Source organism: Eleutherodactylus coqui, unplaced genomic scaffold (assembly GCF_035609145.1).
Source record: "Eleutherodactylus coqui strain aEleCoq1 unplaced genomic scaffold, aEleCoq1.hap1 HAP1_SCAFFOLD_120, whole genome shotgun sequence".
In the NCBI taxonomy this organism is placed as follows: domain Eukaryota; kingdom Metazoa; phylum Chordata; class Amphibia; order Anura; family Eleutherodactylidae; genus Eleutherodactylus; species Eleutherodactylus coqui.
The window spans coordinates 975-73,063 of NW_027102320.1; the positions used below are offsets into that span (position 1 = coordinate 975).

General features: G+C 44.6%; 1 protein-coding gene across 1 annotated transcript; it reads right to left on the bottom strand.

Moving 5' to 3' along the window:
- Positions 1-4,993: 4,993 nt before the first annotated feature.
- LOC136601744 (alcohol dehydrogenase 1-like) lies at positions 4,994-35,596 on the bottom strand. The gene is made up of 8 exons (XM_066588846.1): positions 35,544-35,596; positions 28,288-28,389; positions 22,436-22,577; positions 13,006-13,093; positions 11,709-11,928; positions 7,558-7,818; positions 7,253-7,388; positions 4,994-5,163 (listed from the first exon to the last, which is right to left on the bottom strand). The coding sequence occupies exons 1-8, from the start codon at positions 35,559-35,561 to the stop codon at positions 4,994-4,996; spliced, it is 1,137 nt and encodes a 378-aa protein (XP_066444943.1). The 5' UTR covers positions 35,562-35,596.
- Between the last annotated feature and the right edge of the window lie 36,493 nt (positions 35,597-72,089).

A 72,089-nucleotide genomic window follows, 5' to 3' on the forward strand; every position in this document is an offset into this window, starting at 1 on the left:
TGCCTGCGCATGCTGGTGGTGGTGAGGCTGGTGGTGGTGGCTCCCTGGCTGATCTTGGCGCGACAAACCTTGCACACCACAGTTTGTCGGTCGTCTGCACTCTCAGTGAAAAACTCCCACACCTTTGAGCACCTCGGCCTCTGCAGGGTGGCATGGCGCGAGGGGGCGCTTTGGGAAACAGTTGGTGGATTATTTGGTCTGGCCCTGCCTCTACCCCTGGCCACCGCACTGCCTCTTCCAACCTGCCCTGCTGCTGCCCTTGCCTCCCCCTCTGAAGACCTGTCCTCAGTAGGCTTAGCAAACCAGGTGGGGTCAGTCACCTCATCATCCAGCTGCTCTTCCTCCGAATCCTCTGTGCGCTCCTCCCTCGGACTTACTGCCCTTACTACTACCTCACTGATAGACAACTGTGTCTCATCGTCATCGTCCTCCTCACCCACTGAAAGCTCTTGAGACAGTTGCCGGAAGTCCCTAGCCTCATCCCCCGGACCACGGAAATTTTCCAAAGGTTGGGCATCGGTCACGATAAACTCCTCTGGTGGGAGAGGAACCGTTGCTGCCCAATCTGGGCAGGGGCCCAAGAACAGTTCCTGGGGGTCTGTCTGCTCCTCAGAATGTGTCATTGTAATGGAGTGAGGAGGCTGGGAGGAAGGAGGAGCAGCAGCCAGAGGATTCAGAGTTGCAGCTGTGGACGGCGTAGAAGACTGGGTGGTCGATAGATTGCTGGATGCACTTTCTGCCATCCACGACAGGACCTGCTCACACTGCTCATTTTCTAATAAAGGTCTACCGCGTGGACCCATTAATTGTGAGATGAATCTGGGGACCCCTGAAACTTGCCTCTCTCCTATCCCGCAGCAGTCGGCTGCGATACACCTGGATCAGGAGCTCGGCCTGTGCCCACACCCTGACTTGGGCCTCCGCGTCCTCGCCCGCATCCACGTCCTCTAGGCCTACCGCTACCCCTCAGCATGGTGTATAACGAGTAGAGCAGAAACAGAACGCTGTAATTAAATGTGCCGCTTATTGGCCTGTGGTTGGAGGCTGACTTCGCTTACGGAACGCACAGCAGAGCCAGGAAACAATTTTGCGCACGCCTGTAGTGAGACGTAGGTGCGTATGACTGAGCTAGTGGAATTCACAGCGCAGAAGCAATCAAGTGGCCAAAGGGCAGTGGTAGGCCTTAAGTATTTTGCTTCAATTTGTTTAAATGGTGAGCTGAAACACCAGACAGATACTGTATGCAGCGTATATTATGTATACTGTTTCCCTCTGGCGCTATGACGGCGGTGATGTAACGGGTACAGCAGAGCCAGGAAACAATGTTGCGCACGCTTGTAGTGAGACGTAGGTGCGTAGGACTCAGCTAGTGGAATTCATAGCGCAGAAGCAGTCAAGTGGCCAAAGGGCAGTGGTAGGCCTTAAGTATTTTGCTTCAATGTTTTTTAATGGTGAGCTGAAACACCAGACAGATACTGTATGCAGCGTATATATGTATACTGTTTCCCTCTGGCGCTATGACGGCGGTAATGTAACGGGCACAGCAGAGCCAGGAAACAATTTTGCACATGCCTGTAGTGAGACGTAGGTGCGTAGGACTGAGCTAGTGGAATTCACAGCAAGAGAACCAAGGCACAACACATGCAAACGACACTGGCATCCAGTCTGCCATGCATTGCTCCTACCTGAGATGTATGCATTCTGTTACGTTCGTTATTTCTAGTTTCTCCATGAACTAGAGAATAGCACACACGGAACACCAAAAGCTAGTGAACTGCGTAATGGACTCACAGGCAGACATAACATATAGACAGAACTAACAGACTGCCGACCAAAACATGCACTATACATACCTGCACACATAACAGCTGGAATTGCTAAAGAATGTGGGAGGTATTAGTTAGTGGATTGGTCAAGTAACTTAAGCCCATAAACCCACTTCAAGGGCATTCGTCTTGTGGGTCCCTACTTTAACGAGACAACTAACCGCAGGAAAGTTGCTTGCAAGCAGGACGATCATCCCAGTAGGGATGGCCACATGCTGTAAGCTAAGGACCTAACTTGACCAGAGATTGTAAAAAATACAAACAGCAAAGGACACAGTTCACACTAACACATCATTGAATACATACTCAACAGAACAGGACTGTTCACATCATATGTCTGTCTACCAGCTCAGACACATACAACACATTGCAGCTAGCCACAGAGCAACAAGCATGAATACAAACACAAGAGGGAACAAGGAACAGCAGCTCTCTCAAGCCAGAAGGCTGATATTTATATGCAACAGGCTGGCTGGAGAACACCATACGCCAGCTCAATCATGCCACACCTGTGGAAATGTGCTCCTGGAAACCCATAGTACTACAGGTCCCAGAAGCAGAACCTAACACACACAGTATATACACATAGAGGTACATATAGGTGAGGTAGATTCTCCTCAGTACACAAATAATTTCCTAAGCTTTATGGTTTCTGAAAAAAGAACTCTCTCATGTTCGCGCGGATTATCACTGTTTTTCATGCTTAGAATTAAATACTGATCCATTTGCTTTTCTTATTTACGACCGAAAGAATGGTCAAGACAAATATCATGTTTGTACGACATCAGGAAGTTAGAGAATTAAATTAGGTACATTTCACAGGGGTGCCAATACTTTTGCACTTGGCATTAAATAATCAAGTTGTGACCCCCTCACTTTTCATAGTTAGGAACTAAAGAATGGTCATGCCAAATTTCATGTTTGTATGGCATCAGAAGTTACATTACATGGGAATACCAATACTTTTGCAATTAGTATTGAATAATCGTGTTGTGACCCCTTTACTTTTCCTATTTAGGACCTAAAGAATGCTCCTGCCAAATTTCATATTTGTACGACACCAGGAAGTAAGAGAATTAGATTAGGTACCTTTTCACAGGGGTGCTAATACTTTTGCACTCAGCATTGAATAACCGAGTTGCGACCCCTTTGCTTTTTCTATTTAGGACTTAAAGAAGGATTCTACCAATTTCATGTTTGTACAATAGCGGGAAGTTAGAGAATTAATGGTGAGTCAGTCAGTCAGTGAGTGAGTCATTCAGTGAGGGCTTTCACCTAGATAGATAGATACAGGGTTTTTTTTTTGCACTATAGCAACATTATATACTACACAATGTGCAAACATTTGATGCTGTTATGCATGCAAGAATTAGAGGATTCATTTTGGGGTGAACATTATTCATTGAACTACATTAAAAAAAATAGCATGGAAAAAAAGAGGAAAAAACATCTTTCTTCCTATTTTTATTTTCCCAACAAAAAGATCTACAAAATTAATATCCATTCCAATTTTAAATAATATGAAAGCCCTATGTATGTCCAAAATACAAAACAAAAAAACGAGCATTTTTGGGTAGACTATAAAAAATAATCAAAAATCACCTGTAAACTATCCAAAAGGGGAAATTTGGCTCTGAGCATGAACACCCAAAACACCTGTGGTCATGAAACTTAATATTTTAAGCCATTTATCATCTGTAGTAGGTTTGTGTAATTTCTGTAGACTAGGTATGTTGGATCTTTAGAAGGCGTTTTGTCTTTGTAAAATACTTTTTATAAACATACTTCTTGCTCCCAGTAAGGCCTCATGCACACGGCCGTGATGGGCTCCGCAAGCGGAATACCACAGCGGAGTCCGTCCCGCCGCCCCCGCAAAGACCCCGTACTGACCTCCGGATCCGCTGCAAAGCTCCCACATGACATTGCTCGCGCACATACGCAGTACAGAGCATGAAGCACTGGCAGTGTCACATGACGCGCCGGCGGTGTCACATGACGCGCTGGCAGCGTCATATGACACAGCCGGCGGTGGGCGTGGCGCTTATTCACGCTATACTTCCACTGTGCTACTGTGCTGACGGGTGGCTTCCATTGACTACAATGGAAGCTGCCCACTCGTATTCCTGCAGCAAATAAGATATGCCGCAGGTAAATTCACTGTGCAGAATTCCACGGTAGAATTCCGCAGCGTGCACATTGAGCTATTAAGTTCAATAGAAACACGGCGGAAATCCGACCGTGGGCATTAGCCCTAAGATTCCGGAACTATACTCCAGATGTAAGATGTGCTCTGAGATTTCCAACAGGTCATGTGACCATGCTGAATCCTGATTCTTCCATTTCCAATGATGTAGCGTACCTCATAGGCCTTTTACTTCCAGCCAGGGGAACTGAACGTTACATCACTGGTGACACAGTGTTCATTCTCTGACTAGAACTGCTGAATCCTCAGTCAACTCGGACTTGGCTCTGCGACTAAGGTCCCTTCTGCATACCATACCACAAGGCTTTTCTGACTGTCTGACCCACTTTTGGATGTTAGCCATATCCAGGCCAAATTTTTTAAAATCAATAACCTTCAATACTTGAAGTTCCTGAATATGCTTGATAAAGGGTGTTGAGCCTGAAATGTCCAACTGTTCATTTTCTGCTACCGATAGAGTCTGGGAAAGAGGGACTCTTGGACACTGCACCACGTCAGACCTTCATGAGGAAGTGCTACCAAGCACAGCTTTAGATTCAGACTCAGTGGGCATGCGCAGAATCGTGCAGCTCGAATGCATGCGCTCCAGAAGTTGAATCTACAGTATGAATGGCTATAGGAGGCTGGAGTCTCAATAAGTATGGGCTGAAGTGAAGTAGGTGAGACTAGACTTTATATTATAGCGTGGCGAAATGGGCGGAATCAGTGCTCTGAGATGCGGTAGCAGTGCTCCAGTGCTAGAGGTACTACTCATAGGAATTGACGCCGCTGGCCAGAGGTGGAAGTGCTGCACTGCCATTATTGCACATGTAAACAAATGGACACAAGGTGAGCTCAGCAGCAAAAATAAAGTATGCAATTTGAATGCTGGATCATATCTTAGGCTGTGCTAAAAGTGGACAATTTAAAATTAAGCTTTGACAAAATCACTTTAAATATAAATATAATTTTTAGATATAGTAGTTTACAAATTTATTTTAAGACTTAAAGCATACCTCTCTCCCTTGCGCAGAAGTTCAAATCCTTCATTGATCTTCTCAAGTGGTAATTTGTGAGTTATCAGCCCATCAAGCTCAAATTTCTTATTCATATAGTCCTCCACAAGTTTTGGCACATCATCTTTACTCTTCCAACCTTTCCCAACAAACAAAATTATTATTCACAGTCCAGATGAAGCCGTTGACAAAAAGTGCATCAGGTGTGTCACCCCTTATTCCTCATAGATCCTAACCTCTTGCTGAGGAGGGCCCTCACTCCTATTCATCAGACTACTTATTAGTAACACTGTATGTAATGCCTTATTCAGTCTGTACATGTACCCGCTGGTTTGTAAAGTCCTGTGGTTAAGGTCGTTGCTATATAAAAAGATCACTATTAATTATCATTTTTACTGCATGATATTCAAAATTAAAAACGAATGCAACATATAATGGTGGAATTGCTTTTTTTTTTTAACAGTGTTTTCTTTAACCTGTGCAGACGCGCACCTTCACGACTTCCTGAGGACAGCCAACAGACATTCCTCCTCCACTTTGTGAGTGTCTGACCACTGCCACCAATTGATAGAGGGAGTGAGGAAGGAGAGAGAAAGTATGGAGGAAAATGAGGAAGAGGGTAATTGACAAGGCAGACAAGGATGACCTATCACATTCCATCTGGTACTTTCCCCATCTGGTCTGTGCTCCTATCTGTCTCTGCTGTACAGTGTACTAGCTGCAGGCATATTAAAGGATTAAGATAAAAAGCAGAGGGTCACTAATGTAAGGCGCATTGAGTTAACATCTTACCCTGTTTCTCCAAAAATAAGCTTTACCCCAAAAATAAGTCCTAGTTACTCTACATGCAAAAAAAAAAAAAAGAATGCATTATCTAGCAGGCTTTGTACAGATCTCTCCCGTTGCTCTCTAGAGGTTTGGCGAAGTTACTTTGGCAGTTTGTACAGCATCACTTCCTGGTTATGGGATTCATAAATCCCACCTCCAGGAAGCGATGGCTGTGATTGGTTCTTTGACTGCTGCTCAGTTAATCAATGCAGCACTGGATAAACCAATGCAATGGTTGTGATTGGTTGTGGCTCAGCCAATTCATAAATCCCACTTCTACAACGCGATGGCTGTTTATTGGTTCTTCCACCGCTGCTCAGCCTATCAATGCAGCATTGGATAAACCAATCACAGCCACTGTATTGGTTCATCCAGCGCTGCATTGATTGGTTCTTCAACCACTGCTCAACCAATCACAGCGATCGCTTCCTGAAGGCGAGATTTATGAATCCCGTAACCATGAAGTGATGTTGTATGAGTAGCCGAGGACTATGAGAAGTGCGTCGTGACTGTGGAGAGCAGCGGAAGGGACCTTGATCAATCCTGCTAGTTAAGTATAATAAAACATCTCCCAAAAATAAGACCTAGTGCCTCTTTTGGGACCAAAATTAATATAAGACGGTGTCTTATTTTCAGGGAAACACGGTAGTACTTACATATTTTTTACTTTAGTAACACTGATGTAAGGTAAATGGGAATACTTACTATAAGGGAATACTTTACTATAAATGTGGCCATTTAAATCTATGGGGCACATTTACCAAACTATTTTACTAGTTTTTGGCAAAAAAAGGCACAGATTTTTGTGCAAACAGGTTTTCGAGTAAAGAATTGTGACTTTTCTTGTTTCTGTGCCGCGACATTTTTAAGTGCACGGGGCTTGTCAGAAGGGGTCATGGCCACCCTGGATCGACAAATTTATGTATAATTTTAACCAAAAACTGGTGTAAATTATACCAGAAATGTAAATGTAAATGTGTGTATTCAATGCATGATACATCACGGAGAACTGTACTAAGCCCAGGGCTGGAAATGCCAGGCTTAAATTTCCCTCTGTGTCTCATATAATCTTCATGTGTGTAATATCACAAACTCCAATTTGCCTCACAGTAGCATTAGCAATGAGGCAGATGTACGTTAGTAACCCCAATGTGCCTCGTTTAAACTAATGTGAGCTACATGATGTTCTTAATTTAGTAACTTCAATGTGCTTCATTTGACTCAAATTCACCTTGATTTACTCAGAAATTCACCTGATGGCAGGCTCAAGTAAGTTGACTGTTATACAATGTAGTTAACTACCTCTGCGTTGTACAATACAAATGAGAATCACCACTAATGGCACAGCCTTTACACACGTTCTAATGCCGGAGCTCAAAAAGTTCTATATAATGTATTACCTCCAAAGACAGCTCCACACAGAATTCGCCCGGTCAGCATTAGCATTGGATCAAATGTCATGGTAGCATTCGAAGGAGCTAAACCTACAATCACAGTTTTTCCACCGCAAAAGAAACTGGATTTAAGAGCAGATGTCTAATGGAAAAACACAAAAAAGCATAATAAAATAAAGAACAACTCACTATGACTTGTATGGTTACAGTTCTGCTAAGATTGAACTGGGACCCTGATTTTCTAAGAGAGATGGCTGGCATTTATTGTTTCATAATTTACGATATTAAAAATGTTTTTGTCGTCCACGTACCATGATTCCAGTGTTTCCAATAACCTCAAAGGCATAGTCTACTCCGCCATCAGTCATCTCTGCCAACACTTCATGGATAGGTCGGTCGTAATCTTTGGGGTTGATACATTCAGTGGCTCCAAACTCTTTGGCTTTTGCAAACTTGTCAGGGTTTACATCAACTGCAATAATCTTGGCTGCACCAGCTACTTTACATCCAATAATCACAGACAAGCCAACTCCTCCCAGACCAAATACTACGCAGGAAGAGCCGGGTTTAACCTGTAATACGTGAAACAGTAGAAATGTTGCATCAACTATTGGAAATATGAAAAGCCAAAGTATTAAAGTGATTTTCCAGTCCTGTAAATATTGATGATCTATCCTCTGGATGAGTTACCTACACTACATCAGCCTGTCTCCAACATCAGGCACCTTACTGATCAGCTGATGCAAGTCTTTCGTCACGCCGCAGCTCCTTCACAACACTATTGTTTGCTCAGTGACCCACAGTGGTACTGTAACCCTCTCCCATTGGAATGTGAAAAATCACAATTGTGGGTTTTAGATTTACAGTGTTCACCATGCGGCTTAAATTACATGTTCTTTGTTCTATATACTACTATTGCGCAATGATAGAACATTTAATGATTTCATGGGGAAAAAAAATTGTTACTGCATTTCAAAAGCTATCATGTTCCATCAATGTAGCGAAAAGAGGGCTTTTTATTTTTTCTGCAGGACGAGTCCCTTTTGTAAAAAAAAACATTTAGAAGTACATATAAACTATTGATTACCGGTAACTTTTACAAGTGGGTAATGGAAAAAAAAATTAAATTCAAACAGTGTTTCGTAATGCTGTCAGGTGACAGCACAGCGAAGTTTCATCTACCATTTATAAATGCCACTGATAGGTTAAAAGAGAACTGCTCTGTCCTTTAAAGGGGTTAATAAGTTAAGTAATTAAAAAAAAAATAAATCTTCCATTAAAAAGAGAGAGAGAACACAGGGAGAGATGCTCTAGAAATGCTTTGCCAAAGCTGACAGACATGCTGAGGTCCTGGGCACCATCTCGAATAATCTGCTACCGGCAGGTTATGAATCTAGAATGTTTCCGCTACCTATTAGCAGCAGATTATTCAAGACACTGGCATGTACCAAGTGAAATGCAAAGAAACTATTTCTACTACTAAACAAGGAAAACATTAGAATTGTTAGCATGTAGGGTACAGGTGTCTTGTACATAGAGGCCCATAAACAATAAGGAAGCTTGTTCATAAACTAGTGAATATGGCCTCGTTGCAACTTGTGAATTGTCAGGATTTGACATTCGAAAGATATTCAAACCTGCTAGATTTCTTGTGAATGGCCACGTCCCATTAACGTACATGAAGCTGCGATGTACAGTAGCATCAGTATACTACAATAGGTATAATTGCAACATGTATATCTGCCAACTTTGCCATGTAGCCCAAGCCGGTATTAGTGTATCTTGACGCCACCAGGATGTCCTGGTGGAGTCAAGACTGACGGTGGGTGACGCCCCCTGAAGCTAATTGGTTCGACAGCTTGCAAGGCAGCAGGTCCTGTAAGGCTATGAAAAGTGTTTAAAAAAGCCATACAGCATCTGCAGGACAAGCTTAGTAGGCAGTGAGGCGATAGACCCGTGAAGTCGCTTGTCCTGCAGCCTACTAGTGCGGCCCCCATGTAACTTACTGATTCTGGCCACACCGCGGTGGGGGGAGGCACTGTCAGAGCAGGCCGGAGGATTGTGACCGCCAGCGCCGAAACATTCTCAGGGCCTTCTACTGCAGGACACTTGTGGACCCCAGCATGTCACTCATGGCGGCCGCAGCAGGGAAGGCCTCACAGCACCGGAAAGGCACTGTGACAACCGTCCGGACGCACACTCCTGCAGAGGCAGTAATGGGATGCCAGTGCGCAGCGGAACCGCATCAGCAACATCTGAGCAGGGCCCAACGATGGCCAATTGCTTGTGCGAGGTGGTGCAGCCTTATGAGAGCACACAGGCCCTGGAATGCTTGCAGCAGGTAGCCGCAGTGGGGGAACAGCGTCCCCTGTTCAGCCAGGAAGGAGGAAATTGTCAGCTGCTGTACGGGACGGAGGACTGAAAGGCATGCTGTGTGACAGGTGGTGGACCAGGACAGAGGGCTCATCCGTCGGGGTGTGCCAGTGAGTTATCCCTCTGAATTTCCGCGGAAGACAGCGGTGACAGTCCGTGCTTCATTGTGGGCATAGCTGTGTTGCCGCAGCTATGCACACACTGCTGCTAGGATGTTGTACGCTTTAACCAATCGGGAGCTGGGGGCGTGACAGGGGCCTTATCCCTGTCAAACCCCTAGTTCCTTGTGGCGTCAAGATACACTAATACCACCCAAGCCTTAGGCAGTTCCACTCAACTTTTCTCTAATGTTTTTGACTAGCTTTAGGATATGCCAGGGGCATCACTGGAAGAGGGGATTTTGGGCGTAAGCCCCACATCTTAGACAGTACCCAGGTAACTGCACTTTCAACTGCATCCTTTGGATGCAAATTCAATTGAACACTGTGGCAGAGAAAAGAGCTATTAGCTCCTTGCTCTGCCATCCTCTCTCATATGCCTTTTCAGGCTTGCAGCTTATGAGAACCACATGAAGGTGTGCAGCATTCTCCTAAGCTGCACGCATAAAGCGTATGAGCTCCATTTATTGTAGAAAAGGGTCTAGGTGAACAATTTTATTATTATTTTTAATGGGGGCACCATTTGTATTTTGGGGGCAGCATTAAGAGAGGGTCATACTAGGGGGAATTATTATTATTAAGTCAGAGCACTAATTCTTAATGTGGGTAAAACTGGGAGCCCTGGGTGGTATTGGGGCCCTCCAACAGCTCTGAGGAAAGGGGCTTACTTCCACCCTGGCCCATGTCTTGGTGGCAGGTATATGCCACCAACTGCAGAGGGGGGCTCCTCTCCTCCCAGAGGGATGGTTCAGCTACTGGGCTATAATTTGTTAAGTGAGCCAGATCACAGGTCTGCAGGAGAAGGGACAAAGGCTTGTGGTACATAACAGAGGCTGGGACAGACATGTTGCTTCAATGGTTTATTAATTGTTAACCGAACAGTATGAATTGTCAACCAGCTTTCAAATGATCAGAGGTATGCTATCTTCAACATTTTGTAGGAGTCAGTTCACAGTAATACTGGCAGTCTTAAAATTAACCCTTAGAGTCCAAGGACAAATCCAGACAGAGTCCACAATTGACTTGCTTGCTTTTTCAAAGGAGGGCACGTGGTGGTAGAACACATGGCTAACCACTGATGTCTGAGGGCAAGTATCCATCAGTCGTGACAGCTTGGGAGGTAACCCACAATTTGCACATCTTCCTCTGTGGGCTCTCTCTGCAGGCCAGATGCCAAAACAGAAGGCTGTGCCAGAGGGCATATTACAGCACCCAGCTGGCAGCCAAGTTCTCGCTGCGACAACTCTTGGCGTGGACTATGCCTATCTAATGTGCATCCATTTTATGGTGCTGGAGTGTCCAAGACATCCTGACACTCGTGATCCACTGCAGCCAACAAAACAGACATAAAAGGCTACAGAAATAGAAACAATAACAATACAGCACACCCAGAGATACAAACACAGCGAAAATACAAAACACAAGGCAGATCTCTACACTGAGTAGGGGAACTATTGCCCAGGAAAAGACACACTGCAAGGCACTTTTTACTGTTTGATGTACTATTCTAACCGCTGGGGCACAATATGGGGCATTGTGCTTGGCACTATTATTTTAAGGCTACTTTCTGTGTGGCATTATTTTTATGGGGATAATTGTAGTTATGACAGCATTATTTCTGAAGTACAGTATTTGGGGTCACTGCAGGTACAGTGATAGGGGCACATGTGGCAGCAACAGTCACAGAATTGGGAGTAGCAGCATAATGTGCAGTTTGTATATTATTATTATTATTAATAATAAAAGGTAGAAATTGTGCTTGAAAAATAATAAAAAAGTAATTAAACATAAAATATATTAGTATACAAATTTAAATGCAAAGTGATTGTCAGTGATACCAGTACTTATACAGTTTGTCATTAGCTGCCATAAAAATGAAGCTTCAATCAAAAAGGCACTGAAAATTGTTATATATCAGACCTAGATATTACCTTAGCAGTTTTTACAGCTGACCCATATCCAGTAGAGAATCCACAGCCAATGAGCCAGACCTTATCCAGAGGTGCATCCGGATGTATTTTAGCAACTGCAATTTCATCAACCACTGTGTACTCCGTAAAAGTGCTGGTACTGATGAAGTTATAAACAGGTTTCCCCTTGCAGGTAAATCTAGTAGTGTTATCCAATAGCAATCCACTGTATTTCCCAATGCTATTTTAAAGAAATGGAAGAAAATCATTAACTGGAAACCTTCTATATTATTAGGTTTGTCACTGTTATAGAATTATCTACTTAATTTAAACTAGATTAAAGAGGTTGTTTCATATATAGCTCTTTTGCTACAGAAAGTAGACAGTTCCATACATTGTGCAGCAGCCTACGATGGTATTGCAGGCTGAGTCCCATTCACTTTAATGGAACATAGTGTACAGTAACAACCCAGGCCTGCAGCAAAACAGTGGGAAGTGGGACAAGCCATTAAAGTGTTGCAGGATTCTCCAGAGAATTAGAAATGTTGATGATGATGATTATCCATTTAGTCGCATTGGACCTTTGGTCACTCTATGGATCAATGTTCTCCACACATTCCTATCTTTCACTGCTTCTTTCAGTACTGCAATTGACATGTTGGTGGTGGCCTTGATTGTATTTAGCCATCTTGTTCTTTGTTGTTTTGATCTTCTCTTTCCACTAACTTTCCACTGCCAAATATCAATACTGTTTCCAGTGAGTTAGCGCGCATCACGTGTCCAAAGAAAGATAGCTGCTGTTTGATTTTGATCTCTAGTGATATTTTCCGTCTATTGATCTCCGGTCCAGATTGCCTATTGCAATCAATTTTGGATCCAAGGAAGACGAAATATTGGACCGACTCAACTTCTTTGTTCTTAATTTTTATGTTCACTGTACTGTAGCCTACCGCGGTCATGACTTTAGTTTTTTTCCTGTTGAGGTACAGTCCCATGCGTTCACTTTCCTTTTGCAGTCGTTGGATAAGGTATTTCAGGACCCTTTCACTTTCTGCAAGCAGGGTGGTGTCATCTGCATATCGAAGGTTTGATATTTCTGCCACCGATTTTGACTCTAATTTCTAAATTGCATCTAGGATGAATATTGACTTGGGGTTTCAGAGCCTCACATGCCAAGTGATATTTAGAATACTGGATTCTTGTATCTGAAGGTCCTCTGAAGCACCAGATTTGGGGTACAAGTGTTGCTTTTGATTCATTATATCTGTAGCCCTGGGGTTAAGAGAACCTGAAATTATGAGATTACATAAATACTTACTCATTTTTGTAGCACAGATTACTGTCTGGATTTGTACAACATCTGCATGATCCACATTGAGGAACAAACAATGGTATGACTTTGTCTCCTGTAAGAAATACAATGTGAAAATGAATATATTGTTAGGGCTCAGTCAGACGGGCGTTTTTATGTGCACATGTTATTTGCGTTTGCGATCTGCATCTATATAGAACCGATGCTTTTCAATGGCAGCGGTCACATGTCCAATTCTTACATGCACATAAAATTCACACCTTCAAAAATAGCACATATTTGACAATGGACGTGGTCACGCAGTTTTTTTTACGCGCGCAGTGCGATCTTTTTTACGCACGAATAAACGCATGTAAGAAATGCCCATCTGACTGAGCCCTTAATGTACTGTTTAGTATACAAACACTTATACATGGACACTCAAGTCCTTGGACTATTTTGACATTTAAAGGGAAACTGCCATGTCTATCTGCAGGGGTAATATTAATGAGCAGGAGGAGCCAGCCAGACTAATGTATAGTCTTGTGGGAAAAGAATTAGTATAAAGTGGTCCTGCTCCATGATGTCAGCCAACCCTGTATGAGCATGTATGCAGAATAGCTGGCAGTCATAGAGAACGAGATCACTTAAATCAATGAATTGCTACTGAATGCATTTTAATAAAAGGTAGGGAACAGATTGAAAAGAGTATAACTGCAGGATTGGAGTATTCAGGATTTGTGTTATAGTCTAACTATGGAGATGCCCAAGTCGACATAGGAGCTCTAGACAATAAATGGTAAGGCATCTTTAATAGAGATGAGCGAACACCAAAATGTTCAGGTGTTCGTTATTCGAAACGAACTTCCCGCGATGTTCGAGGGTTCGTTTCGAACAACAAACCACATTGAAGTCAATGGGCGACCAGAGCATTTTTGTATTTCGCCGATGCTCGCTAAGGTTTTCATGTGTGAAAATCTGGGCAATTCAAGAAAGTGATGGGAATGACACAGAAACGGATAGGGCAGGCGAGGGGCTACATGTTGGGCTGCATCTCAAGCTCACAGGTCCCACTATTAAGCCACAATACCGGCAAGAGTGGGCCCCCCCCCCTCCCAACAACTTTTACTTCTGAAAAGCCCTCATTAGCATGGCATACCTTTGCTAAGCACCACACTAGCTACAACAAAGCACAATCACTGCCTGGATGACACTCCGCTGCCACTTCTCCTGGGTTACATGCTGACCAACCGCCCCCCCTCCCCCCCACAGCGCACACCAAAGTGTCCCTGCGCAGCCTTCAGCTGCCCTCATGCCACACCACCCTCATGTCTATTTAGAAGTGCGTCTGCCATGAGAAGGAACCGCAGGCACACACTGCAGAGGGTTGGCACGGCTAGGCAGCGACCCTCTTTAAAAGGGGTGGGACGATAGCCCACAATGCTGTACAGAAGCAATGAGAAATATAATCCTGTGCCACCGCCATCAGGAGCTGCACACGTGGGCATAGCAATGGGGAACCTATGTGCCACACACTATTCATTCTGTCAAGGTGTCTGCATGCCCCAGTCAGACTGGTAATATGTACCTTAACAGTAACCGCGTTGGTGGTAATGTGGTGGTGACTGCGGACCTAGTAGCACGGTTGTATTTTGTTGGTTTTCGGAATGCGGCCAGGATTAAGTGGGCCGTGGCGGGGGGATGGTGTGGGGGCTCTCTTGTTGTGTCGGTAAAGGTGAAATTCTTGGACTGCCACCAGACGAACCAATGCAAAGGCATTTGCCAAGAATGTTTTCCCTGTTGGAGGAGGAGGGGGATGTTTTTGAGGCACTACGTGTCCTCTCCACGTGTCCGTGGTTATATGCACCTTAACAGTAACCGCGTTGGTGGTAATGTGGTGGTGACTGCGGACCTAGTAGCACGGTTGTATTTTGTTGGTTTTCGGAATGCGGCCAGGATTAAGTGGGCCGTGGCGGGGGGATGGTGTGGGGGCTCTCTTGTTGTGTCGGTAAAGGTGAAATTCTTGGACTGCCACCAGACGAACCAATGCAAAGGCATTTGCCAAGAATGTTTTCCCTGTTGGAGGAGGAGGGGGATGTTTTTGAGGCACTACGTGTCCTCTCCACGTGTCCGTGGTTATATGCACCTTAACAGTAACCGCGTTGGTGGTAATGTGGTGGTGACTGCGGACCTAGTAGCACGGTTGTATTTTGTTGGTTTTCGGAATGCGGCCAGGATTAAGTGTGCCGTGGCGGGGGGATGGTGTGGGGGCTCTCTTGTTGTGTCGGTAAAGGTGAAATTCTTGGACTGCCACCAGACGAACCAATGCAAAGGCATTTGCCAAGAATGTTTTCCCTGTTGGAGGAGGAGGGGGATGTTTTTGAGGCACTACGTGTCCTCTCCACGTGTCCGTGGTTATATGCACCTTAACAGTAACCGCGTTGGTGGTAATGTGGTGGTGACTGCGGACCTAGTAGCACGGTTGTATTTTGTTGGTTTTCGGAATGCGGCCAGGATTAAGTGGGCCGTGGCGGGGGGATGGTGTGGGGGCTCTCTTGTTGTGTCGGTAAAGGTGAAATTCTTGGACTGCCACCAGACGAACCAATGCAAAGGCATTTGCCAAGAATGTTTTCCCTGTTGGAGGAGGAGGGGGATGTTTTTGAGGCACTACGTGTCCTCTCCACGTGTCCGTGGTTATATGCACCTTAACAGTAATCGCGTTGGTGGGAAATGGCCTCGCCGCCATCATGTCTTTGGGAAGCCTCTGTTTTCACACCCCAGAGACATACCATTAGCAGCGGTATAGGCAGAGCCCAGAATTCGTAACATTTCAGCCGTAGCATTAGGACAGGCCCCACTAACATATCAGTAGCAGCATTATAGGAGGAGCGCAGTCTTCGTTCCATGTCAGCAATAGTAGCACTCAAGACAGGCCCCAGTAACAATTCCGAAGCAGCAGTATAGCGGGAGCGCAGTCTTCGTTCCATGTCAGCAATAGTAGCACTCAAGACAGGCCCCAGTAACAATTCCGAAGCAGCAGTATAGCGGGAGTGCAGTCTTCGTTCCATGTCAGCAATAGTAGCACTCAAGACAGGCCCCAGTAACAATTCCGAAGCAGCAGTATAGCGGGAGCGCAGTCTTCGTTCCATGTCAGCAATAGTAGCACTCAAGACAGGCCCCAGTAACAATTCCGAAGTAGCAGTATAGCGGGAGCGCAGTCTTCGTTCCATGTCAGCAATAGTAGCACTCAAGACAGGCCCCAGTAACAATTCTGAAGCAGCAGTATAGTGGGAGCGCAGTCTTAGTTCCATTTCAGTAGCCTTAGTATAGCCAAGGCCCAAGTTACATTTATGTAGCTAAAGTGTAGGCCAACCCCACACACCTTTCTGTACCATGAGTGCAGGCGAAGAACATACAAATTGCTATGATTACACTGTAGGTGAGGGCCCCAAAAAATTGGTGTACCAACAGTACTAATGTACCTCAGTAAAAATTGGCCATGCCCAACCAAGATGGCAGGTGAATCGCTTTGGTTAATGTGGCTTAAGTGGTAACTAGGCCTGGAGGCAGCCCAGTGTAACGAAAAATTGGTTCAAGTTAAAGTTCCAACGCTTTTAAGCGCATTGAAACTTATATAAATTGTTCAGAAAAATTATTTGAGTGAGCCTTGTGGCCCTAAGAAAAATTGCCCGTTCAGCGTGATTACGTGAGGTTTCAGGAGGAGGAGCAGGAGGAGGAGGAGGAATATTAGACACAGATTGATGAAGCAGAAATGTCCCCGTTTTGGATGGTGAGAGAGAACGTAGCTTCCATCCGCGGGTGCAGCCTACGTATTGCTTACGTATCGCTGCTGTCCGCTGGTGGAGAACAGAAGTCTGGGGAAATCCAGCCTTTGTTCATCTTGATGAGTGTTAGCCTGTCGGCACTGTCGGTTGACAAGCGGCTACGCTTATCTGTGATGATTCCCCCAGCCGCACTAAACACCCTCTCCGACAAGACGCTAGCCGCAGGACAAGCAAGCACCTCCAGGGCATACAGCGCTAGTTCAGGCCACGTGTCCAGCTTCGACACCCAGTAGTTGTAGGGGGCAGAGGCGTCACCGAGGATGGTCGTGCGATCGGCTACGTACTCCCTCACCATCCTTTTACAGTGCTCCCGCCGACTCAGCCTTGACTGGGGAGCGGTGACACAGTCTTGGTGGGGAGCCATAAAGCTGGCCAGGCCCTTAAAGACTGTTGCACTGCCTGGGATGTACATGCTGCTCGATCTCCGCACCTCCCCTGCTACCTTGCCCTCGGTACTGCGCCTTCTGCCACTAGCGCTGTCGGCTGGGAATTTTACCATCAGCTTGTACGCAAGGGTCCTGTGGTATAGCAACACTCTCGAACCCCTTTCCTCTTCGGGAATGAGAGTGGGCAGGTTCTCCTTATAGCGTGGGTCGAGCAGTGTGTACACCCAGTAATCCGTCGTGGCCAGAATGCGTGCAACGTGAGGGTCACGAGAAAGGCATCCTAACATGAAGTCAGCCATGTGTGCCAGGGTACCTGTACGCAACACATGGCTGTCTTCACTACGAAGATCACTGCCAGGATCCTCCTCCTCCTCCTCCTCCTCAGGCCATACACGCTGAAAGGATGACAGGCAATCAGCCGGTGTACCGTCAGCAGCGGGCCAAGCTGTCTCTTCCCCCTCCTCCTCATCCTCCTCATGCTCCTCCTCCTCCTGTACGCGCTGAGAAATAGACAGGAGGGTGCCCTGACTATCCAGCGGCATACTGTCTTCCACCGCCCCCGTTTCCGAGCGCAAAGCAGCTGCCTTTATGGTTTGCAGGGAATTTCTCAAGATGCATAGCAGAGAAATGGTGACGCTAATGATTGTAGCATCGCCGCTCACCACCTGGGTAGACTCCTCAAAATTACCAAGGACATGGCAGATGTCTGCCAACCAGGCCCACTCTTCTGAAAGGAATTGAGGAGGCTGACTCCCACTGCGCCGCCCATGTTGGAGTTGGTATTCGACTATAGCTCTACGCTGTTCATAGAGCCTGGCCAACATGTGGAGCGTAGAGTTCCACCGTGTGGGCACGTCGCACAGCAGTCGGTGCACTGGCAGCTTAAAGTGATGTTGCAGGGTGCGCAGGGTGGCAGCGTCCGTGTGGGACTTGCGGAAATGTGCGCAGAGCCGGCGCGCCTTTACGAGCAGGTCTGACAAGCGTGGGTAGCTTTTCAGAAAGCGCTGAACCACCAAATTAAAGACGTGGGCCAGGCATGGCACGTGCGTGAGGCTGCCGAGCTGCAGAGCCGCCACCAGGTTACGGCCGTTGTCACACACGACCATGCCTGGTTGAAGGCTCAGCGGCGCAAGCCAGCGGTCGGTCTGCTGTGTCAGACCCTGCAGCAGTTCGTGGGCCGTGTGCCTCTTATCGCCTAAGCTGAGTAGTTTCAGCACGGCCTGCTGACGCTTGCCCACCGCTGTGCTGCCACACCGCGCGACACCGACTGCTGGCGACATGCTGCTGCTAACACATCTTGATTGCGAGACAGAGGAGGAGGAGGAGGAGGAGGGTGCTTTAGTGGAGGAAGCATACACCTCCGCAGATACCACCACCGAGCTGGGGCCTGCAATTCTGGGGGTGGGTAGGACGTGAGCGGTCCCAGGCTCTGACTCTGTCCCAGCCTCCACTAAATTCACCCAATGTGCCGTCAGGGAGATGTAGTAGCCCTGCCCGCCTGTGCTTGTCCACGTGTCCGTTGTTAAGTGGACCGTGGCAGTAACCGCGTTGGTGAGGGCGCGTACAATGTTGCGGGAGACGTGGTCGTGCAGGGCTGGGACGGCACATCGGGAAAAGTAGTGGCGACTGGGAACTGAGTAGCGCGGGGCCGTCGCCTCCATGATACTTTTGAAGGACTCCATTTCCACAAGCCTATACGGCAGCATCTCAAGGCTGATGAATTTTGCTATGCGGACGGTTAACGTTTGAGCGTGCGGGTGCGTGGCGGCGTACTTGCGCTCCAACAGTTGCGCAAGCGACGGCTGGACGGTGCGGTGAACTACACTGCTGGATGGGGCCGAGGACAGCGGAGATGAGGGTGTGGGTGCAGGCCATGAGGCGGTAGTGCCTGTGTCCTGAGAGGGGGGTTGCATCTCAGTGGCAGGTTGGGGCACAGGGGGAGAGGCAGGGGTGCAAACCGGAGGCGCTGAACGGCCTTCATCCCACCTTGTGGGGTGCTTGGCCATCATATGTCTGCGCATGGTGGTGGTGGTGAGGCTGTTGGTGTTGGCTCCCCGGCTGAGCTTTGCGCGACAAAGGTTGCACACCACTGTTCGTCGGTCGTCAGGCGTCTCTGTGAAAAACTGCCAGACCTTAGAGCACCTCGGCCTCTGCAGGGTGGCAAGGCGCGAGGGGGCGCTTTGGGAAACAGTTGGTGGATTATTCGGTCTGGCCCTGCCTCTACCCCTGGCCACCGCACTGCCTCTTGCAACCTGCCCTGCTGATGCCCTTGACTCCCCCTCTGAAGACCTGTCCTCCTGAGTAAGCGTTGCACACCAGGTGGGGTCAGTCACCTCATCGTCCTGCTGCTCTTCCTCCGAATCCTCTGTGCGCTGCTCCCTTGGACTTACTGCCCTTACTACTACCTCACTGCAAGACAACTGTGTCTGATCGTCATCGTCCTCCTCACCCACAGAAAGTTGTTGAGACAGTTGGCGGAAGTCCCCAGCCTCTTCCCCCGGACCCCGGGAACTTTCGAATGGTTGGGCATCAGTGACGATAAACTCCTCTGGTGGGAGAGGAACCGCTGCTGCCCAATCTAAGCAGGGGCCCGAGAACAGTTCCTGGGAGTGTTCCCGCTCCTGAGCAGGTGTCATTGTAGTGGAGTGAGGAGGCTGGGAGGAAGGAGGAGCAGCAGACAGAGGATTCGGATTTGCAGCAGTGGACGGCGCAGAACTGCGGGTTGACGATAGGTTGCTCGAAGCACTTTCTGCCATCCAGGACAGGACCTGCTCACACTGCTCATTTTCTAATAACCGTCTCCCGCGTGGACCCATTAATTGGGCGATGAATGTGGGGACGCCAGAAACGTGCCTCTCTCCTAATCGCGCAGCAGTCGGCTGCGACACACCTGGATCAGGAGCTCGGCCTGTGCCCACACCCTGACTTGGCCCTCCGCGTCCTCGGCCGCGTCCACGTCCTCTAGGCCTACCCCTACCCCTCAGCATGCTGTATTACCAGTGATTTGATTTCACAGGCAGGAAATAAATTGGCGCAAGACTGCAGGCCAAATATAATTTTTTCCCTTTTTTGAAAACGAAAGGCCCCACTGCCTCTAGTGAATGAATAATCTAAGTTTAATAACTGTGCTGTGGCCCTGCTAATGTGTCACAGAACGTGAGGGTAGCAGAGTTATTATAACTCTGGCAGAGCTGGTATTTTTTTCCCAATTAAGGAAAGCAAATGGTGAAGCCAGCAGTAAAACGTAGCTGGGTGCGTCTGATTTTTAAACGTTGCACACGCAGCCGACACGTACACACAGCCCTTAGGACGGACAGAGGCAGGACAAATAGATTTTTTTTCAGTTTTTTTCCACCAAAAGGCAGCACTGCGTATATTCAATGAACATGAGAAGTTTAATAACTGTGCTGTGGCCCTGCTAATGTGGCACAGAACGTGAGGGTAGCAGAGTTATTATAACTCTGGCAGAGCAGGTATTTTTTTCCCAATTAAGGAAAGCAAATGGCGAAGCCAGCAGTAAAACGTAGCTGGGTGCGTCTGATTTTTAAACGTTGCACACGCAGCCGACACGTGTCCACAGCCCTTAGGACGGACAGAGGCAGGTCAAATAGAATTTTTTTCACTTGTTTTACAAGCAAAAGGCCGCACTGCGTATATTCAATGAATAATAACTGTGTTGTGGCCCTGCCTACACAATTCTTTCCCTGCAGTATCAATGGAGGGTGCAATGCTCTGCAGAGGCGATTTTGAGAAGAAAAAAAATATGCAGCACAGCTAACAGCAGCCAGCACAGTACTGCACACGGTTAAATATGGCCCTAGAAAGGACCGTTGAGGTTCTTGAAGGCTACACTCACTCCTAACACTCTCCCTGCCTATGCAACACTTCTGTCCCTAATGCCAGGTGCAACGGTCTGCAGAGCCGATTTTGAGAAGAAAAAAAATTGCCACTGCTAACAGCAGCCAACACACAGCTATCAGTGGCCCTAATAAGGACCTTTGGGGGTCTTGAAGCCTACACTAACTACCAATTCTTTCCCTACAGGAGCTCCGGTACAAACAGCACTGTCCCTCATCTAACTCACAAGGCATCTGAGGCTAGCCGCGGGAGGGGCCGACTTTTATATTAGGCGGACACCTGATCTCCCCAGCCACTCACTGCAGGGGGGTGGTATAGGGCTTGAACGACGCAGGGGGAAGTTGTAATGCCTTCCCTGTCTTTCAATTGGCCAGAAAAGCGCGCTAACGTCTCAGGGAAGGAAGTGAAAGTAACCCGAACACCGCATGGTGTTCGTTACGAATAACGAACATCCCGAACACCCTAATATCCGCACGGATATCAAGTTCGGACGAACACGTTCGCTCATCTCTAATCTTTAATCAAAACTATTTGCAAAGTTGTTTCATTTTACATGACTGAGCAACAACAACAAAAAACTTGTAAAAAGTTGTACATAGCCGTTGATGTGTGTTTTATGCGGAGTTCACATCTGCACTGGAGCCTCCACTCAGGTGTTCCGTTGTAGATGCAGCACGAAGTAGCGCTGCATGCTGCACCTTTTCTTCCAGTAAAATCGCGGGCAGCTGTGCAGAAGCTGAACAAACCCCATTATAGTCAATGGGGTCCATTCAGCCCTGTTCAGTTCCGTCATAAGAGAGACCAGTTTGGCCAGGGAATTCCACTTTTTTGCTCCCCAACCAAAGCAGGAAAATGGAAATCTTGACGCAGATGTGAAAGCAGCTTTCAACCCCTCTCCTTTTTCAATGCTTAATTTAGCAATTAAATCTATGTGAGTTTATATTTTTTACCATTAGTTTAGCAATCCTTCAAATTACAAGACTTACCAGGTTGCATTTTCTTACTCCTTCGCCAACACTCTCTGCAATCCCAGCAGAATTTCCTGAACGATGATTGTTCAGTGTAAATAGCAGCCGTTCAGTACTGAACAGCCGCTATGTTAAGTGAATGGAGAGGGGTGGGAGAGAGCAAGGAGAGAAATATCCTCCAGCTGCCCTGCTGTGAAGTAACAATATTCGCTCCTGTGCAAAAGCACATGAGCTAATACATGCGGGGACGAGTGTCGGGCATTGTTTGCCCGACAGATCTTCCCGTCTAAATGGGGCTTTAGACCCCTTTCCTTTTTCAATGCTTACTTCAGCAATTAAATCTATATGAGCTAATATTTTTTGCCAATAAGTTAGCAATCTTTGAAATTACAAGTCTTACCAGGTTGCAGATTTGTTACTCCTTTGCCAACACTCTCTACAATCCCAGCAGCTTCATGGCCCAGTATGACAGGGAATTTTATGTTACTTATTTCACCACCTATGAAATGATCATCTGAACGACAAATTCCAGTTGACACAATCTGGAGGAATACATAACATTTTACTGTACATTGAACTCTTGGGAGTGAAATTGAGATACTACCAAGTCTAACTAAAATATCACAGACTGCATAATCCATGGTTACATTTACAGCAGAAAGGTCTGTTTACCTTGCCTAGAATATCTCCTAAGATCTATGTATTTACGAAGGACAATTTCTGTATGGAGTTTTTATGTTCTCCTGGTGTGTCTTCTTGTTCTTCTTTTTAGCGAAGAAAGAAGCATGGAGGCTCAGTGTTAACCAAAAACAACATTTGCTTGGAGTTTTCCAATTCCATGTAGATGTTGTCCTTGGTGAGCTTTGAACCTAGGATTTTACCACTGCAAGGCAGCAGTGCTAACCAGTGAGCTAGATACATTGAGTAGGCAGCACCATCATCACCATCACCTGTTTTTTCAAACTTCTGATTTGATTCTGAGCAAACTTTTTCACGAAATTCGGAAAACAGGCCAAACCAAACTTTTGAAAAGTTTGCTCATCTCTATTAGTAATTGTCAATGTTTCATATACATTCATGGTCTATCTACAAGGACTTGCCATGGGATTAGTTACTTGCACACAGTTTTTTTGTAATTCTCCTAAATTTTAAATTTTGGGGGGAAAAAACAACATGAAGCAAATACGGTCAACAGGTAATGTTTCTCATATAATGAACAGATTATACAGTGTCAGTTCTATCAAACAATACATATAATTTATACATTTTTAAACTAATCACTATATCTATCTTATCTATATATATAAAGCTGAAAGCCCTCACTGACTCACTGACTGACTGACTCACTGACTGACTCGCCAAAAGTTCTCCAACTTCCCGATGTCGTAGAAACATGAAATTTGGCGCAAGCATAGATTATCTCCAAAATAGGAAAAGTAATTGGGTCCCAACTCGATTATTCAATGCTAGCACAAAAGAATTGGCGTCGAAATTTAACGTACATAATCTAAATCACTCACTTCCCAATGTCATAGAAACGGGAAATTTGGCACGAGCATTAATTATGTCATAAATAGGAAAAGTTAATGGGTCCCAATTCGATTATTCAATTCTATGCGCAAAAGAATTGGCGTCGAAATGTTACGTGCGGAATGTAATTTTCTCACTTTCCGGTGTCATAGAAACGGGAAATTTGGCACGAGCATTGATTAGGTCATAAATAGGAAAAGCTAATGGGTCCCAACTCGATTATTCAATTCTATGCGCAAAAGAATAAGCGTCCAAATTTTACGTACGGAATCTAATTTTCTCACTTTCCGGTGTCATAGAAACATGTAATTTGGCACGAGCATTGATTATGTCATAAATAGGAAAAGTTAATAGGTCCCAACTTGATTATTCAATTTTAGCGCAAAAGAATTGGCGTCGAAATTTTACGTGCGGAATGTAATTTCTTCACTTTCCAGTGTCATAGAAACGGGAAATTTGGCACGAGCATTGATTATGTTATAAATAGTAAAAGCTAATGGGTCCCAACTTCACTATTCAATTCTATGCGCAAAAGAATTAGCGTCCAAATTTTACGTGCGGAATGTAATTTTCCCACTTTCCGGTGTCATAGAAACGGGAAATTTGGCACGAGCATTGATTATGTCATAAATAGGAAAAGTTAATAGGTCCCAACTCCATTATTCAATTCTAGCGCAAAAGAATTGGCATTGAAATTTTACGTGCGGAATGTAATTTTTTCACTTTCCGGTGTCATAGAAACGGGAAATTTGGCACGAGCATTGATTAGGTCATAAATAGGAAAAGCTAATGGGTCCCAACTCGATTATTCAATTCTATGCGCAAAAGAATAAGCGTCCAAATTTTACGTACGGAATCTAATTTTCTCACTTTCCGGTGTCATAGAAACATGTAATTTGGCACGAGCATTGATTATGTCATAAATAGGAAAAGTTAATAGGTCCCAACTTGATTATTCAATTTTAGCGCAAAAGAATTGGCGTCGAAATTTTACGTGCGGAATGTAATTTCTTCACTTTCCAGTGTCATAGAAACGGGAAATTTGGCACGAGCATTGATTATGTTATAAATAGTAAAAGCTAATGGGTCCCAACTTCACTATTCAATTCTATGCGCAAAAGAATTAGCGTCCAAATTTTACGTACGGAATCTAATTTTCTCACATTCCGGTCTCATAGAAACGGAAAATTTGGCACGAGCATTGATTATGTCATAAATAGGAAAAGCTAATGGGTCCCAACTCGATTATTCAATTCTATGCGCAAAAGAATTAGCGTCCAAATTTTACGTGCGGAATGTAATTTTCCCACTTTCCGGTGTCATAGAAACGGGAAATTTGGCACGAGCATTGATTATGTCATAAATAGGAAAAACGAATAGGTCCCAACTCGATTATCCAATTCTAGCGCAAAAGAATTGGCGTCGAAATTTTACGTGCGGAATGTAATTTTCTCACTTTCCGGTGTCATAGAAACGGGAAATTTGGCACGAGCATTGATTATGTCATAAGTAGGAAAAGCTAATGGGTCCCAACTCGATTATTCAATTCTATGCGCAAAAGAATTAGCGTCCAAATTTTACGTGCGGAATGTAATTTTCTCACTTTCCGGTGTCATAGAAACGGGAAATTTGGCACGAGCATTAATTATGTCATAAATAGGAAAAGTTAATAGGTCCCAACTCCATTATTCAATTCTAGCGCAAAAGAATTGGCATTGAAATTTTACGTGCGGAATGTAATTTTTTCACTTTCCGGTGTCATAGAAACAGGAAATTTGGCACTAGCATTGATTAGGTCATAAATAGGAAAAGCTAATGGGTCCCAACTCCATTATTTAATTCTATGTGCAAAAAATTAGCGTCCAAATTTATGTACGGAATCTAATTTTCTCACTTTCCGGTGTCATAGAAACGGGAAATTTGGCACGAGCATTGATTATGTCATAAATAGGAAAAGCTAATGGGTCCCAACTCGATTATTCAATTCTATGCACAAAAGAATTAGCGTCCAAATTTTACGTGCGGAATGTAATTTTTTCCCTTTCCGGTGTCATAGAAACAGGAAATTTGGCACGAGCATTGATTATGTCATAAATAGTAAAAGCTAATGGGTCCCAACTCCATTATTCAATTCTATGCGCAAAAGAATTAGCATCCAAATTTTACATACGGAATGTAATTTTCTCACTTTCCGGTGTCATAGAAACTGGAAATTTGGCACGAGCATTGATTATGTCATAAATAGGAAAAGCTAATGGGTCCCAACTCGATTATTCAATTCTATGCGCAAAAGAATTAGCGTCCAAATTTTACGTGCGGAATGTAATTTTCTCACTTTCCGGTGTCATAGAAACGGGAAATTTGGCACGAGCATTGATTATGTCATAAATAGGGAAAGCTAATGGGTCCCAACTCCATTATTCAATTCTATGCGCAAAAGAATTAGCGTCCAAATGTTACGTACATAATCTAAATCTCTAACTTCCCAATGTCATAGAAACATGAAATTTGGCACAAGCATTGATTGTGTCATAAATATGAAAAGTTAATGGTTCCCAACTCGATTATTCAATTCTAAGCGCAAAAGAATTAGTGTCCAAATTTTATGTACGTAATCTAATTCTCTCACTTCCTGATGTCATTTTATATGAAGGAAACGTCACATGGTTACCTCCACGTGGTGTTTCCTGGGTAACGCAGAGAACTATGCAAAATGGTGAACATATGTTTTTCCTCAGTATCTCTAAAGTAACTACGACTTCATAAGATTTTCCGTGTGAACACCAGATAAACACCAGTACCAAATTAACTCGGGCGAAGCCGGGTATATCAGCTAGTACTGTATAAATGGTGAAAGTTGCTGGGAGTGGGCTTAGGAGTGTGTCTGTTCCATATGCAACAGATGCTAACTATATTATATAGTTGACGCCCAATCGAAAAGGCTGGAACAGAAGATAGCTAAAAAATAAGCCTCATACAGCTAGGTTAAAGAAAAAAATAATAAGAAGGTGGGGATTGAAAAAAAAAAACAAAAGACAAACGCCACTGCTAAAACTGGCTCTGTCTTGACGGGGTTAACAGTGGGGATGAATGAGGTAGTTGTGGAAATGTCTTGCTGATCTTGAAGATTGGAATGCATAATAAGGTATATTGCCTATGATGCTTGGAATGATACCCATGCTGCAGGATTTTTTATAAAAATGTGATTGTTCTCAGTAAGAGAAATCAAGTAATCTTGTAGATATGATACCTTTTAATGTCTAACAAAAATACATGATCTTATTGCGATCTTTTGACCTCCCTCAGGCAAAATGGAACAAATCTAAAGACATCGTCACGCCCGTGTGGCACACGAGCACCATGCTCAGCACGGACGTAGGGTGACGTTCACAACTACTGCAGTCGATACTACTATGCACTGTAGAACACTGCGCACCACAATGGTGGTGCGCAGTGTTCTCATCCTGGCTCTCAGTTTTTGTCCTTTTTTCCCAATATAAAGCCCCTCAACATGTTTGAAACTGTCAAGCCAACAATTTCTTCTTGTGAAACATTTTGTCAATTTCATGAATCTTTAGGCTATTGAGGAAAGCAAGACCCTAGCACCCACTGAGGAGTGGCCCACTGCACAATGGAATGGGAAATGTGAGGCGAGGTTGTGGCAGTCAGCCACTGTTCCAATAGAAGGAGACCTTAGAGCAGCAAATGATAGTCAGAGTAATGAATGATCCAGCTGGAATGGTGGGTCTTAGGGCTGGTAACTGGTCCCATGGCAGAGAAGATCCATGGCCACAGGTGACTGAACTATCCTGTGTTTCAGCATGAAACATAGCTAAGGATTGGTGGAGGAAGAAGTTAGTGGAGAACATTTATTTGTGCACCATCAGTCAATCAAATCAGAACTTGTAGGAGGGGGCAGTGTACCAAATACGCCCAGAGTGTGGTAGACTATTGTGGAGGCCAGATCTTATCAGAGGTCTAGGATGACACTAAGAAAAATAAGGCTGTGAAAGATGCTGTAGAGCCTGTCCTTGTTGGGTGTCATAGCTAAGGAAGAGTCAACACCATCTTTAACTCTCCACTGGGGATCATCTTATGAGCTGCCTTTACCTGCTTTGCAGACTCATCATGAGTTTTCACCACTTTCATGGCCAGAACAGCATGGAGGGGGGCATGAAGACAGCTGTTTGCCAGCCATCTGTCAGCAGCCCCCTGCACAGATAACTAAGTTCAGGGTCTACATGATTGCCTGATGTGGTGCGAAACACAACAACAATTGAACCAGGGGGATGTAAAAGGTCAACAGTGTCTATGTTAAGACTGTTGCCCTCTAATTCATATAATACAAAATATATCTGCATGTAAAGGGGTTCCCTGACTTGGACTGTTGGGGTACATAACTACCTTCTTCAACAAACCATATCCTTGGACTACAACTGCCAGTGAAGTAACTGGTGACTAGTGTCACCATTATATTGTGCATACTAATTTGTGCTGTTTGACACACACTTTATTCATATGCACCGCTAATACAGCAAGTTATGAATACTGTAGCAGCAGTAGAGGTGACTGTAGTAGCGATAGAGGTCACTGTAGCAGTGGTGGAGGTCACTGTAGTAGCAATGGAGATAACTGTAGAAGCGGTAGAGATCACTGTGCATGTGTTTATCTGGTTGTAGAGGGATTTATGGTGTGAAAGGGTGAGGTTGCAGGAAATATTACCTTTATGCGGACTTCGTGAGCCTTTGGTGGTGCAACCTCAATCTCTTCTATGCTGAGTGGTTGTTTAGGTCCCCAGCAAACAGCAGCCTTACATTTGATGACCTGAATGTGAAATAACAAAACCAATGATAGTCAGCTGCATAAGTAAAAAAATAACATCCACTCCTATTCACAATTTTCAACTCATTCTCAGATCAAATTTTTAAAATTGTAATTGTACCCTGCCTTCCCCAACACCTGGTAAGGTTGGACATCGAAAACATCGAAATATCGATATATCGCTAATGCTTTGGCGATACTTTTCATCGATTATCATTATGTCTGATATATCGGTAACATTAATAGTTTAATGCAACATAATATTGATTTTTGTAAAGAAGAAACGTGTCTTTTGGTCTAGTGACCATCTTCTTTGTGTTGGTACAGGATGTAGTTTTTCTTTCGGCACTATTGAACTTATAAACAAATTCTAGAAACTTTTGGAAAGTGTCAGGTGACTCTTTGTTACCAATAAGGTTTGCTCCAGGCAAAACGACTCTCAGAAAAAGTGGGGTCTTAGGCCCCTTTTCCACATGCGTTTGTTCATCGCGTTAGATGCAGGCTCTGAGCGCTTGCATCTAATGCGATGGCTGTGGGCAATGCTTTCTAAATAAAAGGGCTGCGCTGAACGCATGAAGGTCACGTCCAGAAAAGGAGACGTGACATGTCGTGCGTTCAGTGTCTAACGTGAACGCGGTGCCCATAGAAAAGATAGGAGACCCATCTGCGTTCGGGGCACTGCATTCGCATTACCAGGCCCTGCATTGAAAATATCTTTCTGTAGTTGCTACTTCAGTTCCTGCAGAAATAATGTTTTCAAAAGCTGATGAAATTCTGTCTGCTCGAAGGAGCATTTTGAAGGGAGAGCATGTGAGCAAATTAATATTTCTTGGCTCATAAGTTAATAATTATTGGGGCCAATGATAAAAAAACTTCTTTTCATATTCCTAATTTTAATTATATGTTTCATCTGTAATTTTTTATTTTCATTTGTAACTTTAATATATTTTCATGATGTTATTAATAGTTATAAATTAATAATAAATAGAGTTTAAAGTTTTAAAATTTTTTTGCTGATTGTGTTGCTTTATTAACCCTAGACATGTTTTATTTTTATACAGCATTTTAAAAAAAGTCGATATATGGAAATATCGATAGTTATCCACCGATATTCTACAATAATCGATAGCTTGTTCAGCGATAGTCGATAGTTGATACTATCGACTATCAATATTTTTGTATCGATGTCCCAACCTTAACGCCTGGAATGTCCTTGGATAATGTCCATAATATGTCCAAAATTTGAAACAGAAATGGCTTCTATTTGAGTAGAAATACTGAAATTGTAAGATAAATAAATAAAAATAAATAAATCTTTTTATTTTTATAGCACCAACTTATTCTACAGCGCTTTCAAATAATTTATTTATTACCCCCCAGCAAGCTGGGCACTCATTTTACCGACTTCGCAAGGATGGAAGGCTGAGTCAACTTTGAGTCGGCTATCTGAACCATGCGGGGTTTGAACTTGCAACCTTCAGGTCGTGAGCTAGAGCTCATACATTTTGCTCAAGTCCAAACCAGTCAATGAATTCAAAGACATAGATTGCAATTGATAGTACCTGGCAGCCTTTATTTCTAATCTTGTAAGCATAATTAGAAGCTGTAGGCAGTTTAGATTCATGCCTAGTTCTGCCTTCAAAACATGTCATCAATTCTATTTGCTGTTTAACCCCTTCCCTCGCCATGACGTAAGGGTATGTCATGGAAGTGAGGTATTTTCCGCAAAAGGGACAAAAATGGTGTAAAAATAAGAGCAAAATAAAGTACAAAAAATAAAAATGAAAAAAAAAAATGTTAAAACACCCTTTTTTAATGCTTTTTCTCATATTAGAAAAAATTTAAAAAATGTAATATCCCACATATTTGGTATTGACGTGTCCATAATGAATTGAGCATGCTTTTTATCTTGCATGGCAAAAAGCATTTTAAAAAACGCTAAAAAACTGAATCAAATTGCTAATTTTTAGCATTTTGCCTCCCGAAAACGCAATAAAAGTGGTAAAAAAAACATGTGTACCCCAAATAAAAACCAAAACTACAGCTTGTTTTGCAAGAAAAAAGCCCTCATAGAGCTCCGTCCATGGAAAAATAAAAAAGTTATTGGACTTTGAATGCAGTGATTTTAGAAAAAAAACAATAATTTCCAAAAAAAAAAGGGTTTTTATTGTGGAAAAACCTAAAAAAAATATAAGAATTTTGGTATCGTTGTAACCGTACCGTCCCGCAGAAAAAAATGTAGTGTATAATTTATGCTGCATAATTAACGCTTAAAAAAAAAAATTTAAAATCTATGGCAGAATTGATATGTTTTCTCTCCCTTCGATCACAAAAAAAATAAAAGTTTTACCATATAGTCTATATAGCCAAAAATGGAACCAATAAAAACTACAGTTTGCCAAGCAAAAAACAAGCCCTTATACGGCCGTGTCAACGGAAAAATAAAAAAGTTATGGCTTTTGAAAAATGGAGATGAAAAAACACAAAAAATCATTTGGTCCTCAACGCCAAAATAGGCCATGTCCTTAAGGCCTTAAAGGGAACCGGTCTTTAAAGTGATGGTGCTTTTAGTTTAGGTGATGTGGAGTCCAGAGAGACTCTTTTCATACTCACTTGGTCCGCCGTTCCTGTGATTTTTCCACAGCATAAAAGCAAATCAAATGCATTTAAAGTGTCAGCGACGATCATTAAAGCTTCATCACTGTTCAGGCCAAATTAAAACCCCTTAAAAACCCTTCTGTAAAGACATGGATGATTTTCCATCCAAGTGGAGTTCTGCATCAAATCACAAGGTGGCAGAATTATGCTACTTCCAAGTCAGCAGCTTATTCTGCAAATCCAGCACCAAAACCCTCAAATCTCATTACAGATTTTGGTGCAGAATCTGTCAGTCGAATGTGGACCAATTCCGCCTATCTGAAAGCACCCACTGAAAAGAAAATATATATCTATATAAAGCAATACTAGTATAATCATTAAGTACATAAGTGTCATGAATTATAAAATGCATATAAATAACCCAAGCTGCAAGTGCATATAGTAAAGAGAGAAAAAACCCACCACACCAAACGTGCATTTTACTGAGGCTTAGCCTGTACTCCAGACTAAGGGTACGTTCACACGAGCGTGTTTTGGTGCGTACTTAGGTGCGTACATACGTCCGCACCTAGGTACGAGCAAAAACACGCGTGAACACAGCTGCGTGCTTGTTGTCAATGGAGCCACGGCTGCTGCCGGTGGCTCCATTGAAGACAATGCTCTGTTGGCCCCCTGCATTCTTTTTCAGGGAAGGGCTTTACATATAAGCTCTTCCCTGAAAAAGAAATATTTTAGTGCAAAACAAAAACATTTAAAAAAAAAAACGTACCTCTCCGCCACTGCTGTGACCCCCGCGGACTTGAAAAACACATCTGCCGCATGCGGCAGATGTTTCCTTCACCCCCGCTAGTTAAAAAAATTCCCTGCTGCTACATCTGTGGCAGATGCAGAAAAGGGAATTCTTCAATTCTCAACCGCAGCTGTCACACATGACAGCTGCGGTAGAGAATCCTGCTGTCGGCATCCCGTCAATGGCTTTTCAGGGAAGGGCTTCATAAGTCCTCCCCTGAAAAGACATTTAAAATAGTGCAAAAAATAAAAAAAAAACAATACTCACCTCCCTTCAGCCGCCGGGGCTCAGACGCGACCTCTGGCGCTGTCCCCGGCTCCGTAGTTCTGAGCTATCAGCAGCCGGGGATTTAAAATCCCGGACTGCTGGTAGCTCTGATTGTGGTTGGCTGAAGTGCTTTAGCCAATCACAATCAGAGCTACCAGCAGGCGGGATTTTTATATCCCTGGCTGCTGATAGCTCAGCAGCGCTACAGAGCCGGGGACAGCGGCAGAAGTCCCCGCTGAGCCCCAGCAGCTGTTAGTGGCTTTTCAGGGAAGGGCTTCATAAGCCTTTCCCTGAAAAGCCTTTTAAAATAGAAAAAAAAAAAAAAATACCCACCTGCCGGGGCTCAGCGTTGACTTCTGCTCCTGTCCCTGGCTCTGTAGCTCTCAGCTATCAGCAGCCGGGGATTTAAAATCCCTGCCTGCTGATAGCTCTAATTGTGATTAGCTGAGGTGCTTCAGCCAATCACAATCAGAGCTACCAGCAGGTGGGGATTTTAAATCCCCAGCTGCTGATAGCTCAGCAGCGCTACAGAGCCATTGACAGCGGCAGAAGTCAACGCTGAGCCCCAGCAGCTGTCAATGGCTTTTCAGGGAAGGGCTTCATAAGCCCTTCCCTGAAAAGCCAATTAAAAGTAATGTAAAAAAAAAAAATTACTTACCTGTCTGCGGCTGCTGTGTCCCCGCAGAGGAATTCTTTAATTCTCTACCACAGCTGTCACACATGTCAGCTGTGGTAGAGGATTCTGCTGTCGGCAATTGATTTCAGGGAAGGGCTTTGAATATAAGCCCTTCCCTGAAAATCAAGTAAAAGTGGTTTAAAAAAACAAAAAAATAGATACTCACCTCCCTTCAGCTGCTGGGGCACAGCCACGTCTTCTCCTGCTGTCCCCTGCACTGTGGTGCTGATCTATCAGCAGGCGGGGATTTTAAATCCCAGCCTGCTGAAAGAGCTGAATGTGATTGGCTGAGGTGCTCAGCCAATCACAGGCAGCTTTCACCTGTCATTCATTCAGGGAGAGCTGCCTGTGATTGGCTCAGCACCTCAGCCAATCACATTCAGCTCTTTCAGCAGGAGGGGATTTTAAATCCCCGCCTGCTGATAGATCAGCACCACAGTGCAGGGGACAGCAGGAGAAGACATGGCTGAGCCCCAGCAGCTAAAGGGAGGTGAGTATCTATTTTTTTGTTTTTTAAATCACTTTTACTTGATTTTCAGGGAAGGGCTTATATGTAAAGCTCTTCCCTGAAAAACAATTCAGTTGTGCCAGCAGACCGTTATGTTCAATGGAGCCTCCGGCAGCAGCAGCGGCTCCATCGAAGTGAATGGCTGCATTTTTTTTTTACACCAAAATTTTTCCTTTTCAGGGAAGAGCCTATATGTAAAGCTCTTCCCTGAAAAACAATTTAGTGGTGCCAGCAGACCATTGTCTTCAATGGAGCCGCCGGCAGCAGCAGCGGCTCGATTGAAGAGAATACCTGCATTTTTTCTTTTTACACTAAAATCTTTCTTTTTCAGGGAAGGGCTTACATGTAAAGCCCTTCCCTGAAAAAGAATGCAGGGAGCCGGCAGACCATTGTTTTCAATGGAGCCGCCGGCAGCAGCCGCAGCTCCATTGAAAACAATGCGTGCATTCCCTACGGTGCACGCATGTCCTATCTTTGCAGGCACGCACCTGTAAAACATGGACATGTGCACACACCACAGGGAATGCATTGTTGTAAATACAAGCGTGTTTTTGTGCGTGCGTATGCACGCACAAAAACACGCTCGTGTGCACCCACCCTAAGCCTCAGCAAAACGTGTGTCAGTGTGCTGGGTTTTCCCTCTTTTTACTATATGCACCTGCAGCTTGGATTATTTATATGCTTTTTAATAAAGCTTTTTACTTATTAATATTATTATTTATGTCTAGCATGTTGCTTCCAATGGTGTAATATTTGATATACGTATTGGATTTTTGTTAAATTTGTTTAAGCTTCTATAGGTTAATAATTTTGCAAGATGTGTTGCTGCCATCAATTTCTTAAAGAGTTAGTTTTGTTTTAATTAAATGTAAAAATGTCTCCCTTTCACTTTCTGATATGTGTTCTATGTTCTATTCTGAATACAATATGGTTATATGAGGTTTCCAAATCATTGCATTATTTTTTTCTTTACATTTTACACAGCACCCAAACTTTTTTGCAATTGGGGTTATTCTTTCCAACTTTTGGGGAGGAACATCAGGAAGAATTCAAAGAGCAATAAAAAGTGACACATGTAACATGTTACATAATGTTTGGGCTTTATTCCCCACATATTCTATTTGAATCATAAATAGCACATAAACTATGACTCCAATCAGCAACCCCCAGCTTGGAGATTGAAGAATCGCAGCATGCTCGATTTTTCTGAGTTCGCAGAAATCTTGCCCATTTTTTCCAATGGGAGAAAAGAAGAAAAATAAAAGGGATTGCATGGCACTCGCATGTACATGTTTAATTTCTCCTTGTACATGTTTAATTTCTCCTTGTACATGTTTAATTTCTCCTATTAAAAATACATGTGGTTTTCACGAGCGTGAAAATCATGTGTTCAGCGATGCGATTGTCTCACAAATCGCAACACAATTGCAGCGAACATCGTAATTTTACAAGCTCAAATATTGGTCTGCGTTATTGCCCTCGGCCATGTGAATGTACTCTAACGTTTAGGTATCAGGTGATTTGTAACTTCTGATTGAGGGAGCATTTAGACTTTTACTACAATTGTACTGAAAGCCATGATGAATTTCACAAAAACCACATACGGTTTTAAATTGCACCAACTAAATGGAGTCAGAAAGAAATCTTTGTAGAGCAGCATGACCCCTAAATTTGGGAATGCAAGGTCATGGTCCCACAAAGCGATCTACAAAACATTTCATAATACAATGCTCCATTGCCCATTTTTAAGCAGAGGACGTGGAGTGGACAAAGTCTATTTCTTCTGCAATGACTGCCAGTATCAAAGCCTTCACTCGCCTTACAAATAGATTAATGCCACACATTCAGCTGGAAGCTCAGAGATATAGTGGCATTAAACAAGGACAAACACCAAGCAATCCAACAGGAAATATTCTTACATTATCATTTGCTGAATGGAAAAAATTAAACAATTATATAAGTGGAGCAGCTAGAATATTATCATACTCCACAAGTGAGGAAGATCTGGACTAGAGATGAGCGAGCGTACTACTTGAGCGAGTAGTGCCTTATGCGAGTACCTGCCCGCTAGTCTCTAAAGATTCGGTTGCCGGCAGGGGAGAGCGGTGAGTTGCGGGAGTGAGCAGGGGGGAGTGAGAGAGAGATCTCCCCCTCCCCCCCCCCCCCGTTCCTCCCCGTTCTCCCCCGCCACTCCCCGCCGGCACCCGAATCTTTAGAGACGACCGGGCAGGTACTCGCATAAGGCACTACTCGCTCGAGTAGTTTACCTTAGCGGGTATGCTCGCTCATCTCTAATCTTGACACATTAGAGCTCTTACTTTTCCAGCAGTTGCCATGTTATACTTCCTTTCACAAAGCTGTCCGGAGATGAATGTGAACCCTACACACACTTTTCAGTTACTCTTCTAACTTACACCTCCCATTTCCTCCCCTTCTACATGGCTATGTGCCTCATACTCCTCCCTTGAAAGCAGCAATTGTGGCTCCTTCAGAAAGCCGTAATTTAAAAAAAATAAAAAAAAAATATATATATATATATATATATATATATATATAAACTCTTTATTTGTAAATTTTATGGGTTGGGTACAGAAAAGAAAATGGTGGGATGAAACAAAAGAAATACATATTTAATTAAAACTTCTAATTTGAATGATAAGGGGAGACACATGAAGGTGAAGACATTTCCTCTGCGAACATGCAGAGCACAAACAGGTTAACTAAATAACTATGGACGCGACTGTTTCCAAGATCCAGGTTTGTTTGAAAAGTAAAGTAATGTGTAAGGCCTGCACACAGCTGGGTCGCATCCTGCTGCGAGAATTCTCACAGCTGGATGCGACCCGTGCCCCGGTATTGAGCTTATACTCACCCGTCCGGCGTCTTCTCTCTCTGCACTGCAATGTGCCGGCTGGCGCAGTGCAGAGTCAGCACGTCACCAGTGACATTTCTGTGTGGGCCCCTGTGAGGCTCGCTCAGAAATAGGACATGCCGTGATTTGTTTATCGCGTGAGTTTTCACGCAGTCAAATCGTGGCTGTCGGCATAGCATTGCATTATCTAATGCAATTCTATGGCATCGTGCACGGGCGGAAATTCTGCGGGAAAGGGGGATAAGTGTCTTTCCAATGCCTCGGAATTAGTACTTTGGCTGGGTTTATGAGAAAAGAAAGCAGGGGTATTTGTGTTATTGATGGTCAGTGGTGTTAAGTTTAAAAGAAGAAGTTTTAGTTCCCAGAATTGTATTTATCATTGATTGTAAATTGTTCCAAAACGCTTGAAGTGATGGGCATGAGAACCAAAGGTGTAAATATGTGCCTTTCCCTTTAAGACACCGCCAGCAAAGTCGAGAATAGTTTGAATCGATTCTATTGAGAAGTTCTGGAGTTTTGTATCACCTTGAAATGATTTTATAGTTTATTTCCTGGAATCGTGTGGACTTTAGATTTGACTGTTAGTTATGTGAGATTTGTTTTACTTTCTCTGATGGAAGAAATACATCTGAATCTCTTTTCCAACTTGATATATGAGAAGGTGTTTATTTGCTGTATAAGAGAGCCTGATAAATTTCAGAAATTTTCCTCTTAGTCCTTCTATATTAGTCTATGAAAGCGTAAGTGATCAGAAACTATGCAAGGTCTGATTACGTTCTGGTCTACCCTTTATATCAACAATTAACCATTTCCTTCCCAGGCCTAGCTACCACATTTTCCCGTTTGATGCACTGTTAGATACAGGGTTTCCACTGGGGGCCCCGGGGCCTGGTGGGTGCAGGCTGCCCGTTCTGGTGCTGCGGGGGCCTGGGCGGGCGGCTCTGTCCGGGGTTCTCCCACTCTGGTGGTTGGTCGTGGTGGCGCTCTCCGCTGGTAGACCGCTCTGTGATCGGGCTAGTGTGTGCCGCCAGGGGAAGGCGGCTTTTTGATTCCCTCCGGCCATCATGTGACTTCTCCCCGGCCCTCTGGGTGGGGAGTCCTGCATATATAACTTGCTGGCTCAAACTCTGCTTGCCAGTGTTTGGTTTTGACTTGTTCTGTCTACACCCTCGTTTATTGACCTGACTCCTTGTGTTTTGACTTCAGCTTTTCATTTGACTCTGCCCCTGCTTTGCCTTCCTGTACTCCGCACATGTCTTTTGGTTTGACCCGGCCTGTTTCCCGACTACTCCCTGGTCTGCTCCATTGTTGCTTCCTGTTCAGCTACGTGGTACTCACCTGCGGGTTTCCCTGTCCCTCCTTCTTTGGGGTCCCTGTCACTAGTGCAGTGCAGGGACTGTCGCCCAGTTGTCGCACTGGGGCCTAGCCCAGGGGGGCAAGTAGGTAGGGACATGGGAGAGGGCTGGCGTAGGGATCCCCTGTCCATCTGTCCCTGCCAGTCCTAACATGTTCATTATTTGCTTACAGGACATCATCATTTTGTTCTGGGGATATATACGTGGAACCACCCCCCAAACAAGTCATAAGGATTCCATCCATTCCAGGTCTGGCTACCTTTTGCATCCTATCTGTGATTTCTTCAATAACTTCATTATCATTCTGGAGACAGCGATTTATAAGATTAAATTTACCACATACACTTCTTCCAGATGCTAACAGAATCTAAACCCAAACGATTCTAATACATTTCAGAGGGCATCTGATTATTCTATTTTTCAAGTATCCTTAAGGTCGCTTCCAAATGGGCAACAACAATATAGACATGAGAAAATCGCAGTGATATTGCATCTGTGTTCAGTGCGATATTGCTGCATTTTCTAACAGCAATATTGTGATTTTTTTGTCGCTACAAAGACGTGCAACTTTGTAGCGCTCTTTTGATGAAATTTCCAGGGGGGTTAAAAATTTAAGCCCTTCCTTAAAAATAAGCCTATGTGCATTCAAAAAAAAATTATACATCACACATCAGGCGCTGTCATCTCTGGCACACTTCTCTCCTTCAAGCACCTAGCCCCTGTCCCGCCCCCTCCCATTGCAGAGACTGAGTGGGGAGGAAAGGTGAGCCTGCACGGGGAAGGGGAGGAGAATAGAGGGAGGTAGTTTAGCAGCCACGCTGCTAAACTCCCTCCCACCTACGACTACTGCCATAGGCTCCCATAGTAGCCAATGCAGCAGCCCATCGTATTCCGGCCCAAACATACTTCCAGAACAATGTTTTGGGCTCGACGTAAAAACGTGCAGCGCTATATTGGCTGGCCGGGCGTTTTTACGTTTTTCCCGGCAGTGCCTTGCTAAAGTATGCGGGGCAGCATACTTAGTAAGCATGTCAGCTGACTCGGTAGGTGGGTCAGCTGACTTAGTAGGTGGATTAGCTGACTTGCTAGGCCCAGGTGTTCTCATTTAAACACGTAATATTGCAGTTTTTGTGCACTAAAATGGAACATGTTGCATATTTTTTCCACACGGACAAAAAACATGTGAAGGAACCCTTTTAATTCGCTGCACATTTGGGCTCTATTCGCTGTGCATTTGGTGCACAGATTTTGTGGTTGCAAATGTGAACGTAAATGCGCCTCTGTGATGCCGCCCTAAGATAGGATTTGTAACACCATATGCGTGTAAGCAATTTTTTCATTCTGATGCAGAAAGGGTTAAGGAGAACAGTGCTCACTGCGTTATCTTTTCTCTCTTGGCTCCAGGAAGAAGTTAATGATTGAAAAAAATCACTTAGTAAAGTACAGAATTTACTAAGATGCCTTATTTCATCTGCTTCCTGAAGCAGCAAAGTTTTCTGCGTTGAAGTTTGTTCACATTTGCTGTACTGTCGCAGCTGATAACATAGACAGCAGGTTCAGGATGCAACAAACTATTGACCAACTATTGGAGTATCCAACTCTCTATTCTACAGGCCAGATAACTGTAAGGTGGTTTTCTGATTAATGATCTAATGACAATTTCATTGAATATCCCACAGAAATCTCTGTTGGCAGGCTGACTGAACTTTACAATATTTTACTGTACTTTTTGAGCTAAACGGGACCGTTCACACTGGCGTGGGAAACAGCCGCAATCGCGGGTATGCGCCTCCCAAATGCACACTAAAATAGAGCATGCTATGGGTTTCTTTGCGCGTGCGATCTGCGTGTGCAAAAGTGAGAATTAGAGATGAGCGAACGTACTCGTCCGAGCTTGATATTCGTGCGAATATTAGGGTGTTCGGGATGCTCGTTACTCGTAACGAGTACCACGCGGTGTTCCGGTTACTTTCAGTTTCCTCTCTGAGACGTTAGCGCGCTTTTCTGGCCAATTGAAAGACAGGGAAGGCATTACAACTTCCCCCTGTGACGTTCAAGCCCTATACCACCCCCCTGCTGTGAGTGGCTGGGGCGATCAGATGTCACCTGAGTATAAAAATCAGCACCTCCCGCGGCTCGGCTCAGATGCCTTGTGAGTTAGCTGAGGGACAGTGGTATCGTGCTGGAGCTGCTGTAGGGAGAGCGTTAGGAGTTAGTGTAGGCTTCAAGAACCCCAACGGTCCTTCTCAGGGCCACATCTAATAGTGTGCAGTACTGTGTTAGCACTGTATTTTTTTTTTTCTTTTCACAATTGGATCTGCAGAGCATTGCGCCCTGCAATAGGGACAGAAGTGGTGGTTAGGCAGGGAGAGTGTTAGCAGTGAGTGTTAGGCTTCAAGAACCCCAACGGTCCTTTCTAGGGCCACATCTATCCGTGTGCAGTACTGTCCAGGCTGCTGTTAGCAGTGTTGCATTTTTTTTTCTTTTCTCAAAACCGGCTGTGCAGACCATTGCACCCGGCATTAATACTACAGGGATAGAATTGTGTAGGCAGGGCCAGAAGACGTACATTATTCATTGAATAGACGCAGTGTGGCTTTTCCTTTGAAAAACAAGGGAAAAAATTCTATTTCGCCTGCCTCTGACAGTCCTCATGGCTCTGGGTACGTGTGTGCTGCGTGCAGAACGTTAAAAATAATCAGACGCAGCCAGCTACGTTTTACTGCAGGCTTGCGCCAATTTTTTTCCTGCATGGGAAATCCCTGATCTGCTGTAGCGAATAACTTTGCATCACTGCAGTTCTCTGACACATTTGCAGGGCCACAACACAGTTATTAAACTTAGTAGTATTCATTGAATACACGCAGTGTGGCTTGTCCTTTGAAAAACAAGGGAAAAAATTCTATTTTGGCTGCAGGCTTGCGCCAATTTCTTTCCTGCATGGGAAATCCCTGATCTGCTGTAGCGAATAACTTTGCATCACTGCAGTTCTCTGACACATTTGCAGGGCCACAACACAGTTATTAAACTTAGTAGTATTCATTGAATACACGCAGTGTGGCTTGTCCTTTGAAAAACAAGGGAAAAAATTCTATTTTGGCTGCAGGCTTGCGCCACTTTCTTTCCTGCCTGGGAAATCAAATCACTGGTAATACACCATGCTGAGGGGTAGGGGTAGGCCTATAGGACGTGGATGCGGGCGAGGACGCGGAGGCCCAAGTCAGGGTGTGGGCACAGGCCGAGCCAGTGCGGTGGCCAGGGGTAGAGGCAGGGCCAGACCGAATAATCCACCAACTGTTTCCCAAAGCGCCCCCTCGCGCCATGCCACCCTGCACAGGTCAAGGTGCTCTACGGTGTGGCAGTTTTTCACAGAGACGCCTGACGACCGACGAACAGTGGTGTGCAACCTTTGTCGCGCCAAGATCAGCTGGGGAGGCACCACCAACAGCATGCGCAGGCATATGATGGCCAAGCACCCCACAAGGTGGGACGATGCCCGTTCACCGCCTCTGGTTTGCACCACTGCCTCTCCCCCTGTGCCCCAACCTGCCACTGAGATCCAACCCCCCTCTGAGGACACAGGCACTACCGTCTCCTAGCCTGCACCCACACCCTCACTTCCGCTGTCCTCGGCCCCATCCAGCAATGTCTCTCAGCGTAGCGTCCAGACGTCGCTAGCGCCACAGTTTGAACGCAAGCGCAAGTACGACGCCACGCACCCGCACGCTCAAGCGTTAAACGTGCACATTGCAAAATTGATCAGCCTAGAGATGCTGCCGTATAGGCTTGTAGAAACGGAGGCTTTCAAAAGCATGATGGCGGCGGCGGCCCCGCGCTACTCAGTTCCCAGTCGCCACTACTTTTCCCGATGTGCCGTCCCAGGCCTGCATGACCACGTCTCCCGCAACATTGTACGCGCCCTCACCAACGCGGTTACTGCCAAGGTCCACTTAACAACAGACACGTGGACAAGCACAAGCGGGCAGGGCCACTATATCTCCCTGACGGCACATTGGGTGAATTTAGTGGAGGCTGGGACAGAGTCAGAGCCTGGGACCGCTCACGTCCTACCCACCCCCAGAATTGCGGGCCCCAGCTCGGTGGTGGTATCTGCGGCGGTGTATGCTTCCTCCACTAAAGCACCCTCCTCCTCCTCCTCCTCCAACGCAACCTCTGTCTCGCAATCTAGATGTGTCAGCAGCACGTCGGTGTCACGCGGCGTGGCAGCACAGCGGTGGGCAAGCATCAGCAGGCCGTGCTGAAACTACTCAGCTTAGGAGAGAAGAGGCACACGGCCCACGAACTGCTGCAGGGTCTGACAGAGCAGACCAACCGCTGGCTTGCGCCGCTGAGCCTCCAACCGGGCATGGTCGTGTGTGACAACGGCCGTAAGCTGGTGGCGGCTCTGCAGCTCGGCAGCCTCACGCACGTGCCATGCCTGGCCCATGTCTTTAATTTGGTGGTTCAGCGCTTTCTGAAAAGCTACCCCCACTTGTCATACCTGCTCGGAAAGGTGCGCCAGCTCTGCGCACATTTCCGCAAATCCCACATGCACGCTGCCACCCTGCGGACACTGCAACATTGGTTTAATCTGCCAGTGCACCGACTGCTGTGCGACGTGCCCACACAGTGGAACTCTACGCTCCACATGTTGGCCAGACTCTATGAGCAGCGTAGAGCTATAGTGGAATACCAACTCCAACTTGCGCGGCGCAGTGTGAGTCAGCCTCCTCAATTATTTACAGAAGAGTGGCCCTGGTTGGCAGCCATCTGCCAGGTCCTTGGAAAATTTGAGGAGTCTACCCAGGTGGTGAGCGGCGATGCTGCAATCATTAGCGTCACCATTCCTCTGCTATGCATCTTGAGAAGTTCCCTGCAAAGCATAAAGGCAGACGCTTTGCGCTCGGAAACAGAGCCTGGGGAAGACAGTATGTCGCTGGATAGTCAGAGCACCCTCCTGTCTATATCTCAGCGCGTTCAGGAGGAGAAGGAGGAGCATGAGGAGGATGAGGAGGAGGGGGAAGAGACAGCTTGGCTCACTGCTGACGGTACCCATGCTGCTTGCCTGTCATCCTTTCAGCGTGTATGGCCTGAGGAGGAGGAAGAAAGTGATCTTCCTAGTGAAGACAGCCATGTGTTGCGTACAGGTACCCTGGCACACATGGCTGACTTCATGTTAGGATGCCTTTCTCGTGACCCTCGCGTTACACGCATTCTGGACACTACGGATTACTGGGTGTACACACTGCTCGACCCACGGTATAAGGAGAGCCTTTGCACTCTCATTCCCGAAGAGGAAAGGGGTTCGAGAATGATGCTATACCACAGGGCGCTGGTGGACAAACTGATGGTAAACTTCCCATCCGACAGCGCTAGTGGCAGAAGGTGCAGTTCCGAGGGCCAGGTAGCAGGGGAGGCGCAGAGATCATGCAGCATGTACAGCGCAGGCAGGGGAACATTCTCCAAGGCCTTTGCCAGCTTTATGGCTCCCCAGCAAGACTGTGTCACGGCTGAGTCGGCGGGAGCACTGTAAAAGGATGGTGAGGGAGTACGTAGCCGATCGCACGACCGTCCTCCGTGACGCCTCTGCCCCCTACAACTACTGAGTGTCGAAGCTGGACACGTGGCCTGAACTCGCGCTGTATGCCCTGGAGGTGCTTGCTTGTCCTGCGGCTAGCGTCTTGTCAGAGAGTGTGTTTAGTGTGGCTGGGGGAATCATCACGGATAAGCGTACCCACCTGTCAACCGACAGTGCCGACAGGCTTACACTCATCAAGATGAACAAAGCCTGGATTTCCCCAGACTTCTCTTCTGCACCAGCGGACAGCAGCGATACCTAAGCAATACGTATTATGCACCCGCGGATGGAAGCATCGTTCTCTCTCACCATCCAAAACGGTGACATTTCTGCTTCATCAATCTGTGTATAATATTCCTCCTCCTCCTCCTCCTGCTCCTCCTCCTGAAACCTCACGTAATCACGCCGAACGGGCAATTTTTCTTAGGGCCACAAGGCTCACTCATATAATTTTTCTAAACAATTTTTATACGTTTCAATGCTCTTAAAAGCGTTGAAACTTTAACTTGAACCAATTTTTCGTTAAACTGGGTTGCCTCCAGGCCTAGTTACCACTTAAGCCACATTAACCAAAGCGATTAATAGGTTTCACCTGCCCTCTTGGTTGGCCATGGCCAATTTTTTGGATGTACATTAGTACTGTTGATACAGCAATTTTTGTGGCCCCTCGCCTACAGTGTAATCATAGCAATTTCTATGTTCTTCGCCTGCACTCATGGTACAGAAAGGTGTGTGGGGTTGGCCTACACTTTAGCTACATAAATGTAACTTGTGCCTTGTCTATACTGCAGCTACTGAAATGGAACGAAGACTGCGCTCCCACTATACTGCTGCTTCTGAATTGTTACTGGGGCCTGTCTTGAGTGCTACTATTACTGAAATGGAACGCATACTGTGCTCCCCCTATAATGCTGCTAGTGATATGTTAGTGGGGCCTGTCCTAATGCTACAGCTGAAATGTTACTAATTATGGGCTCTGCCTATACCGCTGCTAATGGTATGTCTCTGGGGTGTGGAAACAGAGGCTTCCCAAAGACATGATGGCGGCGAGGCCATTTCCCACCAACGCTGTTACTGTTAAGGTGCATATAACCACGGACACGTGGAGAGGACACGTAGTGCCTCAAAAACATCCCCCGCCACAGCCCACTTAATCCTGGCCACATTCCGAAAACCAACAAAATAAAACCGCGCTACTAGGTCCGCAGTCACCAACACATTACCACCAACGCGGTTACTGTTAAGGTACATATTACCAGTCTGACTGGGGCATGCAGTGTGGGCCGAAGCCCACCTGCATTAAGCACGACATTACTACCTCAGCTGTGTTGGGCAATGCAATGGGATATTTTTATGTACCGCCGGTGGGTTCCAGGGAGCCACCCATGCTGTAGGTGCACACGGAGTTTAACCTACATGTGTCCACTTGTAAAGAACCCCAGTCTGACTGGTGCATGCAGTGTGGGCCGAAGCCCACCTGCATTAAGCACGACATTACTACCTCAGCTGTGTTGGGCAATGCAATGGGATAGTTTTGTGTATCGCCGGTGGGTTCCAGGGAGCCACCCATGCTGTCGGTCGACAGGGACTTCACAATAGGGAGTTGTACCTGCCTGTGTCTATGAATTAAAAAGCCCGGTCTGACTGGGGCATGCAGAGACACCTTGACAGAATGAATAGTGTGTGGCACATAGGTTCCCCATTGCTATGCCCACGTGTGCAGCTCCTGATGGCGGTGGCACAGGATTCTATTTCTCATTGCTTCTGTACAGCATTGTGGGCTATCGCCCCGCCCCTTTTAAAGAGGGTCGCTGCCTAGCCGTGCCAACCCTCTGCAGTGTATGCCTGTGGTTCCTCGTCATGGCAGACGCACTTCTAAATAGACATGAGGGTGGTGTGGCATGAGGGCAGCTGAAGGCTGCGCAGGGACACTTTGGTGTGCGCTGTGGGGGGGAGGGGGGGCGGTTGGGCAGCATGTAACCCAGGAGAAGTGGCAGTGGAGTGTCATGCAGGCAGCGATTGTGCTTTGTTGGAGGTAGTGTGGTGCTTAGTAAAGGTATGCCATGCTAATGAGGGCTTTTCAGAAGTAAAAGTTTTTGGGAGGGGGGGGCCCCACTCTTGCCGCTATTGTGGCTTAATAGTGGGACCTGTGAACTTGAGATGCAGCCCAACATGTAGCCCCTCGCCTACCCTATCCGTTGCTGTGTCGTTCCCATCACTTTCTTGAATTGCCCAGATTTTCACACAAGGAAACCTTAGCAAGCATCGGCGAAATACAAAAATGCTCGTGTCGCCCATTGACTTCAATGGGGTTCGTTACTCGAAACGAACCCTCGAGCATCGCGAAAAGTTCGTCCCGAGTAACGAGCACCCGAGCATTTTGGTGCTCGCTCATCTCTAGTGAGAATCCAATGAAATTAATGGGTTCTATTCTCTGCTTATTACACCCACATTTTTTATGTGCAAAAATGCTCATGTGATTTAGCCGTATACGCCCATTATAGGCTATAGAGGTTTAAAATACTCACTAAATGCACGTTACATGCGTATCTATATATATAAAGACGAAAGCCCTCACTGACTGACTCACTGACTGACTGACTCACTGACTCACTGACTGACTGACTGACTGACTCACTGACTGACTGACCACTAATTCTTCAACTTCCCGATGTCGTAGAAACATTAAATTTGGCACGAACATTGATTATGTCCAAAATAGGAAAAGCTAATGAGTCCCAACTCGATTATTCAATTCTAGCGCAAGAGAACTAGCGTCCAAATTTTATGTACAGAATCTAATTCTCTCACTTGCCGATGTCGTAGAAACATGAAATTTGGCACAAGCATAGATTATGTCCAAAATAGGAAAAGCTAATGGGTCCCAACTCGATTATTCAATTCTAAGTGCAAAATAATTAGCGTCCAAATTCTATGTACGTAATCTAATTCTCTCACTTCCCAATGTCATAGAAGCGTGAAATTTGGCACGAGCATTGATTATGTCATAAATAGGAAAATGTAATGAGTCCCAACTCGAATATTCAATTCTAAGCACAAAAGAATTAGCATCCAAATTTTACATACGTAATCTAATTCTCTCACTTCCCGATATCATAGAAACTTGAAATTTGGCACGAGCATTGATTATCTCATATATAGGAAAATGTAATAGGTCCCAACTCGAATATTCAATTCTAAGCACAAAAGAATGTGTCCAAATTTTACGTACGGAGTCTAATTCTCTCACTTGAAATTTGTCACGAGCATTGATTGTCATAAATAGATTAAGTTAATGGGTCCCAACTTGATTATTCAATTCTAAGTGCTTAAAAAATTAGCATACAAATTTTACATACGGAATCTAATTCTCTCACTTCCCGATGTCATAGAAACTTGAAATTTGGCACAAGCATTGATTATGTCATACATAGGAAAAGTTAATGGGTCCCAACTCGATTATTCAATTCTAAGCGCAAAAGAATAAACATCCAAATTTTACGCACAGAATCTAATTCTCTCCCTTCCCGATGTCATAGAAACTTGAAATTTGGCACGAGCGTTGATTATGTCATACATAGGAAAAGTTAATGGGTCCCAACTCGATTATTCAATTCTAAGTGCAAAAGAATTAGCGTCCACATTTTATGTACATAATCTAATCTCTCACTTCTTGATGTCATTTTATATAAAGGAATTGTCGCACGGTTACCTCTACGTGGTGTTTCCTGGGTAACGCAAATAACCATGCAAAATGGTGAACATATTTTTTCCCCGGTATCTCTAAAGTAACCACGACTTAACCCTTTCCAATCCACAGTCTGACATCTAAGGACATTCTGATTGAAGGCTGTACAGCTCTGATGTCAGAAGACGTCTGTCAGGATATTCTTACTGTAGATTACTGGCCACACTGTTGTTAAGGGGCCTTTCCAGCATGTCCCATACCGCAGTACTGGCTCTAGCCAGCAGATGGCACCATTGTATAATGGCAGAAAGAGAGAGCCCCCTAGGAAACCCTGAATCTAAAATTGGATTGCAAAGGGTTAATGAGATTTTCCGTGTGAACACCAGATAAACACCAGTACTAGATTAACTCGGACAAAGCCAGGTATATCAGCTAGTTGAACTATACACTGTGTATTATGAGTGTAAAGAATATATGTGTAATGTTGGTTTCAGATGAACATGTTACACAAATTGCTAATTCCTGTTAGATTTTTGGTGCAGTGAATGAGTGTATTTGCATGCGTGTCTGCGCAAATACTGAGCATATTTGTGCTGACACTACATGTTTACATGGGCAGGGGAATCAACCACGCCTTGATTTAAAAGGCTAATTAGCCTAACAAGGTTTGAATATGCACAGAGTTTTGCACATACCCATGATCAGCTCATCTATGCTGCTGCCCTTTCAGGGCAGGAATTAACTGGCCGCCATACAGATTATTAATAGCTCAGTTGCAGGGCAGCTTAACCAGTGGTTAACCCCAGCAGAGCCTAAATGCCAACAAATAATGGCAAGGGTACCTTTGTAGGACCCATTTATGGGCCACTACAACTCCCTCCTACTTTAAAGACAGCCATCCTCAGGAATCTCCACCTCCAGAACAGGGCAAGTGGATGGCTGGGTATTGACAATTTGTCTAAATTGAGGATCCTTCGTTTTGAAACAATTTGTTTGCATAGGGGCTGAACCCTCAGATCTGAATGGACTATGAGGCCCTTACATATACATCTCCCCAGTCTACTCCATGCATATTATTATATCACACATTATAACATTATAGCAAAAATATCAAGGACGAATTGATGCAATCCAGCTGGTGGGAGAAAATAAAACAAGCACAGATCAACACATTAACTTAGCACAGTAGACAGCAAAGGTACAAGAGTCATTTTGTCGGTGTTCTTTGGAGGCTAAATAAACAGCCTCTATAACAGGGGGTAGGTGTGTCACTTCAGACCCAGGTAGACAGCCTAACTACCTTTTGGCATGGTATTGTCCTGAGGCACAGTTTGGTGTACACAGGCCATAAAACTCTTGGCTGTGCTGGCTGTAAGAATTTGGTAATCCAAAGGAATAAACTGAGGAAAGGATATCTAAGAATTTCCTCAGGACACAATACTTGCAATGATTTAGTGAATCCTGCACTGAGCAGGGGGTTGGACCAGATGACCCTGAAGGTCCCTTCCAACTCTACCATTCTATGAGTCTATGATTCTAGAATGTTGCAAACACCTCTGAGTAGTTCCTCAGGGAACAGTTCTTGAATGTTGCAAAATCCAAAAACAAAACAAATTTGCAAGACTGCAAACAGTAGTTCCTTTAGTCTCTATATCTCACAGGTGGCTGCCTGATTGTCCTCCTCTGTGAGCGTCCTACAATCTGGCGGTCTCTTCTTCCTGTGGTTCAGCCGACATTTCAAATCCACTTAGTGAGGGACCGTTATTGTGGACTGGACAATGTGGCATGGTCAAGGTCATGAACTGTCCTAAGTATCATGTCAATGGGTTCTTTGGGTCGAAAATAGCAACAATCGTCTCACTCTGTGTCCTTCGGGTGTGGAAATTATTTTTTTTTCATGACTGTCTGTTGGGGTCTCTATGAATTAGTTTTGTTCACCATCATCTTGTGCTACACAGTACAAGTCTTTGTCAGGGAAGAGTAAGTCCAAATCTGTATAGGGTATGTCTTCCCAACGAGTGTCCAGTTTTCCCGTTCTGTGTTCTTTTTTAAACCAGGCTTTGGATCCTTTCTGTAGGGGTTCTGCCTTGGCATATCAGTTGAAGTTCTGATGATCCACTCTTACTTGGGCTTTGTGTAATTGTCTCTGGTGATTGTGAACCCAGTTGGTAGTTGGTAATGGGTTTGGGTTATTAGTCACTTGTACTCCTAAGCATAAGTCTGCAGGTTATTTGCCTTGTCTCCTGAACATGAGGTAATAATATGTGCATCCAGTCAATTACAGAGCAATGCACAGTATTGTTATACGTGTAGATTAGCTCTGGGATGATATTAAGCCAATCTGATTTCTTGTGCGCTGGGATGATTCTGAGTAGGTTTAAGATTGTCTGATTCATCTTCCCACACAATCCATTTCCTTGAGGGTGGTATGCAGTTGTTCTTAAGGGCTCAGTCCCACGAGCGTTTTTTCGTGCGATTTGCGGATGTGTATGCGATCCGCATATATATAGACCCAATGCTTTGCAATGGGAGTGGTCACATGTCCGTTTTTTATGCGGATGGGCAAAGAATTATATGACACAAAGATTCTCAGAACGCACCTATCTGCGTTCTGCATAACGTTGTGCGCACAAAGGCATGTACTGCAAATGGCTGCGATTTTTCTCTGGCGAGCACGCCGCACTGTACTCCCGTCATCTGCGCAAGTGCATAAGTCTTCTAGGAAGTGAATACTTGAATGAAATGGTAAAGGCTGACAAGGTGGTCGTAATATGGGGGCAACAGGTTATCTTAACAAATCTGGGCAAATGTGTATTTGAAATGTACAAAATCTGAGCGCCGCAATAGAAGATAAATAGCGTGTCACAACCCGGCCAAACAGCCATCTGACCTGAAGCATAATCGCTAGTGGGTTTTCTTGGTTAATATTTGTCGTTAGGACATGGCCGAATACTCTTAGTTTATCACCACACACGCCAATGTAATACTGTAATATTTTTGTGAAGGGGGGGGTAGGTAGTCTTTCGCGACCAACTTTTATGAGGCTTGAATTTTTTGGGCCCGTTCTTTTGCTGTCGGACGAACAAACGACTTTAGTATGGAAGCGCAAATTATTTGGCGAAAAATCGCAAGACAATTTTCAAGGCGGAGGAAAGTGTGAGTTTCGCGTCATCTGTGCATGCCCCACCCCGCGGCTAACCGTGCGCCCCCTGCGTTCGTTTTACGCACGCCAGTGGCTGGGGCAGCGCTATCTTAGCAAACGGAGCATGTCCGGGCAAACGTCTCCCTTGGGACGCCGCGAAACACGGCTTTTGGTCCAGATGATGGACCGGCTCGATTACGATGGCAAGCATGGGCCCTACCTGCACCCCCACAAACATAAAAAGAGAATCCTGCGAGAGGTCCGAAGGGCGATGGTGGGGCAATTTGGGACCGTGAGGAGCCGCATTCAGCTGCAAAAGAGGTGGAGCAACCTAAAGCTGAAGGACCCTCAGCATCTTGAGGCCATCAGGTGGCACCTAAATCGTCAGGAAGAAGGTAAGTGTAAGCAATTTAATATGGTGGACGTGGCTTATTTCTCAATAAACATTATTGCCAGACATGCAAGTGCCACTTTAGCTACAGGAGTAACCTTTGCCCTGATTCCCATCGTTACAACAGCTATACTATGTTGTGTGAGCTCAAAAACGCCTTGAAGTGCATATTATTGATTTGTTTTTATTTGCAAAACGTGGGCAAACATCATTTAAAGTGTTCATGTTACTGTGCCAACAGATGCAACACAAAGTCACAGCGCGGATTCTCCAGAGGCCGGCACTGCCTCACCACCACGGCAGCCAACACCTCCACCAGAGCCAACTCAGGAGGAGCCACCTGGTAAGTGTAAGAGTCTGTGCAAGTTTTGTTCAATCCCTATTGACGACCTAATTCATATCTTTAGATTTACCCACAAAATTTTCATACACTGCCTTTTTCTCCTTGTCAGCTGAAGACCCCCCTGCAAGTGATCACACATCTGCAAAGGGGTCCCCATTCAGCCAGGCTCCTCTGATGTCACCACAGCCTCTGGTGGAGGTGGATCGACCAAGCCTGGACCCTGCCCGCCCTGTGACAGGTAAGGATGACATTTTTGGGTATATACACAATCACCAGAGTAGGCTAAATAAATGTTTACACACACAGTAGGTGAGCAAGGCACCCATTTACACATGCCTGATCGCCTGTCTTTCTCTTTTGTCACAGTGGGGAGAGATGTCCCCCCTGATGAGAGGGTGGCCTTGTTCTTTCATGAGATCCGTCTCTGCCACCTGCAGATTGAAAGACTAGCCAACCTCCATCAGTGGGGAGTCCATCACTTCCCGACGATGGAAACTAGGTCGCTCCACCCTACTGCCAGCTCCCCACAGTCCCCGTCCACACCATCGCCCTTGGATCTTTCCAGACCAATATGAAGATGTTTGTGGGGGTGCAGAAGGGGCCCTGTTTAGCTATTCTGAGAGCTGGTCCATCATCTGGATCTACTAGAAGAAGCTGTGTTTCGCAATGTCCCTAAAGACTAATTTAAAGTTGTTCACTGAGTAGAAATCTTTTGAGCCATGTTGGCTTCCTGCGACCTTTTTGATATTAAAGTTATTTCTTACAAGGAAAAACAAACCAACATGTGTTTTTAAGTCTTTATAAATAAATCTTTGTACACTATACAGATTTTTGGGTAAAAGAATAAGAAACGATGATTACAGATGATAAAGGGTTCAAACATGTTTTCATACCCACAGCCCAGTTTAAGTTAACATTTTTGCTGTCCATTTTCCAAAAAAGTGGGCTATGTCATGCCCGTACAAGGTAATAAATACTTACACTATTAATACACACAGTATGCTCCTAGGCAACTTATGGATGTAACTTTTAAATCAACCAGCAATCCATAGTTAGAGGCTGCGATGAGTGGTTTTTATTAAGTGGCACGGACAGCATTTCAACCCTCAATAGTCATTTTCAACACATTACATAATGGGACAGGCAACAATAATTAGCCAAATCCCAAAGATCGGTGTTTGTAGTCTCTAATCTTTACCTTGGGAAGTGGGCACAATATCCTACACGGGCTGCATACATGTTTCCAACATAGTGCTCCTGATGTTTGACTTGTCTTAGCATCTGAAAAGCTAGTTAAGGGGCCACGAACATTCTGGCTACTAGGAACACATTTGCAGCCTCATCCCCCCCAACCCCCCCCCCCCCACAAATCATCAATTTTTTTTTAAAAAAGGGAAAGGGGTTCCCTTGGCTAAGGGCCCCAAACGAGGTATTGGTTTACTACATTGCCCACCTTGACCGAACTCTCTTTTAAAGAGTGCCTCAGTTTGAAAGGGCGTTTCCTATATGGAGCAGAAGGTGGGCAAGTTAGTAGAAGCTCGCAATCCACGTGAAGGATCCTCGTTATTTGCGAGTCCCTAACTAAGAGAATGTGCCAATAATAATCTAACTACAAAAAAGAGGGCACAGCCAGCTTTAAAAAAAAATACAATCTTGTGAAACCAGCTCATCGGCCTCCTTGAGCATGGTCCAAGTGCTCCCTGTGGAGATAGGAAATACTCTGTGAAGAGGTTCCTGACTAGAATAGCAGATTGTGCTGGCCTACCATACTGCACAGCCTCCTCCAAAACTTTGCCCCCAAAAGCAGTGTCTAAGGGATGCACAACATTCAAAACTGTATCATGCTGCCGGCAGAAATTATGTAGAACGACACAGGCCCTAATTACCGCAGCCACGTTGTCAGGAGCCAGCTGAATGGTACTTAGTAAGACTCGCCAACGATTAGCGAGAATACCAAATGCACACTCCACATAACACCGGGCGCGTGTGAGACGGTAATTAAACACCTGCCTCCTGCTGTCAATGTTCCTGTGGCAAAGGGCCGCATGACATTATTAGACAGGCCAAATGCCTCATCCGCCACAAAGACAAATGGGGCTTCTGTACCTGACAAGCCAGGAAAGGCCTGAGGTGCAGGAATAGAAAGCTGCTGTTCCCTCAGCCGCCTACCCATTCTGGAAGTGCTGAAAATGCGAGCATCAGCAGCACTTCCAAAGGATCCAATATCAACCAGCAGGAATCGATATTTACTGTCAGCAACAGCAAGGAGGACCACCGAAAAGAACTGCCGATAGTTGAAATATTGAGACTCCGAGTTAGGTGGCTTCTGCACTAGAATATGCTTCCCATCCAACACCCCAATGCAGTTTGGGCACTGCGGAGCACTCATAAATCCCTCCGTGATGTCCAGCCAATCTTGACGAGAGGGAGGAGCCATCACCAAAGGTACAAGACACTGCCAAAGGACGTCACAGGTCTCCCTGACGATTCCACCAATGGTAGAGCGGCCAATCAAGAAAGTCACATGCTGCAAAGCATACGAATTCCCAGTAGCCAAAAATCTGTGGGAGAAGGAGAAACAAAAAAAAATTACTAAGAAGGTAATAACTTTGCAACATGAAATTAACTTTCTATATATATATAGAACTGCATCATTAACAAACATACTAAACAAATACTCAGACGATTGAAAAACATTATAAATTTGTGCACTGGCTTTTCGTATACCTCTTTGTTTGATCGCAAAATATGTTCGCAATATTAATCGTCTGTCCAAGGTAAGCTCATGCTATGACAAAACAACTTAGGCACAACATAAAGTATTTACCCAACACAAGGAGCTTTAACACCCCAAAAAAACAAAAATGGCGACAGAACAATGGTCGCACAGAAATGCCCCCCCCCCCCAAAAAAAAATGATCACATACATTGTAACCAAGCAAAACTCGGCTGTATTACTGCTGTAAGATCATGCAAGCTGTCAAAGCACTATTAATATTTGAAGCATAGTGACAGATCCACCATCACTTTATGAGGAGCTCACAGCGGAACACAGGTGAGACTATTTATTCTGCTGCATCACGCTCCCTTGATACAGACTATATCAAGTGCTGTCACACACCGCAGCAAGATGTGGCAAACAAAGGACACCAACACAAAAAAAAGGGATGAGGAAGGGGTGGGGCCGCTGCAATGACCAAATAAAGGTGGCTTATAATTTGCCTTTCAGGGCATTTCCAACACAGATGTAAGGAGGTAGACATTTTGCAGTGGTAATGAAGGAAAGGCCAAACCATTTGTGCCCTCGCCATTGAGCTTGTGATGGTGTATCAGCTGTAGGTACTAAGGTTTGCTAATGTGCAGGTAAATCAAAGATGCAGAATAAAGCAAACATATATAAACAAAGCTACAAAGACTACACAGGGAAGAGATGAAAGATAATGACAGATGATGTGACCTAGAGACAGAGGAGAACTTACCGCAGAGTGACCAGGAGTCTTTCCTCAGCAGAGATACTGTCACGCATGTTGGCATCTCTGTGGGTAATGCCGGCACGCACCACCTCCAGAGGTTCATCAAACATGGCAACATGGCGACCGACAAACGACAAAAGGCAATGAACTTGTCCGGGTACAGCCTCAGGTACACGTACAGTGAGTGAAACAGCCCAATACGTTCACGCTGCTCCACCATCGGATGCACCCAGTACCTCTAGCCCTAGGTTGGTCACTAGCAAGGTAGCCAAACGCATCCTCTGGCAGGCAAGCAGAAAGCCTACATACACGCAACATCAAGCAGGTAAAGAAAATATCATCTTTCGACTACATCTCTCCAACTCCAGTAATGCCACGCACATCCAGGTCGAACCTAAAGAAGAATGAAGAACAGGCCTTATTAGCAGCTATTTATAACACCTTGTAGTGGGGTGCAGCATGATTACATGCATGACGAAAAAGTTCCGGACGATCAAAGATTCATGTGCATTTTGATGCGCAAGGCGATTATACTCAGGTCAGACGGACGTTTTGCTGCAACGATAAACGCTGCTAGGTCCAGATTTTTCGGCGAAAAGCTGACCTCGGTCATGTGATTTTTTTTAGAGCGCATCCGTTATGTGCACCGCAGTCGCGCGAAAAAATGCCCGTGTGACTGAGCCCTAATTTGGTAAACTGATATAGTTGGCACAGTTCAAAGGGACTCAAAGGCTGGTCCTTGATCTATTAGGATCTTCTTTGTGCATCCAGAGTTGGGAATTTCCTATGGGTGCAATGGCAGGACATGTTTCAGAGGCTTGACTCGGGGATGGTCTTCCTTAGGATAGAAGATAATCTCAGATGTCTCCTCAGTATTAGGGCGCCCACCCACTGGCGTTTTTTTTCACTGCGAAATTCGCAGGGTTTTTTTTCTGCAGGGGGTCTATGGGACTTGTAATGTAAAAATCGCGATCGCGCAAAATCGCGATTTTGCGCGATCGCGATTTTAGCTTTGCATGTCCCATAGCCCAAAGACCCCTGCAGAAAAAAAAAAACGCTGCGAATTTCGCAGTAAAAAAACGCTAGTGGGTGGGCACCCTTACGCTGATTTTCTTGTCCTAACACCTGTATGGCCAATTCCTTAAAGTCAAAGAAGGATGTGTCTGTGTTCTGAACAGACAACATCTTTAGCTGTCTTCTGAGATCCTCTGTCACTGCCCCTTCAATAAAATGTTTGCGGAGCATTTGATCCGCTCTGGCTGCTTTTCTTGAATCTGCATGCATAACTGCCTTCATGCTCTCTTGTGATGACACGGCATATACTCTTAAGGATTTGTCTGTCTTCTGCTTCTTATTAAAGAATTGCTTCTTCACTCCAGAAACTGTTCTGGTCTTGAATATGCTCTGCAGTCTTTCGAAGATCTGATCCACCATTTTCTTCTGCTCTTTTGGACACAATTTAACTTCTCGAGCCACAGTTTCCCCCTACCAGAATTTCTAGTTTCTGCTCCTTGTCCTTGGTGATGGGACACAAAGGAAAAATAACATTCATGCAGTGTTTAAATTTTCAGAGCTTGTGTAATTAGCCACTATACCGTGGGGCTCCTAGGTAGTAAGACATGGTGATTGGCATTGTACCAATCATACTCTCATCTGAAACTTTCCATATAGAGAAGTAAAGTTCTTAGTCCTGGTGCTGTATATATGTTATGACCTTGGCTTTGGTGCTGCATTTATGTACTGAGATTAAGTCTAGTGCTGCATGTATGTTATGAACTTGGTTCTGGTTCTGTGTTTATAGTATGAGCTTGGCTCTGGTGCTGTATTGATGTTATGAGCAGGGTTCGTGTGGTGTATGAAGTGAGGTTAATTCTAGTGCTGCATTTATGTTAAATAGATCTTTAGTGACCAAGCCTGTTTATGCCTTAATGACCTGGGCAAATTTTGGAAATCTGACATGTGTCACTTAAACATAGAATAACTACGCAAAGGTTTTGCATATCCAAGTAATTCTGACATTGTTTTTTCGCCACATCTTGTATTTCATTTAGTTGGTAAAAATAGACGATAGAATTTGTGTATATTTATTAAAAGCACCAAAATTGACAACATTTTGACAAAACTGTCTTTTTTTTCACACTTTCAACTGCAAACTGCAATCATACAGTTCAAATTTTTGATGAGATATATATTTCCCTCTGTTTACTTTATTCTGAAAGCACATTGGAAAAACTTTTGCTTTTTTAACCATTTAGGAGATGTACAAATTTAACATTTTGAGAAACATTTTGGTTTCCTACACCAATCCAAGATTGCAAAGGCTCATAGGTATCAAAATGATAGATAACCCCACAAATGAGCCCATTTAAAAAAATACACATCCTAATGGATTCAGTGAGGGGTGTCATGAGTATTTTGACCCCACAGTTTCTTTTCAGGAGTTAATACAATTTAGAGGAGAAAAAAATAAAATGTCAAACTTTTGCAAATATGTCATTTTAAAGACAGTTTTTTTCTATAGTGCACATGAAAATGAGTATTTGCACCACAAAATGGGTGCCCTTGTTTGTCCTGTGTTCATAAATATACCCATTGTGGCCCTAATTTTATGTCTGTATGCACAACAGGACCCAAACCAAAAAGAGCAGCTAGAAGCTTTCAGAACAGACATTTTGCATGAACGTGATTTAAGCCCCATTGCACACTTGTTGAGCCATAGAGCGGCCAAAACAACAAAGCTACCCACAGATAACTCCATTTTGAAAACTAGACCCCTAACGAATCCATCTAGGGGTGTAATGTGCATTTTTACCACACATTTTTTAAATGAATCTAAGCAAAGCAGAAGGAAAAAAAAGTACAATTTTCATTTTTTTTTCACAATTATGTCATTTTAAAAAACAGTTTTCTTTGTCCAAAGCACATGAATGAAGACTTGCACCCCAAAATAAATACCCCTATTTGTCCTATGTTCAGAAACATACCCATGGTGACCCTAATCTTATGTCCATATTCACAACAGGGTCCAAACCGAAAGGAGCAGCCGGTGGCTGTCAGAACAGATATTTTGCTTGAAGGTGTTTCAGGCCCCATTGCATACTTGTAGAGCCCTTGAGCGGCCAAAACGATATAGAACCCCCACACATGACCCCATTTTTAAAACTAGGCCCCTTAACGACTTCATCTAGGGGTGTACTGTGTATTTTGACCCCACGTTTTTGAATGAATCTAAGCAAAGCAGAAGGAAAAAAGTATGATTTTTATTTTTTTGGCAATTGTGTGATTTTGAAAACAGTTTTTTTTTTGTACAGCACACATAAGAATGAAGACTTGCACCCCAAAATGGATACTGTGGAAATTGTCCTGTGTTCAAAAATATACCCATTGTAGCCCCAGTCTAATTATAGGACACATGGCTATGCCTGTAATGGAGGGAACACCCATTTCAGGGCACAATTGAATAAATTCCAGGTCCAATTGCTCACTTGTACAGAAAAAAAAATTGACTACCTAAAAAAAATCCCCCTCCCTCTTTTTGTCATTCCCTAAACCTTAGATAAAAGTAATAATGTAAACTGTATGGTATGTCTGAAAACCGGAATAATTACGGAAGCCTGGGTGGGATGGGCACATGGGGCAATAAAACAGAGTATCTCTCCTTCTCGCCCTCTGGGTTTCCTACAACCTCTGCCAATCCCACTCAGGCCATGGGGATCTATATCAATGGACTTTATAGTGGAACTGTCCCCCTCAACAGGAATGACCACTGTGATGTAAAGACTTTAGGCTGTCAGACATGTTGTGTGTGCCAGGCCTAGCTGTGTCCCAGCATCTATTGAATGTAGTTCGCTAACATTTGTAATTTGTCCGTTTACTGGGAAAGATTAATTCAATGTTCCCTTCTTCCTTTTCTCCCTCACATCCGAGAGGCCTCCTATATGCATTTGTCCATAGGAAGTCCTGTATGCCTGCTGGGTGTTGCCTTTAGAAAGATCCCAACCTGATATGAATTGTATTTTCAGAATCAGATGGACCAGCGAAACAAAACACATCTATACATGTTGCAATACGAACTTGGTAACACGCCGAAATCGCATATCTGCATACCAGGGCATAATTTACGCGTTACACTTGATATCAATGAATAGACAAAATCATGTCTAAAAATATGTCGGGCCTATATTCACGATCGGAGGGCCTCTTGCCAAGATATGATATTGCCAAAATGGGGAATTATGATTTTTCAGAGCTCCTATGCATCCAACCCTCCCTTCCCTGTGTGTCACCTCAGAGGGGCGGAGAGAATGTGTGTACTGAGGGATCCTTTATAATGTGGGACCCCACAGGCCCAAATTGTCAGACTACAGAGATACGTCCTCAGCATAAGTTTGTCCTATTCGTTTCAGTGATTCTGCACAAATTGGAACATTGGACCGATATCCAAATCCAGTATCTTTCTTTTATTTTCCCCTGTTTATTTTGAAAATTCTGTCTTGTGTATTTATACTGTATTTCCTTATACTCCCGTGTAACAACCTTTTTTGTATATCTTTTGTACATACATATCTTCACTGCTAGTCCTTTTCTAGAACACTACAATTCATAAGCTAAGCCTTGTCCGTTTTAAAGCGAATTGTATCTCCAAAGATTGTGTGCATAATTCATAAGTCTGAGTTCCAGCTTCCCATAATAGCTGGTGGTGGCAGCGTATATTTGTGTGGGCATTGTAGAGCTCTGGAGTGCACTACAACAGATTAGGTTGTTATTTGTGCTTTTGGTCTGCATGTGGCAGGGCCGCAGGAAAGCTGGATACAAATTGGCCTATATTCTAATGACCCCAAGCTTCCAATCTCCCTAGAGAGATCGATCAAGGCTCTGCCATGATGGTTGGTAGTAGCAAGTGTGCTCAAAATAGTCGATCCGTGATTAATAGTGGACAGATGCGGGATTGATAGGCATTGTCCCCTCTCCTCTCTCCTCCAGTGCGTGACAACCACCATTTTTGTTGTTGTGGACTGTCTTATGAAGATGGCTCACTTCGTTCCTATTGAAAAGTTTCCCACTGTCAAGCACGCCATTGATAATCCGGGAAGTTTTTCGACTACATCATCTTGTACAGAGGGGTTCTGTTCACCTCAAAGTTCTGGAGACATATCTACATGGTCCTGGGAATTACCATGAGTCTCTATTCTGCCTTTCATCCTCAGTCTAATCAGAAACCAAAAATGGCAACAGCACGCAAAATAAATTTACTATCAGAGGTATACATACCTATAATCTAACCACATTAAATAATACAAGGTTCTTTCATCCTCAGTCTAACATCCAGACTGAGAGAACTAACCAGGCGCTGGAGCAATATCTCCGCTGCTTCATCTCCTATCTTTAGGATGACTGGGTGAATTAACAGCAGAGTTCACTTATAACAATGCCCAACATAGCTCAACTGCTCAGAGCTCATTCTTTGTGAACCACAGGGCACATCCTGCCTGTATTCCAGGTCTTCTGATCAGCAGCCCCATTCTGATGGTTGACCACAAACTGGCAGCAATAGCTGAGATCCAGAGAAAATTAAGAAACCTTGCAAGAAGCCCAGGATTCCTACAGGAGAGTAGCCAACAGACATTGCCATGCAGCCCCCACCTTCCAAGTAGGCAACAAGGTGTGGTTATTGACCAAAAATATAGTGTCAGGTACCCTCTCCTAAGCTTGGGTAACGATTTATGGGGCCTTTCCCAATCACGACAAGGATCAGCCCGGTGGCTTTCCTTTTGAAGCTCCTACACATCCTAAGGATCCAGCCTGTCTTTCATGTATTCCTGCTCAAACTATTCCAGGACAACACCTTCTCAGGAGGAAACCACCCACCTCCTCTACTGATGATGGTTCAAGGGAGGAGGAGTTTGAGGTAGAGATGAGCGAACGTACTCGGTAAGGGCGATTTCGCAATCGAGCACCGCGATTTTCGAGTACTTCACTACTCGAGTGAAAAGTACTCCGGTGCGCTGTGGGTGAGCGGGGGGTTGCAGAGGGGAGTGGGGGGGAGAGGGAGAGAGAGAGGGCTCCCCCCTGTTCCCCGCTGCTACCCCCCACTCCCCTCTGCAACCCCCCGCCCCACAGCGCACCCGAGTACTTTTCACTCGAGTAGTGAAGTACTCGAAAATCGCAGTGCTCGATTGCGAAATCGCCCTTACCGAGTACGTTCGCTCATCTCTAGTTTGAGGTAGATAAAATTTTGGACTCAAGAATCCACAGAAGTAGGCTGCAGTACCTTGTTAAATGGAAGGGATATGACCCAGAAGAATACTTGTGGGAAACAGCCAGCAACGTCCATGTTCCCAGGCTCATGAAAGAGTTCCATCACAGGTACCCGGGAAAGCCAGTCCTGAGGATGTCCAGAGGCCATCCTAGAAGGAGGGGGCTACCATCAGGACTAGAACCCAGGATCTCCTGTTCTCAGACCAGCATCTCTCCCTGTTGAGCCATACAAATGTATTTTGATATGATGCTGGTTATACATTGTAACACATATGGGACATCAGCCATTATATTAATGCATATTTGAACGACGATGTACTGCTTTTGTGTGAGGGCTGCATTCTCTTGTAAAACTTATACATTTTAAATAGAAATATTTTAATATGATTGGTAAATAAAGATATTTTATATATATATTCCTTATCTGTGTATTGAGACTATCTTTTGGGGGTTGATATAACTATATACACAGCTGTATACATATGTACACCCACTGTTATTTTGGAGTACATCCAAGGCCATGGACAAATTCCCCTGCAAACCCTCGCCTGGTTTCTATGTTCCTGTTAACCCAGTTTCTGCCTACTGGTTCTGAGCCTGTCTCTATTGGACTTCCTATAAAAGCCTGGCCTCGACACTCCCTCAGTCATGGGATTGGTCCATCCAGTGCTGCATTGATTGGCTGAGCAGCAGTCAATGAACCAATCACAGCCATCGCTTCCTGGAGGCAGGATTTATGAATTGGCTGGCTGCGGCTCACAGCCAATTCATAATTCCCGCTCCCACAATGTGATGGCTGTTGATTGGCTGAGCAGCGGTCAAAGAACCAATCATTGTAGCGCTGGATAAACCAAATGCAGCCATCACATTGGTTCATCCAGCGCTGCATTGATTGGCACAGCAGCGATTGATGAGCCAATTACAGCCATCACTTCTTGGAGGCAGAATTTATGTATCCCATAACCAGGAAGTGTTGCACAAGCGCTGAGGTCTGCGGGACGCGCACGCCGGAATTATGAAGAGAAGCAGGAGGGACCTGAACCTGGACTGAGCTTGCTAGGTAATGTATTCCTATTTTTTTAATGTAGTGTAACTAGGGCTTATTTTTGGGGTAGGGCTTATATTTCAAGCCTTCCCAAAAATCCGGCTAGAGCTGATTTTCAGACTTGGTTTCATTTTGGGGGAAACAGGGTACTTGGTATCACTGCACCCCTAAAAGTCCAATCTATCAAAGTAGCGCATTATTTACCCCACACAGTGAACGTCATCACTAAAAAAAATAAAGAACACCAGAAATGTGCTTTTTTTGGTCACCATATCTCCAAGAAAAAAATGCAATAAACAGCGTTTAAAAAGTCATATGTATTCCAAAATGATACCAATGCAAACTACAGGATGCCCTGCAAAAAATGAGCCCTTGCACAACTATGTCAATTAAAAAATAAAAAAAAGTATGACCATCAGAAGATGGTGACAGGAAATAATTTAAAAAAAAATAAAAATAAAAAAAATACAGCTAAAATAATCTAAAAATTTGGTATTGTAGTAATTGTACTAACTCATAAAATAAAGTTATCATGTCATTTTTGTTGAAGTTTGTGCATAGAAACAAGACACACCCAAAGATTGCTGAATTTTTTTTTTCACTTCACTTAGAATTTGTTGAAAAGTTTTTCAGTACATTATATGGTGCATTAGATAGTACCATTAAAAATATTTTTCCATAAAAAACAAGCCCTCAGACATCTATGTCGATGGATAAATAAAAGAGTTAAGATTTTTTAAAAGGGAAGAGGAAAAACAGAAAAAAGGAAAAAGGGCCATGGGCTATGTACAATTTTGCACTCTTTTTTTGAACATGTTTTTGGAAATGAAGACTTTTTGTATTTGGTTTTAATTTTAAACAATTCTGATAGTTTCATTTCTGTGCTTATTTTGTTTTCCAAGGCACTGCAGACTGGAGCACTAAAATCTTATCAAATTCTGTAAGAGTAAACTGACAGCTCAGCTCCTCCTCTAGTTTCTTTCTATATTGTGAATGTACATTCACTGCCTTTCCACTGAGCACTTGCAGAGGGCTCTATGACAGTGCAAGAGGATGGTGCAAGAGTAGGTACTCACAGAGGATGAGATAGATGGAGAGATAGCTGTGTAGTATCGAGGGGGTGTGGTTATGCTACACAATCTCTAAAAGAGGAGAAGTGAGTGAAAGATCAGATGATCAGTGCTGATGACACAGCCAGCCAAAAACTTGAATGTAGGAGAGCCTGCAAACCAATATAAGGCTTTCTAAGAGGCTGAAAATGAAAACACTATACAAAAACAAGTAAGTTCATCAGTTTTTAATGCAGGGACTTAGTAAGATGCATCTCTTTTTTATTTTTCATGCACAAAGGTTTCTATTGCTATTAAATTTCAAAGTTCAGCAAAATTGGCATACGTGTATCACTTGTCCAAGACAGACTAATCTGGCTTTTTTTATACTCGGTAGAGATGAGCGAACCTACTCGGCCACGCCCCTTTTTCACCCAAGCGCCGCGATTTTCGAGTACTTCCGTACTCGGGCGAAAAGATTCGGGGGGGGCGGGGGGGAGGTGTGGCGGAGCGGGGGTAGCAGCGGGGAACAGGGGGGAGCCCTCTTTCTCTCTCCCCCCCACTCCCCGCTGCAGTCATAGATCATAGATCAAATGTAACTACACTTCTATCTTTGGGGTTTCATCGCAAAATAACCAAAACTATATTTTGGACCCCCCAAATGAAACCATTCACATGTTGATCACTTTGTTGTCCGTTTTACAATGATTCTATTGGTTTCTGTTTTATTTGGAGCATAGTATAGCATAGTTGACTACAACTACACTGCCATTCACACTTTTAGAACAAGGTACTGTTATCTTCTTATCTTCCTGTTTGGAAGCCAACACCCAGAATACATCCAACTCACAAGAAGCTTAATTCACCTTTACTTCAAAGCAGGCTCAGAGAGATAAGATTACAGTGCAGGAGAACTAAAGTGATTACAGGATTAAAAACCACATGTAACAAAACGAAACACTTGTTGGAGTAATCACTTAATTTAGGGTATAGTAGCTTTTATCAATCAGGTAAGCCTAAATGTGGTTTCACATCTACACAGGAACCTTCAGTCAAAGGTTGCATCGCAGATAGGGCACAAACTATAGGAAGAAAAAAAAGTGCTGCATATAGTGCTTTTTCTTCTGGAAAAAAGCCACACAGCTGAGGAGACAGAAAACGGACCCCATTATAGTCAATGGAGTCCATTCAGTACTGTTCAGTTCTATTATAAAACAAAGCCGTTCGGCCAGGGGATTCTCATTTTCTGCTCCCCGAATGGTGAGCGTTCAGGGGAGGCACAGGTGTTTACCATTCCTCCAGAATCCCTTCTTGTCCAGTTCCGTACCCTTCCAGTGGCACTCCTCTTTTTCTCCTTGGAAGGCTTGGTCCTGCAAAGTGATCAACAAATAAAATATCCACACCTAATCCAATCCTAAACAAGGGGGACATGCCACTGCCCTTCGATTTCCCCATAGCTTCAGGAGTCCTTTCCTTCGTGTGAGCCTGGACCTTGATGACTCCTACCTGTTTGGGAAGCACTAAAGCCTGATACAGCAAGGATACTGCCTCTGCATTCTGGATTGGTTTACCCATTGATCCAACAAATGATTTTAACCCTTTCCAATCCAATTTGTATCCTGGTTTTCCTAGGGGGCTTACTCTTTTCCTGCTGTTATACAATGGCGCTATATGCTGGCTAAAGCCAGTACTGCATGAGGTGACACATTGGATAGGCTCTGACAGCAGAGAGGCTGGCAATATACAGTAAGAGAACCCCGACGGATGTCTTCCAACATCAGAGCTGTACAGCCTTAAATCATAATGTCTTTAGACGTCAGACAGTGGATTGGAGAGGGTTAATGATCAAACAAAAATCAGACCTAACAAAAATTACATCCCATCTCTTGTGCAGCCAGACCACACTCTACTGAAAGTAAAACAAAGTTTGGTCATGTTCTAGGCTACTTTCACACACTTATCTCCTGAACTGTGGCTTGAAACTGTAGTAGGCTGCAGACACACAGTGAAAAGCTTAGATTTTTTTAAATAGAGAGAAGCCTTAGGGCTTGTTCACATTAGTGTTGGGGAATAACATTTCCCTGCTCCATTCAGGAAACAGGAAAACAGCACTCCATGGCTGAATGACTCCATCCTATGATGAAACCAAACGTTTCCAAATGGCCCTCCATTGACAATAATGGGTGTCAGTTGAACTTCTGGAGAGGAGAAGTGCAATTTACCGCGAAATCGCGATTTTGCGCGATCGCGATTTTAACATTACAAGTCCCATAGACCCCTGCAGAGAAAAAAATGCTGCGAATTTCGCAGGGAAAAAAAATCGCCAGTGGGTGGGCGCCCTAAATCTGTAAATGAAAAATTTTAGAATAAATCTTAGAATCACCTGTTCTTTAGATTTTAAAAAATGACACTTTGAAAGTTTATTTTTACTATCACTGATATTGTTATATTATGTTTGCTTTTTTTAGTGAGCTACCCAGGTTTAAACAGGTTTATGAATGACAATAGTCATCTGTCAAACCAGCCCAGGTGGTGGGGAATTCCTCAATATGACCATCCAGCTTCTCACATTCCAATAATGCACCCCTTTCAGACTTTGTTAACTGGGTGAAATCTCTTAAATTGTGTTGTAGAGACATCTAGTGGTCAAAAAGCTTTATGCAAGCAGAAAAGAGGTCCACTACACACAGGTAGCCTCTAAGAGCTTTTTTACAAGCTGAAGGCTCTTTCACACGGGCGTATTTTTCATCAGTATTTTGTGAGCGAAAACCAGAAGCAGAACTTACAGAGAGAAAATAGAATGGAAAGATTTGCATTTCTTCTCTATTTTGGACCCACTCATGGTTTTGGCTCACAAAATACTGATGAAATATAGGCCGGTGTGGAAGAGCCCCAAGAGAAGAACCAAAGGCCTCAGGTGGTTGTTGCAAACCACGTACAATACAGAGCGATTTCAGGCGTCTTTTGGAGTCCACGCATTAATGGTTCACACATCGCATTATATAATTAAGGATTAGAGATGAGCGAACGTGCTCGTTTAGGACAATTACTCGATCGAGCATCGCTTTTTTCGAGTAACTGCCTACTCGGGCGAAAAAATTCGGGGGGTGGCGGGATGGAGCAGGGGGTAGCAGTGGGGAACAGGGGGAAGATCTCTCTCTCCCCCCCCCCCCCCCCACTCCCTACCGCAACCCCCCACTCACCCCCGGTGCCTCCCGAATCTTTTTTCAATAGTACTATTTAATGTACCATATATAATGTGCTGAAAAACTTTTAAAAATACTAAGTGGAGTGAAATGGAAAAATAATGAAATTCTGTCATTTTGGGGGGGGGGGGGTTGGTTTATAAGGTGTACACATTGCAGCAAAAATGACATGATACCTTCATTCTATAGTCAGTATAATTACTACAACACCAAATTTATATAGTTGGTTTTTTTTTCAAATCAATTTTTATTAGTTTTTCAATATACAAGGTTACATACAAATAAAACTGTCTGCTATTCCTGATGCAGATGGAAACGTTTGTCTTAGCATGAGCATTGTCAGCAATTTAACGAATACAGACAAAGCTAAAGTACATTACGTTCTCAACATTCTGAACTTACTGAGGTACTACCATCAATTTCAAAACCAGTTCAGACAACTATGCGACGGTCTCTTAATAGTTATACAACTTGTCTGCAAACTCTCTGACCGTGTGATTTTGGAACCGCATTTGAAACGGGAGATACCAATTGGGTAGGAAACGGGGGGAAAGGGTAGAGGGGGTGGAAGGAGGGGGGGAGGGGATAGAAGTTAAGGAAGTGTAGTGAGTATCTACGGTAGAGGGTTAGGGGGTATGAGACATATGGATGGAGAGTCCTGTTTCCTCCTGTATGTGATGTGGTTCTTACCTAGTCCGGGACAGCGAGGGTTTAGGTCTCCGCTTTGGTTGCAGCACTTTACTCAGCTTCGGATGTCCAGGGTCTGAAGGTCCTCCCCGACTTAGTGTTATCTGGGAGTTCTTGAGCAGGACGGCACAGGCTATCTTCCCTCCAGACGGAGTAAGGAGAGGTATAGGGGAGAGTCGGCAGGCGTGCGACGCCAGAGGACGTGATAGGGCAAAAAGAGTAGAGGAGGTAGAGGAGGGGGGTCTAAGACATGTGTCTCAGATTTCTCCATGGGGCCCAGATTTGGAGGAACTTGTCATGCGTGCCTTTATTCCAGCTCGTCATCTCCTCCATGTTGCACAGCATTTCTGTTTTTTCCCTCCACTGGGTTACGGTAGGGGGTGTCTTTTGGAGCCAGTGTAGGGGTATTAGCGCTTTAGCTGTATCTAAGAGGAAGGCTGTCAATTTATTTTTCAATGGGTGAAAGGACTTAGAGGGTTTCCATAGGAAAATCATGTCTGCCCTTAAGGAAAGATTTGGGTGGACCTGTCTGAGGATCTCCTTGACCCCTCTCCAATAGGGAATGATGTCTGGGCACTCCCACCAAATGTGGAGGTAGGACCCAATATCCGCATCACACCTCCAACATCTGTTGTGTGGAGCTAGTTTATAGTTGCACAGCCACTGCGGGGTTTTATACCATCTGACGAGCAACTTATAATGGCTTTCTTGCATGAGAATGCATGGAGAGAGGCCGTAGGCAGTTCCCAAAATGAGATTGATATCTTCATTTGTTAGTGTTATCCCCAGCTCCCTTTCCCATGATATGAGAAAGGTAGGTTTGGTAAAGGACCTCGGCGAAATAAAATGTTTTCTCAAATAAGCGATTCTGAATGTTTTGGGATTGTTCTCACTGATAATTTTTTCAAATTGGGTTTTGGGTCGGGAGGATTTATGTTTTGCATGGAACTCTGCAAAAATTTTATGGATATGCTCTCTGTAGAAAGGAGAGGGTTTTGTGGGGTAGGAGATTTTGTCTAATCTCCTCAGGGGGTTTGTGGTGTATGGCTTGTAGGTCTTCTATCCGCTTATTGTACGTTCCCTTCCACAAATTGGAGATCCCTGAGTTTTGTGGGATACCTAGCATTCTGTATAAAGTCTGAAGTGGCGCTTTTGGTGAAGGCTTAGGTGCCAGGGAATCCTTCAGCCCGTCCCAGATCTCGCAGGGTCCTCTGAGTAGAGGGTTGAAGTTTTTTGCTCTATATATGTTTTTTTTTGGAAGCCAGAGGTCCTGCAAGAAGAAGTCTCCATGAGCCTCCTCCGCGATAGCACACAATAATGGATCCTTATTATTGTTAGTTAGGTCGCACCAGTATCTGAGCTGGGTGGCTTTGTAGAAGTCTTGGATAGATGGGAGGTCCATTCCTCCTTCGGTCCTCCTCTTAGTCATCAAACTATACGCCAGTCTGGGTCTCCTCCACCTCCACACAAACCCCGAGAAAGCCGTCCGTAGGGTTTTGAAAAAGGACACCGGTAAGTGTATAGGGAGCAGGCGGAGTTTATATATTACTATAGGCAGAATATAAGATTTTAATACGTTTTTCCTACCAAACCAGGATAGAGCTGGAAGGTCATAGGAGCGTAAGAGTGCTTTTACCTGGTCTATCAAAGGTAGGAAGTTTTGTTCAAATAGGTTTTCTATTTTTTTGGTGAGCTTTATGCCTAAGTAGTCTACCGATGTCTCCGACCACGACAAGGGTGAGCTGGACCTTAACGCATTGCAGTGTTTCTTGGGTATCGAGATGTTTAGTATTGTTGACTTGGAAAAGTTTATCTTAAAATTTGAAAAGGCACCGAAGTCATTTAAGAGGGATGTAAGTCTAGGTATACTTCTCTCCAGTTCCGTTACGATGAACATTATGTCATCCGCAAAGGCTGCCGCCGATAGCTTATGTTTGCCTATTTTCAAGCCCTTTATCACTGGGTCTTGTCTCACCCATTGAAGGAGGGGTTCCATGGCCAATATAAAGAGAGTGGGGGAGAGGGGGCAACCCTGACGGGTGCCATTGCAGATGTCAAAGGGGGGAGATAGTATATCATTAATTTTTAACCTGGCGTGGGGTTCTGTGTATAAGGAGAAGATCGCGGCGATGAAAGGGGCTGGAAAGTTAAAATTGGAGAGTACTCTTTCTATATATGTCCAGTCCACCCTATCAAAGGCCTTCTCGGCATCGGTGCTGATCAATGCTAAAGGGATGTTGCGTTTTTGGGAGTATTTTATTGCGTGTAATAAGCGTATGCAGTTGTCTCTGCCTTCTCTGCCTTTCACGAATCCTGCTTGTTCGGGGTCTACGATGGCTGGGATAAAATCTTCCAGTCTTTTGGCTAATAATTTGGCCCATATCTTCATGTCCTGATTGATCAAAGAGATGGGCCTATAGCTGCCGCAAGCTTTGGGATCCTTGTTTTCTTTATGAATTAACGTGACATGTGCTTCCTGGGCTTGTCTGGGAAGCTTTTCTCCTTCAAGAAGGGCGTTGAACATTTCTGTCAGGTGTGGTGTTAGTTGTGATTTGAAGGCCCTATAATATGCTATTGAGAAGCCATCCGGCCCTGGACTTTTTCCTTGGGGGCACGAGTCTATTATAGCCTCTACTTCTTTTATTGCAATTGGGTTTAAAAGGGTGGCGGTGTCTTTGTTGTTAAGTTTTGTGAGGTTTAGGGATTTCAGGAACGAGTCAATCTGACTTTTAACTTTGTGTCTTACTCGGGAGGTCTCGCTATCCTCTAGGTTGTAAAGTTGGGAATAGAAGTGTTGAAATTCATGCGCTATTTCTAGAGATGAGGAGACTACTGACCCTGAACGTGTTTTTATCATCTGAATATGGTTTCTGGATCGGGCCTTCTTTAGCAAGGCTGTTGTCAGTTTGCTTCCCCTGTTACCATGCGCGTATATTCTCTGTTTAAGGAAGAGATGTTTTTTATTAAACACTTCGTTAAGACAGCAGCGCAGGTTTTTCCTTAATGTAGTTAGTTCATCTAGATTCGCTTTGGACTGGGCTAATTTAGTTGTTTGTTCTAGTTTAGCAATTCTTGAAAGATAATTGTCTATCTCTTTTTGTTTTTGCTTTTTAATTCTGGAACCTAGTGCAATTAGATGACCCCTCGTAAACGCTTTGTGAGTTTCCCAAATCAATGGGAGTTTGGGATTGTCTTTTCGGTTTATCTTAAAGAACTCATCTATCAGAAGCCTAAGCGCGTTTTCTCGTCGGTAGAGTCTAATAGGGATTCGTTTAAATGCCATTTCCATTCGCGGGGAGCTTCAGTGCCTATTAGGAAGTCAGCGTGTACAGGGGCGTGGTCCGACAGTGTTATAGAGTCGATTTTAGTCTCTCTGAGGCTGTGTAGGAGGCCGGAGGAGGCGAAGACATAGTCCAGCCTCTGGAAGGAGGCGTGTATTTGTGAATAAAAGGTGAAGTCCTTGGAGGAGGGCCGTGATAGTTGCCATAAATCCACCAGGCCCAGCTCCTGCAGCGACTTGCCAAGTCTCTTTAGTTTAGCCTGCGAGATCTGGGAGCGGGCCGAGGAGGAATCTAACAGAGGGTTTATGGTGACGCTTAAGTCTCCTCCTAGAATGATATGCCCTTCAGCAAATTGTTTAAGTGTTTCAAGTTGTTTTATTATCCATGGTATTTGTTCTGAGTTTGGAGCGTATAGATTTGCGATTGTTAGTTTGACATTTCTAATCCTGCCTTTTAGGATGAGGGCCCTGCCTTCGCCGTCTGAGTACTGTGCAGTGAGCGTGAAGGGAATGGAATTGTGGATCAGTGTAGACACCCCTTTAGAGGCTGAAGCTGGGTGGGAGTTATGAAAACATTGTTGGGAGAATCCCCCTGGTAGTGAGAAGTGTCTTTCTCCTTTGTAGTTTGTGTAGTTTCCTTTGTGTTTCTTGCAGTAGCAGGATTTTGGACTTACATTTTTTTAGGATCTGGGCCACATTATGTCTCTTGTTTGGAGAGTTCAGACCCCGGACATTAAACGACGTGAAACGGACATTTCCCTCGTCTGTCCCGGACAGGGAAGTCATAGCTTAAAAGAGGAGAGAGAACAAAAAGCGTTAGCTTATGCACACACTGAATAATAAACAATAAGTCTCTAGTTGTTACTTAAATGTTTATGAGGCTTAGAATTCAGCTAGTGATGGGGATTGAAGGAGGGACGAGGTGAAGGTCCCTGATTAAAGATGTAGGTGGTAGGAGAAGAGGGAGTAATTTAGAAGGAGGGAGGGAGGGGGGAGGGGAGTGGAGGGAGGAAGATATATAGGCTTTTAAGGTCTCGGGTTTGAAGTTAGTGACCGGTCCCGTTGGGGCTGTGTCAAGAACTCCCCGGGCAATGTAAGGTCTAGTGATAGCAGGGAGGGTGCCTCTACCGAGAGAGATGCCTATCCCGGCCACCGATTGACACGTAGTTCTTCCGAACTTCAGAGGTGTACAATTGCGAGTCTGCCGTACCGCCTCAGGCGAATCCTGCCTGGTCAGTCAGGCACCACCGCAATGCGACCCCCGCAACAATTATGCATAACTGATTAAACAGGCTAAACATTAACAATATGTTCAGCATCATAGGGTGCAAACATGAGGTCACTGTGTGGGATCAAGTCGCACCGATCAGTGACATCGAAATCAGACGTCATAAGCCATAGGAGTCAGGTCTTTTTTCAGGTGTCCTCCTCGATCATCTCCTCTCTGATCTTTTTCTTTTTTCCCCTGGGGGATTTGGAGTGGCCTGCTTGTTGCCAGCCTTCTGGTTGGGTTAGCAGGGGAAGCTTGGGAAGATCAGGTAGTGGGAGCCAGCAAGGGAGATCAATCGGATCTATCTCGATTTGTTGCCAGCACTTTTGCAGATCCTCTGGGGAACGAATAGTATATCTTTTCCCTTTGAAGGAGAAGCCTAAGCCAAATGGGAACAGCCATGAATATTTGATGTCCTTAGATCTTAGGGCTTCCAGTAGAGGTTTAAGCATTCTGCTTTTGGCTAGGGTTGAGGGGGCCAAATCTTGAAAAAACTGGACATGCGCACCATCGTACTGCAGGTTCTTCTTATTTCTAGCAGCCTCTAGAATTGCTTTAGCGTCGGGAAATGTCAGAAGCTTGCATATCACATCCCTTGGGGGGTCTGAGGGCGCCGGAGGCGGTCTCAATGTTCTATGAATTCTTTCGATAAGTATGTTTTTCGCTCTGTCAGAGCCTAATAGACTTGAGAAGAGTTCTATAGCCACTTTTGGAAGTGCCTCCGTTGCCCAGGATTCTGGGAGTCCTTTGATTCTGACATTACTGCGTCTGTTCCTGTTTTCCAGGTCTTCCTGCATGAGTAAGGTGTGATTAAGTTGGAGATGGTGCTCTTTGACAACTTGTGCCATTTCAATCGAGTGAGAGGTGATGTTAGCAGAGGAGGACTCTAGGTCTTCTACCCTCCTCCCCAGGTATTTAAGTTCGTCTTTGATTTCAGATAGGTCCGATATAATCGGATGTAGGGCCCTCGTGATAAGATTTCTCATGAAGCTTTTAGATATACGGTCATTTTCTTCGTCCTCTGAGGACGCATCATCTTCTCTTTCAGTGCTACGGCCTGTTGACGTGGACATGCTTAGAGGTTTTTTGCTGGATGGATGGGGAGATCTAGAGCTGCGTTCTTTTAGAAATTTTTGCATATCGGATTGTCCTTTAATGGGACATGGAGTGCTCTGTATGTCAGTGCTCTTGTCTCTATTAGTTTTCCCCATCATGTAAAGCCTATTC

Excerpts from the sequence above, each read along its gene's own strand:
- LOC136601744 (XM_066588846.1), bottom strand. Across the intron at positions 11,929-13,005 it reads AATCTGTGCTACAAAAATGA|CATTGGGAAATACAGTGGAT; the intron begins GTAAGTATTTAT and ends TCTTTAAAATAG. Across the intron at positions 5,164-7,252 it reads GTGTGGAGCTGTCTTTGGAG|GTTGGAAGAGTAAAGATGAT; the intron begins GTAATACATTAT and ends TTGTTGGGAAAG.